The sequence below is a fragment of the Anolis carolinensis genome, unplaced genomic scaffold, assembly GCF_035594765.1.
Source record: "Anolis carolinensis isolate JA03-04 unplaced genomic scaffold, rAnoCar3.1.pri scaffold_30, whole genome shotgun sequence".
In the NCBI taxonomy this organism is placed as follows: domain Eukaryota; kingdom Metazoa; phylum Chordata; class Lepidosauria; order Squamata; family Dactyloidae; genus Anolis; species Anolis carolinensis.
In genome coordinates, this window is record NW_026943839.1 from 176,195 (window position 1) to 237,142 (window position 60,948).

At 46.9% G+C, this 60,948-nt stretch overlaps 2 protein-coding genes across 2 annotated transcripts in view; both read right to left on the reverse strand.

Annotated features, from left to right (window-relative positions):
• Positions 1-11,581, reverse strand: part of LOC100565209 (NFX1-type zinc finger-containing protein 1) — a 21,876-nt gene extending 10,295 nt beyond the window's left edge. The window contains 9 exon segments of the mRNA XM_008123092.3: positions 390-544; positions 598-752; positions 992-1,221; positions 1,358-1,456; positions 1,572-1,734; positions 1,884-2,029; positions 2,146-2,262; positions 2,980-4,734; positions 11,401-11,581. Of these exon segments, the coding sequence (XP_008121299.2) occupies positions 390-544; positions 598-752; positions 992-1,221; positions 1,358-1,456; positions 1,572-1,734; positions 1,884-2,029; positions 2,146-2,262; positions 2,980-4,734; positions 11,401-11,581 (3,001 nt within the window).
• An 8,311-nt stretch (positions 11,582-19,892) lies between these two features.
• Positions 19,893-60,745, reverse strand: LOC100565406 (NFX1-type zinc finger-containing protein 1). The gene is made up of 13 exons (XM_062966801.1): positions 60,379-60,745; positions 49,883-51,580; positions 44,758-44,883; positions 44,492-44,640; positions 41,963-42,106; positions 40,537-40,648; positions 36,591-36,829; positions 30,154-30,293; positions 29,918-30,072; positions 26,765-26,910; positions 26,495-26,605; positions 26,208-26,303; positions 19,893-26,096 (listed from the first exon to the last, which is right to left on the reverse strand). The coding sequence occupies exons 1-13, from the start codon at positions 60,434-60,436 to the stop codon at positions 23,622-23,624; spliced, it is 5,649 nt and encodes a 1,882-aa protein (XP_062822871.1). The 5' UTR covers positions 60,437-60,745; the 3' UTR covers positions 19,893-23,621.
• Positions 60,746-60,948: the final 203 nt, after the last annotated feature.

Genomic DNA, 60,948 nt, shown 5'->3' on the forward strand with positions numbered 1-60,948 from the left:
TAACCCCCCCCCTTGTTTGTTTCTTAGCCAATGTAACTGTAGGTTGTTTGTGAATCCAATGTAGTTGCATAGAATCTGTATGTTTGTATGTCTAAGTGTTGTTCTTTGTTGTTCTGTAAAAGTTCTGCTATACCGCTCAGACTGAAATTGCAATAAAAAGAACCTATGCTTTAAAGTTATTGAAAAGTTATTCATAACATTTTTGGTGTCAGAAGTGGGATATTCTGTTCAGTCTGAGCAGGATGTTTTAACATTTGTTGTAAAAGTCTTCATGACACTCCCACTCCTCTTCCCCTTTTCTCTTGCTCTTCCCCTTCCTCTTCCTCTCCCCCTCCCCTTCTCTTCCTCTTCCCCTCACTTCTTCCTTTTACTTTTCCCTTTCCCCTCACCTGTGGTGGTCATCCCCACAACTTTTGCCTTCTTCAGGATCCAGAGATCGTCCTGGAGACGCAGCTCGGCCAGGCGATCAGCCGCTTCCTGGTACTTTTCCTCGTGCCTCAGGATTGTGCGCCGGATCTCTGCCTGGTACTTCTGTACCCAATGCCTGTTGCAGGGGAAGCAGGTGTGAATACCGGTCCCGGGGCTGGAGTCCCTGACCTCCCAGGTGTCTTGGGAGCAAGGTTACCTGTAGAGGTCAAGGGCAGGCGCCAGACGTCCCGAACGGCCTCCGCCTCCTCTGCGCTCATCCCCTCCGGCTTCTCCAGCTCCTTCTTCACCCGCTGCTTCAGCTTCTTTTTCTGGCCGGGCTGCATCTGGAGCAAGAAGGGCCCGCAAGCGGATGAGCGTCAAGGCAGAAAGCAAGAGCGAAGGCTCGCCTCATAGAATCATAGCATTGGAGGAGACCCCAGGGGCCATCCTGTCCAACCCCCTTCTGCCCTGCAGGAAAAGCAAAACCTCCCTCCCGTCTTGGAAGCCAAGAAGCATCAACTTGTATATATGGATTGCAATTAGGGACAGTGATGAGAGGCCCAACGTGCCTCCCCTGCCCTACCTCCCAGCGGCCCTCCTTGTTCTTCCCCTCCTTCTCCTTGTCCTCCAGCTGCAGGGCCAGGAAGTGGTCGTCTAGCTGAGCTGCATCCCTTTGGTGCCGGCGCCTGCGGGACCAGGGCCGGTCTGCGTCATCGCTGTCCAGCAGGCGGTCAGCCTGAAGCAGGGCCGCCTCCTCCGCAATGGCCAGTGAGTCCTCCTCGGGGTCTTTCTCCTTCTCTTCCCCTTCCTTCTCTGGAGCTTCTGTGAGGTCCGGGAAGGCTGTGGTGAGCACTACAGCTGATGGGAGGAGACCCTCCTCTATTCCCTCCCTCCACACGTCACATGTAATGGGATGGGATTCCGGGGGGGGGGGGGGGCATTGTCCTACCTGCAGGGTTGGCTCCATCATTGGGCGCGCTGCAGGCAAAGGGCATGGCACCGAGGCCCAGCCACTCCAGGATGAGGGAGTCCTTGGGGTTAATCCTTTCTCCGTGCTGAAGCAAGAGGGGAGCTCAGTCCAAGTTGAAGAGTGGGGTGCCCCAGACCAAGCGCCATCACTCCCCATGGAGCTCCAGTCCCCTTCCTTTTGGAGCACTAAGTACCCCACAATCCCCTCCTTACCCAGCCCCGATTCAGGCTGTCCCAGTGGCAGATGGCTATGTGGCTCCGTAGGTGCCTCTCGTGCAGGACTCCACGCAGGCTGCACTCCAGGATGTCTGCCTTACGGACCACTTCAGTCTGGGCTTCCTGCATCTCACTGGACATCTGTGCCAAGGAAAGAGAGGTCAGCAGTGCAGGTTCATATAGGGCTCCCTTTGAGCCTTAGACGCTGTGCCTCCACCCACCCTCCCTCCTTCCTTCCTTCTTCCCAGCAAGAGACCCCATCCCCATGAAGCCCCCCCCCCCCAAAGTACACTGAAGTGAGCCATGTCCAGATTGAGCAGGTCCACCTGAAATCCGCCTCTGCTACGGAGCTCCCGCAGTGTGAACTTCTTCAGGGTCTCGCTGCTGCTCCTCCCTCCAACGCGCACGATCCCTTGCTTCTGGAATGTATGGATCCCTGAGAGGAGGAAAGATTGGGGCTGAATGCGGGAACCCTTCCCCAATAATGGATGTGAGGGAGGGGCACCCAATCCATAGCTGTGGATGCAGAGATGGGCATTTGGAGGGTCCCACCTTCCAGGAACTGGTCCAGAGCGTGGTTGGTGTAGCAGACGACCAGCATGGGTGACAAATTGGCCCGGCCATTGGCCAGCAAGGCACGCACGATCTTCAGTCCCACGTAGGTCTTCCCTGAAGAGGGGGAGAGAAGGTCCGTCACTCCCACTGGACACAGAGGCTGCTGCGGGGGTGAAGGGCATTATTATGGGGAGGAAAGAAATGGGAGCATGCAGACGTCACTTCTCCCTGCTTCCCAAATATCTTGAGTGTGCTTTGCTACCCTTCTTTGGAGTAGGGAGCATCATGAGGCCCCCCTCTCCCTCAAGAGGCCTGACACAGGCCTCTTGAGGTTTAGTCCATCCTGAATGCAGAAGGATCAGGAACCCCTTCTTCAGAAGAGCTTCTGCTCCGTCCATCAGGGTCAACTATGCAAGTTGCGGGGAGGGGGGGCTGCTGGAATTGAAGAAGCACCAACCCTTGCATCTAGGGAGCAATCTGGAACAAGGGGAACCCATTGGACCATGGCTTGCTACCTTGTGTTTTCTCCTCTGTTTATTAGATCTATATAGCTCAGTGTGTGTTTACTTGCTGCCTGCATGCAACGGTCATCTCCCCTTCTTCTGAACCAAAGTCTTGAGTGTGCTTTGTTACCCTTCTTTGGAGAAGGGAGCATCATGAGGACTCTCTCTGCCTCAAGAAGCCTAACACAGAGACATAAGGGTCAGCATTAGGGACCCTTGTATCACAGTTGGGCAACATCTCCTCCTGGGTAAGCCCCATGCAAGGTGCTGAAGAACCAGGACCCCCTCCCCAGAAGAGCCTCTGCTCCACCCATGAGGCCCCACTCACCGGTCCCCGGGGGCCCCTGAATGATGGCCAGCTCCTTGGTGAGCGCCAAGCTCAGGGCCTGCAGTTGGGTCTCGTCCAGTCCCAGAGCCTCCTTGCTGGGCCACTGCTGTGGGTCCAGGATGTTGACAGAGGAACCTTCCTCTCTGGGAGGCACACCAGAAAGCCGAAGAACAGCTGCTTGGATTTCTCTCTCCATTCGGAGTGCAGCGGCCCGGTCTTGAACTGCACCTAGTCGTGGATGCTGGAGTCTGAACAGAGCGGGGACATTTAGATGGTTGTGCTCTTCCTCGTCCGACAGTTCCTCATCCGACTCTTCCTTGGGCAGCTCCTCTGCGGGTGGCTTCTGCACCAGGCAGGCAAAGTCATAGAGGCGCCTGGGGCCCTCCAGGTAGGCAGGGGCGCTGACATCGGCCTCGCACCGGACCAGGTACCTCTGGAAAGGGAGCTCCTCCGGCCGGGCCTCCTGCAGCCCTTGAAGGACATGGCGGTAGGCCTCGAAGTAGGCCGCGGTCTCCACCATGAGGAAGGAGTCCAAGGGCTGTACCCGGGCCAGGAGGGGCCGGCTGTGCTCACAGAACGACAGCCACACCAAGCCCTCCTTGAGCTCCTTGGGGTCCCGCTGGGCCACCGTGGCAAAGAGGAAGCTCTCGAAGCCGTCCTTGGAGAGGCAGACCAGGGAGCCGAAGATCAGCCGCTTGGAGTTCTCCCACCGGACGAAGCGCAGTGGCCGGGTGTCGAACTGCACTCGGTACTCGATGCCGGAAGCTGTGCAGTGCGGGGCAACAATCCGGGCATTGAAGTAGACTCGGATGTCTTCGAACCTCTTCTTCCTCAGGCCGCTCTCCTCAGTGTCACTGAAGATCTGGGCGATGCCTTCCCTCATGGGCCGGATGAAGTCCTCCCGCAGAAGCTGGAAGTGGGTCTCCAGGTAGAGGGTGGGCCCCTCGTAGGGCTGGCGGAGGGTGTTGGGCCGCAGGAAGGGCCTTTCCTCATTGTGCAGCTCTGCGTAGGTGGGGAAGATGGCCATTTCCCGGTAATCCCCTGCCTCTGCCTCGCCCTCCGCCTCCCCCGGGGTCCCCATCCGCACGGGGCTGTCCACCTTCAGAGTGCCCTCCCGACACCGCTCCTGCAGGTGCTGGACATAGGCCTGGACCTGCTCCATCTGCTTCTCCGTCTCCTCTGTGAAGTCCACCTCGGAGGCCCGGAGGGCATTGACGGAAGCCTGCAGGAGGGACATCAGCATGGCTACCGACTGGATGGTGCTAGCCGGGAAGACGCTGACTAGCTCCTGCACCAGGGCCAAGATGTCGCCCACGTGCTGTGGGTACCGGTGACGCGTAGCTGGGACAGCCTCGGTCAGCATCCCTGCCACGTACTGCGGGAGGCCCTGGCCCAGGAAGGCCGACTCCTTGACCAGGCCCAGTAGCCACTGGATGCTCTGCCGGTTGGTGCGTGAAGTGCAGGCCTTGCGAAGAGCCCGCAGGAGCAGCTCCAGAAAGTACGGCCGTAGCGCGGCCTGGGAAAGAGCCTCCTCCAGGCCCGGGCTGGAGGCCAGCGTGATGGCCACCTCCGATGGTTCCTTCTCCAGCAGCTCCTCCAAGAAGGAGACCCCGATCTGCTGCGAGTGGCGCTGGGGGCTGTCCCCATCCGAGTCAGCACCTGTCCTTTCCCCCCTTGGTGCACGGAGCGGGGGGTGCTCCCTTTGGGCCCATCTTGGCTGGTGGGCCCTTCTCCACTGTCCCTCGGGGCCGCCTGCTGTAAAAACAGGAAGAGCAGAATTAGGCCCTGACACAGCAGCAGAAAGGGAACCATCCCTAAAGCCTGTCCTCGGCTTGAGATGGCATAAAATCATAGAATCAGAAGGAGACCCCGAAGACCATCCCTCTTGCCTGGAAAGAAGGCACAACCTAAGCCCTCCTGACCAGTGGCCATCCCACCTCTGCTTAAAATCCTTCAGAGAAGGAAACTGTTAGAGATGTCATCCTGCATTGCTCAAGTCTCTATTATTAGATAGCAAGCGTAGAATAGACTGAGGGAAACCTCTCTATAGTCCCATGCATGCCAGATAGGCTTTACTGTTTATTTCCTTCTTCCTGTTCTGTTTAGATCCACCCATTCACTTGTTGATTTAGCAATGTGAGCTCTCCTAGGGATTTGAGGTAACTTCCTCAATTTAGATTGGATTTTTGATGGCCCTAGAGCAAAAGGCACAGACCATACAGTTTGATTGCCATTCTGATCCTGATTTTCCTTCTGATCCCTTTGTTTCATCAAAAGGGATGCATTTTGCCTCTCTCGTAGGCAAAATGTAGCTATCTAGATTTCTTTATTATTTTCACCAGCCTACCTATCTTAGACCTAGCTTAGATAAGCTAGTTAGCTCCAAACTCTTTTCCTATCTACAATGGATTTCTTTTTATCTCAATAAATGCTTTTTAAACTTGTAAGCTGACTTTGCCATCCTTTGCCATCCTGAAGGACAAAGGCTTTCCTGAAAGGGTTGTTGTATGTCTTTCGGGCTGTGTGGTCATGTTACAAAAGTATTTTCTCCTGACGTTTCGCCCGCATATATGGCAGGCATGCTCAGAGATTGTGAGGCATGGATAAACTAGGCAAGGAAAGGAAACCCTGAAACTCACTTCACGTAAGTTTCCTGCTGTTTTGGAAGGGATAGTTCCACATACTCTGCTATTTTCCTGGGAATTTACCTCACAAAAGAGGTTCATTTGAGCTTAACCGCACGCAGACTCCCAGGCAGCATGTTCTAGACGGGATCTCTTTCCTGCCCTCCCCACTGCCTCAACGTTGGGATCAGGGATAGAGGGACATCTCTCGCTGCCCTCAAGACCAGAGGAGGATGCAGACGGGGCTGAGCCATACTTACCACAGGTCTACATAGTGGCTCTGGAGAGAACTGGCACTTACTGGCACAACCAGAGGCTGAGGGGGAGTTGAGTTGTGTGTTCCTGGCTGGCAGACGGGTTGGAGTGGATGACCCTTCTAACTAGGATGCTGACCTTGTCCCCTCTGAGTGTATATATACCTGTGGAATGTCCAAAGAACACTTGTCTGTTTAAAGAAAGTGTGAATGTTGCAATGAGTAAGCTTGAATAGCATTGAGTAGCCATGAACCTGTAAAGTCAATCGGTGAGGGTATCTGCATTCAGGTTGCCTGGGCTTTGTTGCCTGGAGGCGTCCTCTGTGTGGGAGGTGTTAACTGGCCCTTGATGGTTAGCTGTCTGGAATTCCCCTTTACTGGCTTGATTCTGGTGTTTTATAATAATAGTAACCAGATTCTGTTCATTTTCATGGTTTCCTCCTTTTTGTCGACATTGTCCACTTGCTTCTTGTGGATTTCAATGGCCAGCATCTCTGTGTTCTCAAATAATATGCCATTTATCCATATTACTGGTTTATCCAGTTAACACCTCCCAGACAGAAGATGCCTCCAAGCAACAACAATCAGGCTACCTCTATGCTGAGACCCTCACTGATTGACTTTGCAGCTGCAAGGCTACTCAATGCTATTCAAGCTTGCTCATTGCAACATCCACACTTGCTTCAAAAAGGCAAGGGTTCTTTCTCCCACCCTGGACATTATTCCACAGGTATATACACACTCCATTGGCCTCATTGCCAACAGACCTCTGAAGGTGCCATTACCACAGATACAGGCGAAACTTCAAGAGAAAATGCTTCTGGAACATGGCCATACAGCCCGGAAAACACACAGCAACCCTGTGATCCCTGCCATGAAAGCCTTCGACAACACATTCCACAACTTGGTCTCCACCACCATCTGCTGGCCCAGGCTGTCAGTGTCGGGGAGAGAATTTATGAGGTCATCTGGACACCAAAATTTCGAACACTGACACAAACCTCTTGCTGGATGTGGAGCCCTGGTCTCAGAAAGTAGAAATACCTCCCAGGCAATGGAGGTCATGATGCTTCTTGCGGTTTTGTTAGGGTGTGGGACTTATAGGATAGACAGGGCAGTGGCAGCAGATATCCCTCCGCCCTGTGACCCTGCCCTTTCGAAATCACTCTCCAAGTCACTAAAATCATTCTGCTCCCGCTGGTTGTGGCAACATCTACACTGGGGAATGGACTACACTGAGTCCCTTTGGGAAGATTGAGGCGAGTTGTAAGAAATAAATTATTATTATTATTAATAAAATAAAATGCTATAAAATATAAAATGCTAGTCCTGACTTTTAAAACTCTTTACGGCCAGGGCCCATCGTCCCTTAGGGACCGTCTCTCCTTCTCCCATCATCGAAGGTCACAACGACCATCCCAACGAGACTTACTCTATGTACCGGGTCCTAGAGAAGTGCACTTGGAGAGGACCAGGCGCAGAGCTTTTTCTCTTTCTGCCTCTGCCTTATGGAATGCCTTGCCACCCTATATGAGAGCCATGCGTGAGTTGGGGCCTTTTAACCTAGCACTCAAGACCTGGCTCTTTACTAGAGCTTTTAATCTATTTTAATTTTTTAATCAATATTTGTATGTATGTATTTTTATCCTTTACAATTTTATCTTGTAAATCGCCTAGAGCATCGTGGATGGAGGGCGATTAATAAGTAATTAAATGATGATGATGATGATGATGATGAATAATAATAATAATAATAATAATAATAATAATAATAATAATAATAATAATAATCAGCTGATGACCCAAAATGCAGACTGTGCAAGGAAACCGATGAAACCATGGATCATATCCTCAGCTGCTGTAAGAAAATCGCACAGACAGACTACAAACAGAGGCACAACTATGTGGCCCAAATGATTCATTGGAACTTATGCCTCAAGTACCACCTCCCAGCAGCAAAGAACTGGTGGGATCACAAACCTGCAAAAGTATTGGAAAATGAGCACGCAAAGATACTGTGGGACTTCCGAATCCAGACTGACAAAGTTCTGGAACACAACACACCAGACATCACAGTTGTGGAAAAGAAAAACGTTTGGATCATTGATGTCGCCATCCCAGGTGACAGTCGCATTGACGAAAAACAACAGGAAAAACTCAGCCACTATCAGAATCATAGAATCATAGCTTAGCCAATTACAGATCCATTTTGTCTGTGATGTGGCACCAGGAGTTATGTGCCAGACTTTTGTTGTCAGGGCAAGTCTCCCTAGGCCAGTAAAGCCAATCCAAAGCAGAACTGGGCCCGAACTGGCCTTTCTGGGCGATTTATTTATTATTTATTCGGTTTATTTATTTATATCCCGCCCTTCTCACCCCGAAGGGGACTCTGGGGGCTCAATTCAATGCCCTGAACACATATCAACAGAAGCAGCATAGACTTTAAAACCACATCGTCGAAACACATCCATTACCGGCTGTTAGGAATGATGGGAGTTGTAGTCCAAAACACCTGGAGGGAGGGCCCAAGTTGGCCCATGCCTGGTCTAGATGATATACATACATACATACAAGTCGCATTTCATTATCAATACTGATTCATTCTTCCAAGTTTCAGCCTGTGTGTGGTTCAAGGTTGGCTGCTTTGGAGGCGCGGGCTCCCTGGAAGCCATCCATGTTAATGTGGGATTTGTGTATTGATAGTGTAGTGTTTAAATGCAATTTGTGCCATTCTTGTATTGCAGCTGATTGCATCATCCAGAATGTACCATAATGTGGAAAGAGTTAATTGCCAAGAAGCTATGATGACCTTGATGTGTGGCCGGAACTAGGGAGTATCCAGACACAAGTGTTTGTGCATAACGATGGCCTCAGTTCAGTTGAGTTTTGTCTGCCTAGAGTTCGAGTCAAGTTCTGTTGGGAGAACAGAACAGTCCTGTGTTCATGAAAGGCACTGCAGACTAATTCAACCAGAGAAATCAGCCAAAGCAGAGCACTTGATGAACCAGCCTGGACACAGGATATTATTTGAGAACACAAAAATGCTGGACCACTCCAATAACTATGTCAGACTACACAGAAAAGCCATTGAAATCCACAAGCATGTGGACAACTTCAACAGAAAGGAGGAAACCATGAAAATGAACAAAATCTGGCTACCAGTATTACAAAACTCAAATATCAGAACAGTAGATGGGAACCAACACTCTGAGGGCAGAGGACAGCTAATGACTGAACAAAGGATGCCCCCAGGCAAGAGACAAAAACCTTTCCAATGCTAATTAGGGTGATTAACTGAAACATTAATGCTGGCTTCCCAGTGACAAAGGACTCTTGCCACACCCTGGACTCTACACATATATATAATCTTTCCTTTCCTTACTTAGTTTATCCATGCCTCACAACTTCTGAGGATGCCTGCCATAGAGGTGGGCGAAACGTCAGGAGAGAATACTTCTGGAACATGGCCACACAGCCCGAAAGACATGCAACAACCCAGTCCTGTGTTCGTCTGTCATCTGCAAGTCTGTTTGTGTTGATTATTGCTGCATACAGTAAAACTGTAAATAGTTTTACCAAGGTCTCCGAGTGTCTCTTCGTTCTGCCCTCCACTGCTTTCATCCAACTACAGTAGAGTCTCACTTATCCAACATTCTGGATTATCCAACGCATTTTGTAGTCAATGTTTTCAATACATCGTGATATTTTGGTGCTAAATTTGTAAATACAGTAATTACAGCATAACATTACTGCGCATTGAACTGCTTTTTCTGTCAAATCTGTTGTCTAACATGATGTTTTGGTGCTTAATTTGTAAAATCATAACCTATTTTGATGTTTAATAGGCTTTTCCTTAATCTCTCTTTTATTATCCAACCTATTCGATTATCCAACATTCTGCCGGCCCGTTTATGTTGGATAAGTGCGACTCTACTGTACTTCTGCGCTGCAAATACAGTAGAGTCTCACTAATCCAAGCCTCGCTTATCCAAGCCTCTGGATAATCCAAGCCATTTTTGTAGTCAATGTTTTCAATATATCGTGATATTTTGGTGCTAAATTTGTAAATACAGTAATTACAGCATAACATTACTGCGTATTGAACTGCTTTTTCTGTCAAATTTGTTGTATAACATGATGTTTTGGTGCTTAATTTGTAAAATCATAACCTAATTTGATGTTTAATAGGCTTTTCTTTAATCTCTCTTTTATTATCCAAGTTTTTCGCTTATCCAAGCTTTTGCCGGCCCATTTATGTTGGATAAGTGCGACTCTACTGTACTTCTGTGCTGCAAATACAGTAGAGTCTCACTAATCCAAGCCTCGCTTATCCAACGTTCTGGATAATCCAAGCCATTTTTGTAGTCAATGTTTTCAATACATCGTGATATTTTGGTGCTAAATTTGTAAATACAGTAATTACAGCATAACATTACTGCGTATTGAACTGCTTTTTCTGTCAAATTTGTTGTATAACATGATGTTTTGGTGCTTAATTTGTAAAATCATAACCTAATTTGATGTTTAATAGGCTTTTCTTTAATCTCTCTTTTATTATCCAAGTTTTTCGCTTATCCAAGCTTTTGCCGGCCCATTTATGTTGGATAAGTGCGACTCTACTGTACTTCTGTGCTGCAAATACAGTAGAGTCTCACTAATCCAAGCCTCGCTTATCCAACGTTCTGGATAATCCAAGCCATTTTTGTAGTCAATGTTTTCAATACATCGTGATATTTTGGTGCTAAATTTGTAAATACAGTAATTACAGCATAACATTACTGCGTATTGAACTGCTTTTTCTGTCAAATTTGTTGTATAACATGATGTTTTGGTGCTCAATTTGTAAAATCATAACCTAATTTGATGTTTAATAGGCTTTTCCTTAATCTCTCATTATCCAACATATTCGCCTATCCAACGTTCTGCCGGCCCGTTTATGTTGGATAAGTGAGACTCTACTGTAGTAATTACTACGTAGCATTACTGCACATTGAACTACTTTTTCTGTCAAATTTGTTGTATAACATGATGTTTTGGTGCTCAATTTGTAAAATCATAACCTAATTTGATGTTTAATAGGCTTTTCCTTAATCTCTCATTATCCAACATATTCGCCTATCCAACGTTCTGCCGGCCCGTTTATGTTGGATAAGTGAGACTCTACTGTAGTAATTACTACGTAGCATTACTGCATATTGAACTACTTTTTCTGTCAAATTTGTTGTATAACATGAAGTTTTGGTGCTCAATTTGTAAAATCATAACCTAATTTGATGTTTAATAGGCTTTTCCTTAATCCCTCCTTATTATCCAAGTTTTTCGCTTATCCAAGCTTTTGCCGGCCCGTTTATGTTGGATAAGTGAGACTCTACTGTACTTCTGCGCTGCAAATACTCTGACAATCCAGCCCACTCGGGAGTCATGCTTGAGTGGGAAGATTCTGAAGGCAACCCCATGCTGTCCTATAGGGCGGCCCCATCAAAGCCCTCCCGGCAGATGCCCGCCCCGTCCTTTCTCAGCTCTTATCCCATAAAAGTTCTCACCTCCGCCTCGGTTGCGGTCCCACCGGCCTCCCTGCCTTCCTCTCTCGCGGGGCTCCATGGAGACTGAGCTTGCGCTCCTTCCTTCCTCCGGAGAAGCGGATAACCGAGGCCAAGCCAAGAGAGAGGCCCAGGCGGACTCTGCTGTTGCTTCTCCACCAAAGAGGAAAAGTTCGGTTTCCATTTCCCCGCAGCCTCCGCCCCAGACTTGGCCCAAGGGAGGACAAGGAGAAGAAGGAGGAGGATTTTAGCTATAAAAAGATATTCCCATATTCCACTAGGTCAGGGGTCCCCAAACTTTTGAAGCAGAGAGCCGGTCCACAATCCTTAAGGCTGTTGAGGGGCCGAATTATCATTTGGAAAAAAAATACAAATTCCTATGCATACTGCACACATGTCTTATTTGTAGTGCAACAACAACAACAACGAAAGAACAATACCGTGTTTCCCCGAAAATAAAACAGTGTCTTATATTATTTTTTACTCCCAAAGATGCACTAGGTCTTGTTTTCAGGGGATGTCTTATTTTTCCATGAAGAAGAATTCACATTTATTGTTGAACAAAAAATGAACATTTATTCTATACTGTACAGTAGTTGTCATCACAAACCAACATAACCAGCCAAACTGTGAATCCTAACAAGAATTTCTTGTTACTACAATTATTTCCATATACAACTGATATGTACATTTACCAATCCTGCATGCTATGGTGTTTTGTTTGGTGGGTGCCGGGCATGTTTCCAAACAAAAGCTTTGCTAGGTCTTACTTTCAGGGGAGACCTTATATTTAGCAATTCAGCAAAACCTCTACTAGGTCTTATTTTCTGGGGATGTCTTATTTTAGGGGAAACAGGGTACAATATTTAAAAATGAAAACAATTTTAACCAACATAAACCTATTAGGATTTCAATGGAAAGTGTGGGCCTGCTACTGGCCAATGAGATAGTCAAGTTAATTAGGATTGTTGTTGTTGTTGTTGTTGTGTGCCTTCAAGTCATGTCAGATTTTGGCTAAGCCTAAGTCTAAAATTAATTATTTATTTACTGCATTGATTTACTACATTTATATCCCACCCTTCTCACCCCGAAGGGGACTCAGAGCAGCTGTATGTACATACAATATATGATATTATTAGCATAATACAATATTAGCATTATATATTACTATATTGAACTATACCACTATACTATTATATAATCTATCTATATATATAAAAGAGTGATGGCATCACGGCAATTCACAAAACAACAAAAGTACAGGCCCCCCAACCTCAAAATTTGACAACACAACCCATCATCCACGCCTCAAGGTTGATACAACAAAAAGAAAAGAAAAATAAAGTCCTAATTAGAGGGAGAGCAATAATTTTTTTTATCCAATTGCTGCCAGTTTAGAGGGCTAATCTCTGCCCACTTGGTTGCCTAGCAACCAAGGGACAGCCAGGTTTCAGTTAAGGGACAGGCAGATTTAGGCCTCACTTAGACTTCTTCCACAGATTATCTAATTTGCACTGGATTATATGGCAGTGTAGACTCAAGGCCCTTCCACACAGCTAGATAACCCATTTATAATCTTACATTATCTGCTTTGCACTGGATTATCTTGACTCCACACTGCCATATAATCCACTTCAGTGTGCATTTTATACAGCTGTGAAGAAGGGGCCTCATATAATCCACTTCTGAGCAGATAATATAAGATTAGAAATATACAGTAGAGTCTCACTTATCCAACGTAAACAGGCCGGCAGGATAAGTGAATATGTTGGATAATAAGAAGGGATTCAGGAAAAGCCAATTAAACATCAAATTAGGTAATCGTTATACAAATTAAGCACCAGAACATCATATTATACAACAAATTTGACAGAAAAAGTAGTTCCATGCGCAGTAATGCTATGTAGTATTTACAGTAGAGTCTCACTTATCCAACACTCGCTTATCCAACGTTCTGGATTATCCAACGCATTTTTGTAGTCAATGCTTTCAATATATCGTGATATTTTGTTGCTAAATTCATAAATACAGTAATTACTATATAGCATTACTGTGTACTGAACTACTTTTTCTGACAAATGTGTTGTCTAACATGATGTTTTGGTGCTTAATTTGTAAAATCATAACTTAATTTGATGTTGAATAGGCTTTTCCTTAATGCCTCCTTATTATCCAACAAATTCACTTATCCAACATTCTGCCGGCCCGTTTATGTTGGATAAGTGAGACTCTACTGTATTTAAAAATGAAAACAATTTTAACCAACATAAACCTATTAGGATTTCAATGGAAAATGTGGGCCTGCTACTGGCCAATGAGATAGTCAAGTTAATTAGGATTGTTGTTGTTGTTGTTGTTGTTGTTGTGTGCCTTCAAGTCATGTCAGATTTTGGCTAAGCCTAAGTCTAAAATTAATTATTTATTTACTGCATTGATTTACTACATTTATATCCCACCCTTCTCACCCCGAAGGGGACTCAGAGCAGCTGTATGTACATACAATATATGATATTATTAGCATAGCACAATATTAGCATTATATATTACTATATTGAACTATACCACTATACTATTATATAATCTATCTATATATATAAAAGAGTGATGGCATCAGGGCAGCGGACAAAACAACAAAACTACAGGGCCCCCCAACCTCCAAATTTGACAACACAACCCATCATCCACGGCTCTAGGTTGATACAACAAAAAGAAAAGAAAAATAAAGTCCTAATTAGAGAGAGAGGGATAATTGTTTTTATCCAATTGCTGCCAGTTACAAAGCTAAGTTCCGCCCACTTGGTCTCCTAGCAACCTACTCAGCCAGGGGACAGGCAGACTTAGGCCTCACTTAGGCCTCTTCCACACTGCCTATAAAATACAGATTATCAGATTTTAACTGGATTATATGGCAGTGTAGACTCAAGGCCCTTCCACACAGCTATATAACCCATTTATAATCTTATATTATCTGCTTTAACTGGATTATCTGGACTATTTCCCATACCACCATACTTCGCCACAGCAACGCGTGGCCGGGCACAGCTAGTCTATATATATAAAAGAGTGATGGCATCAGGGCAGTGGACAAAACAACAAAACTACAGGCCCCGTAACCTCGAAATTTGACAACACAACCCATCATCCATGCCTCCAGGTTGATACAACAAAAAGAAAAGAAAAATAAAGTCCTAATTAGAGGGAGAGCAATAATTGTTTTTATCCAATTGCTGCCAGTTTAGAGGGCTAATCTCTGCCCACTTGGTTGCCTAGCAACCAAGGGACAGCCAGGCTTCAGTTAGGGGACAGGCTGATTTAGGCCTCACTTAGACTTCTTCCACAGATTATCTGATTTTAACTGGATTATATGGCAGTGTAGACTCAAGGCCCTTCTACACAGCTCTATAACCCATTTATAATCTTACATTATCTGCTTTGCACATCAAATTAGGTAATCGTTTTACAAATTAAGCACCAAAACATCATGTTATACAACAAATTTGACAGAAAAAGTAGTTCCATGCGCAGTAATGCTATGTAGTAATTACAGTAGAGTCTCACTTATCCAACACTCGCTTATCCAATGTTCTGGATTATCCAATGCATTTTTGTAGTCAATGTTTTCAATATATTGTGATATTTTGGTGCTAAATTCATAAATACAGTAATTACTACATAGCATTACTGTGTATTGAACTACTTTTTCTGCCAAATTTGTTGTCTAAGATGATATTTTGGTGCTTCATTTGTAAAATCATAACCTAATTTGATGTTTAATAGGCTTATCCTTAATGCCTCCTTATTATCCAACATATTCGCTTATCCAATATTCTGCCAGCCTGTTTATGTTGGATAAGTGAGACTCTACTGTACTGTATTTACAAATTTACCACTAAAATATCACAATGAATTTAAAACACTGACTACAAAAACATTGATTATGAAAAGGCAGGCTGCGTTGGATAATCCAGAACATTATATACGTGAATTTTGGATAAGTGAGATTCTACTTTAATATGAAATAATTACTGGGATAGAATAATGCAGAACAATATAATCTCTAAAACCAGGACAGTAAATAAACAGGGGAATCCCACACAGGAAACAATCAGGGCCAGCTAACACCTCCCAACAAAGTATTCCCATCATCAAAGTCTGGCAAATCCTCTGTTTTCTCAGGGCCACAGACAGTAGACGCACATAAAATATCGCAAACAACACCACTCTGAAAACAAGGGAATTCCAGACAGGAAAGAATCAGGGCCAGCTAACACCTCCCAACAAAAAATTCACTCAGGGAGGAAGCAGCCAGGCTTTAAAGCTGCAAGGCCATTACATCCTAATCATTTTTCCTAATTGCAGCATTCATACTTGCCTCCAACAGACAAAAAAAACCAATCAGAAATATTGTATATTCACAACCTTTAGGAAATAATATCCCCTGATGGCGCAGCGTGTTAAAGCGCTGAGCTGCTGAACTTCTGGACCGAAAGGCCACAGGTTTGAATTGGGGGAGCGGAGAGAGCCCCCACTGTTAGCCCCAGCTTCTGCCAACCCAGAAGTTCGAAAACATGCAAATGTGAGTGCATCAATAGGTACTGCTCTGGCGGGAAGGTAACGCCGCTCTATGCAGTCATCCCACATGACCTTGGAGGAGTCTATGGACAACGCTGGCTCTTCAGCTTAGAAATGGAGATGAGCACCAACACTCTGAGTCAGACACGACTGGACTTAATGTCTGGGGAAAACGTTTACCCTTGACCTTAACTACCACCAATTCCTCAATACTTTATTTCCCATACCACCATATTTTGCCACAGCAACGCGTGGCTGGGCACAGCTAGTATATATATAAAAGAGTGATGGCATCAGGGCAGCGGACAAAACAACAAAACTACAGGCCCCCCAACCTCGAAATTTGACAACACAACCCATCATTCACAGCTCTAGGTTGATACAACAAAAAGAAAAGAAAAGTCCTAATTACAGGGAGAGGAATAATAGTTTTTATCCAATTGCTGCCCGTTAGAAGGCTCAGCTCCTCCAACTTGGTCTCCTAGCAACCCAATAAAAATAATAAAAAACACTAACAATAATTAAAAACACTAAAAAATTAATACAATAAAATACTATAACAGAAAATAACTAAAAATAATACAAGAAAATAATAAAATATAATAAATAAAAAGATAACTTACAATAAAAATAATTAAAAAATACAAATAACGTCAAATAAAAATTACACAACAATTTTTAACCAATACCACCACCACCACTTTGCCACAGCAATGCGTGGCCGCGCACAGCTAGTATGTAATATATAACATATAATTAATATTATTATATGGTATTATTATTAGTATTATATTGTATAACATAAGATTATTATTATATGTATATACAATATATTATATTATTAAAACTGATATAAAAATATTATATTATAAAACTGAGGGAGGGCCAGGTAAATGACATTGGAGGGCCGCATCCGGCCCCCAGGCCTTAGTTTGGGGACCCCTGCACTAGGTGAAACCGTTGTGCCGTCTGAACTGCTGGCATGAAGACTGGAGGTTCGAATCCGCGAGACGGGGTGAGCTCCCGCCTGTCAGCCCTAGCTTCCCATGTTCTTTGGATACAAGAGAAGCCTCCCACAGGATGGTCACCCAGATGTTTTGCTGGGAGGCTTCTCTCATGTCCCCACAAGCTAGAGCTCCCGTCTGTCAGCTCTAGCTTGTGGGGACATGAGAGAAGCCCCCCAGTAATACATCCAGGCATTTTATTATAATTTTCTATCCATTTTATTTATTTATTTATTATTTAAACTATTTATGTACATTCTATCTTATTATTATTATTATTATTAAACCCTTGTACTCGCTGAATTGCTGACCTGAAGGTTGGAGGTTCAAATCCGCAAGACGGGGCGAGCTCCCGTCTGTCAGCTCTAGCTTGTGGGGACATGAGAGAAGCCTCCCAGCAATACATCCAAATGTCTTATTATAATTTTCTATCCATTTATGTACATTCTATCATATTATTATTATTATTATTATTATTATTATTAAACCCTTGTACTCGCTGAATTGCTGACCTGAAGGTTGGCGGTTCAAATCCGCAAGACGGGGCGAGCTCCCGTCTGTCAGCTCTAGCTTGTGGGGACATGAGAGAAGCCTCCCAGCAATACATCCAGATGTCTTATTATAATTTTCTATCAATTTATGTACATTCTATATTATTATTATTATTATTATTATTATTATTATTATTATTATTATTATTATTATTATTATTAAACCCTTGTACTCGCTGAATTGCTGACCTGAAGGTTGGAGGTTCAAATCCGCAAGACAGGGCGAGCTCCCGTCTGTCAGCTCTAGCTTGTGGGGACATGAGAGAAGCCTCCCAGCAATACATCCAGGCATCTTATTATAATTTTCTATCCATTTATGTACATTCTATCATATTATTATTATTATTATTATTATTATTATTATTATTATTATTATTATTATTAAACCCTTGTACTCGCTGAACTGCTGACCTGAAGGTGGGTGGTTCGAATCCGCGAGACAGGGCGAGCTCCCGTCTGTCAGCTCTAGCTTGTGGGGACATGAGAGAAGCCTCCCAGCAATACATCCAGATGTCTTATTATAATTTTCTATCCATTTATGTACATTCTATCATATTATTATTATTATTATTATTATTATTATTATTATTATTATTATTATTATACCCTTGTACTCGCTGAATTGCTGACCTGAAGGTTGGAGGTTCAAATCCGCAAGACAGGGCGAGCTCCCGTCTGTCAGCTCTAGCTTGTGGGGACATGAGAGAAGCCTCCCAGCAATACATCCAGATGTCTTATTATAATTTTCTATCCATTTATGTACATTCTATCATATTATTATTATTATTATTATTATTATTATTATTATTATTATTATTAAACCCTTGTAATCGCTGAACTGCTGACCTGAAGGTTGGAGGTTCAAATCCGCAAGACAGGGCAAGCTCCCGTCTGTCAGCTCTAGCTTCCCATGTGAGGACATGAGATAAACCTCACAACAGGATGGTAACACATCCGGGCAATGTCCCCAAAGCAGCGCCTTTGTAGACAGCCGATTCTCTCACACCAGAAGCGACTTGCAGTATGTTCTCAATTCACTTACATGATTCTCCTTTTCTTCGTCTGGACCAACTCGTCTAATTTTTTTTTCCAAAACGTTATTGTTTCTGTTGCAGGGTTGTTTCCCTTTCCTTCAATGAATATTCAATACATTTACCCCACATTTATGTCCTAAATATCCGTTTCCAAATACTCATTTTTAACTTCAGTGTCACAAGACAGTTTGTCATTGATTGCTATAAATTTCTCAAGATCAGGCAAAGGCAAACATTGGCTTTCCTCCCAGGTGTTTTGGACTTCAACTCCCACCATTCCTGGCCTCAGGCCCCTTCCTTTTCCCCCTCAGCCGCTTAAGCGGCTGAGGGGGAAAAGGAAGGGGCCTGAGGCCAGGAATGGTGGGAGTTGAAGTCCAAAATACATGGAGAGAAGATTGAAGTTTGCTTGCTGTTCAGCAGTGGAACTCTCTGCCTCAGCGGGAGTGTGGTGGAAGGAGGCTCCTTCTTTGGAGGCTTTGAATCAGAGGCTGGATGGCCATCTGTTGGGGGTGCTTTTGATGCAATTTTCCTGCTTCTTGGCAGAATGGAGTTGGACTGGATGGCCCACCAGGTCTGATGTTTACTACCGTGTTTCCCCGAAAATAAGACAGTGTCTTATATTAATTTTTGCTCCCAAAGATGCGCTAGGTCTTATTTTCAGGGGGTGTCTTATTTTTCCATGAAGAAGAATTCACATTTATTGTTGAACAAAAAAATGAACATTAATTGTCTACTGTACAGTAGTTATCACAAACCAGCATAACCAGACAAACTGTGAATCCTATCAAGAATTTCTTGTTACTACCATTATTTCCATGTACAACACTCTACCGTGTTTCCCTGAAAATAAGACAATGTCTTATATTAATTTTTGCTCCCAAAGATGCGCTAGGTCTTATTTTCAGGGGATGTCTTAGTTTTCTATGAAGAAGAATTCACATTTATTGTTGAACAAAAAAAATTGAACATTTATTATATACTGTACAGTAGTTGTCATCACAAACCAGCATAACCAGACAAACTGTGAATCCTATCAAGAATTTCTTGTTACTACCATTATTTCAATGTACAACACTCTATGGTACGTACGCTTACCTATCCTGCGTGATTGGCGTTCTGTTTGACAGGCATGCTTCCAAACAAAAACTTTGCTAGGTCTTACTTTCGGGGGAGGCCTTATATTTAGCAATTCAGCAAAACCTCTAATAGGTCTTATTTTCTGGGGATGTCTTATTTTAGGGGAAACAGGGTATGAGGCTTTTCTGTGGTATTTAATTGTTGTATTGCTGGAACTATTATAAAGGCTTCTTGATAGAAAGATATACTGTAGAGGCTTTTGAAAGTTGAAAATAGAATAAAAATTTATTTTCCTAAAACAGGCAAATAATTACCTTCAGAGAGGTACATAAGCGTAAAGGGTTACAGAAGTTCTTCAGCTTAACTGTTGCACCCCAAGGCGGCGTGAACACTGGAAACTAGACAGAGACCAATAATCATATAATATCTTTATCAAAGCAAATATAATTTCAGGACTGCATAAGCAGAAAGGATGAATGGGAAATAGTCCTTTGTGATGAGATATGAATAAGTCCAGAAAGATGAAGGAAAATGTCCAATATTATTGTCCAAAGTCCAAAACCGAAACACGCTCAAACTGTTGGGAAGTTTGAGCAGGGAACAACAAGGAAGCAAGGCTGAATGACAAGGTCCACAGTCACTAAGAGATCGTGGATATCAAAGCAGGAACAAGACTAAGCGAAGTTCAAACTTGATTCAGGAACAAGGCAAGGAAGTGAATTCACTCCGGTTTAAAACGGGAGTCGCGGCTCCACTTGGCCGCCAGAAACAGGAGGCTTGGCTTGGTGAAAACAGGGAACTGGAGTCGGTGAAGTGTTCTCAGGAAAACCCTACGTTGACACTGCAACTTGTCTGTAGTGCAAGGCACTTTTATCATCATCATCATCATCATCATCATCATCATCATCATCATCATCATCATCATCATTTAATTACTTATTAATCGCCCTCCATCCACGATGCTCTAGGCGATTTACAAGATAAAATTGTAAAGGATAAAAATACATACATACAAATATTGATAAAATTAACATAGATTAAAAGCTCTAGTAAAGAGCCATGTCTTGAGTGCGAGGGTAAAAGGCCCAAACTCACGCATGGCTCTCATATGGGGCGGCAAGGCATTCCATAAGGCTGGGGCAGAAATAGAAAAAGCTCTTTTATGGAACAAAGATCAGATCCCAATGAAGGTAGATCAAACTCCCCAAAAGTTCCCAAAGGAATCTTCTTACCCCTCGAGATGCCAAGCGGTTACTCCTTCTAAGCTCTTGTTTTTCTGATCTCTGACGACGCAAAAACTCCTTTCGGTTGAAGGGCACAGTCTCTGGGGAACTCTGGACATCTGGTTTAGCCACGGGAGTAACATCTCCAGTATCTCTCCCAATTAAGGAAGCATCTGAACTATCAACAGCCGGCAGCTGTAAGTGAAAGGAGCTCGAAGAACTGGGCAAAAGGTCAGAACCAGCTTCATCCTGGTCAAAGTTCATTCCTGGATCAGGTTCAGAAGCCAAAGGTGACTGGGGTATGACATTAACTTAGTTGTGTTTCAGATTACTTCACTTAGTTTCAAACAGTTCCAATCAAACCAAATTATCTATTGGTCACAGAAACCCTCGCTCTATTTGCTGAGAATAGTCATGAGTTCGACTAATCTAATCTAGATAGCCCCCTGGGTTGTTAACTAACTCTAACCTAGAGTCCTTCTATTAACCAGCCCAGTAGTGAGAGTCAATCTCTTGAATTATCTCCCCCAAGAGATCCAAACTGCCTGACCTATCCTGTCAGTTTTACAGCTCTCAGTTCTCTCACACACAACCAAAACTCCAAACTGCACTTTCCTCTCCAAAACCGAACTGCTTTGGAGCTCTTTTTTCTCTGCACTCTAAAACTTGGCTCCTCCCATTTGCTCTGGCCAATCCTAGGATTCTCTCTCTAAGCTCCTCCCCCTTTCTAACCACACTCAAGATGGCTGCCTGGTATTCCTCTACAAAATGGAGGCCTGCCTCACTCACTGTTACTCAAGCTTCATTCCCGGCCTAATAGGTAAGGTTCACTACAGCGTGCTTACAATGTTGACCGGGCTGGTTAGTAGCCAGCTGCAATAAATCACTACTGACCGAAAGTCGTGAGTTCAAAGCCTGAGCTGGATTGAATGCCCAACAGTTAAATAGCCCCAGCTTGTTGTTTACCTAAGCAACCCAAAAGATAGTTACATCTGTCAAGTAGGAAAATTTAGGGATTGCTTATGCGGGGAGGCTAATTTAATTTACGACACCATAAAAACGTCAGTGTTCAGAAAGGAATGAGGAAGTACTCCATCAAGGACTCGGTGTCACAGTGGATGATGAAGCTGCAGCTCCCCCTGTGGCCGGAATTGAGCATACTCCCATGAAGCCAGAAGCTGGAATATGTTAAATAGCCTCTGTGTCTGTCTGTCTCTGTGTTGTTTGTCTAATAATGGCTTTAGGGTGAGAAGGGCGGAATATAAATACTGTAAATAAAAAAAAATTGACAGCAAATTGGGAGGGAGAGCAAATACTCCAGAGAACAGGATCAGGATCCAAAATGACCTCACTGGATTAGAGACGATTGGCAAATTAAATTTCAACAATGACAAATGTAAGATACGACACTTAGGCAGAAAAAAATGAAAAGCCAAGATGCAGGATGGGTGATGCCTGGCTCCACAACGCTCCACGTGAGAAAGTTCTTGGGAGTCTTCGTGGAGGCAAGCTGAACACGAGCCAAGAGTGTGATGCAGCAGCTCAAAAAGCCAATGGGATTCTGGGCTGCGTCCAAAGGAGTCTAAAGTCCAGATGGAGGGAAGTCATTGTGCCCTTGTATTCTGCTGTGGTGTGAACTCTTTGCCTGGAAGGAGTCCAGAGGAAGAGGGAGATTCAAAGGATCAAAGATCTAGAGACCATGAATCCCTATGAGGAGCGTCTTAAAGACCTGGGCATGTTCATCCTTCAATGGGGCCATGGGTTTGAAAGACAGCAAAGGAGATTCCATTGAACATGAGGAAGAACTTCCTGACCGTAAGAAGAGCTGTTCAGCAGTGGAACTCCCTGCCTCAAAGACTAATGGAGGCTCATTTCTTGGAAGCTTTTAAACAGACGCTGGGTGGCCATCTGTCGGGAGAGGTTGATTGGTGTGTTCCTGCATGGAAGAATGGGGTTGCACTGCATGGCTCTATGAGAAGTTCTCCCATCCTCCTTCACGGGTGGTTTGCAAAAACCTCCTGTCAGGATGTGAAAGCCCAGCATTCGTAACAACTGTACTCTCCACATCCTGCCAGAGCAATGGGGGGTGGGAGATAATCTAAATGATAAGAGCCATTTGGCCAGGGATGGGTTTTATGGCCAGCTCTGGTTTTTCAAGCCTGGGAAAGGACCATATAACAGATACGTGTGAATGTGGGGAGGGAGGAAGGTAGGAGGTGGATATATTCGGGGTTTGGGGCGAATACGTCAGTTCTAGCTTCGTTTTCATCTTGTAAAGAAGGTGCTCAATAAAGCATTTCCACGGAACTGCCTGTGTGAGCCTGTTTTGAGTCCTATAGCTTTCAAGAGCCGACACCTCCTTCCTCCCAAAAGACAAACTTTTCTGTCATCTGCAGATTAATCCTCTTCAAATTAAACCAGTCAATCAAAACTTTATTACAGTCCGAAGACCCAGGTGCAAAACTGCAGACAGATTTAAAACTGCAGTAATAAAATGCAGGATGGCGTGCCATGCAAGAGGCATGAGAGCAAGTAGAAACCGCAAGCAGAGACAGGAAGTTTGTCTAACCCTGTAGATCTGGCATGGGCCAACTTCGGCCCTCCCTCCAGAAGTTTTGGACTCCAACTCTCACAATTCCTAATTGTTAGGAATTGTGGAGTCGGAGTCCAAAACACCTGGAGGGAACACCTGCTGTAGATCAAAGAGGGACAGGAGGGTAGAGCAATGGGGAGAATGTGGGTGGCCAGGGGCCCAGAGCCCTCTTAAGGGAGCCAGTTCCTTGACACCCTATCCCCGAGCCTTCTGTTGGCCTCGTCGGACCAGGCAGCAAACTCGGCGTCATCCATCTCTGGGGCCAGCTGGTTGCTGGCCTCCAGTGTGTGATTGCTCCCTCCGATGACCTCTTGACACTCGGGGCACCGGCTGCGCTGACTGGCACCCCCGCACTCGCCAATCACGTAGACATGGCCGTTGCGGCACTTGAACCAGTGGCCACGTGTCGTTCCGCTGACGGCAGCAACGATCTGCCGCTTCTCCGCCTCGGTGATGCCCAGCCCGGACACCGGGAGGAGGGCCTTCAGGGCCTCCATCTCTTTCTTGACCAGTCGCTCAGCCTCCGGGGTGAACCTCTCAGGCCCCTCCAGGAGCCGCCGGAGGGTGCTGACCATCCCCGCCGTGGAGTCGTCCATCTTGCCCTGGGCGGCCTGGCACCTGCCCAGCAGCTCCACCAGGAAGGCCAGCCGCTGGAATTCGCGCTGCAGCTCGGACACCTCCTGGCCGGTGAAGCTGAGTCGAGGCCGTTCCAGCCAACTGGCTGCCTCTGCCATCCGCTTCTTCACTCCCTCCCACTCGCCGGACCGGCCCTTCCTCACCGCCTCGGTCAGTTCTGCCAGCCGGACATAGAAGTTCATGAGATTCTCCACAAAGATCAGGCCCTGGACGGAGGCAGACAGTGGCCCCTCCAGCATCTTCTGTAGCTGTGTGTATTCCGCCGGCATGTTGACCCGCAGAGTGATTTTCTCCTTTAACGCTGCCTTCAGTCTCTGGGCGCCGGAGGCTATTTCCTCAGGGGAGCCCTGGATCTTGCACTTCACGAGCTCTACCTCCGCCAGGCTCCTCTTCACCAGCGCTCCGTAGCGGAGGTTTTTCCGGATGGGCGTCCGGCAGGAAGGGCACACCTTGAGCTTCACGGCCGCTTCGCTCTGCTCCCCCTCTTCCTCCTCTTTTGCCGCCTCCTCGTCCATGTAGACGTCCAGGCCTTGAGACTCAAAGATGTGGCCGCAGTCCTCCAGCTGCACGAAGCGGGCCCCCGGCTCATCCTCGAACCCGAAGAAGATCTGGGTCAGCTCCTCGTGGTTGCAGACCAAGCACTTCTTAGGGCAGGGCTCCCCGCAGAGGCCGGCACAAGGGTGGCCACAGCGGAGTCTCTGGGGGCAGGCCACATTGCAACGGGGCCGGTCACAGGGCTCTGAGCACAGTCGGCCGCACTGGTAGTGCTCACAGCGCCACTCGCAGGGCTCCACGCAAGGAGGGCAGGGCTCGCCGCAGGTCTTCTGGCAGCGGCTGTGGATGCAGCGGATCTGGCAGGGCCGCCGGCAGGGTGGGCAATCGCTGGTGCAGGGCTGGAGGCACTCATGGCCACAAACCAGGAGCTGCTTGCAGGCGCTGGCACACGCCATGTGGAATCGACCGCCAAAGCAAGAGTGACAGGAGCCGGGGCATGGGTGGCCACATTCCAGGAGAGTAGGGCACTTGGCCTGACAGGGCACAGGCCTCCCATCCCTCACCTCCTCTGCGATGGAGCAGGAGAGCTCTTGGCTGTGCCCGCACTTCAGGGTGATCTGGACCTTCTCTGGGCAGCGCTGGGTGCACACCTGGCCACAGGTCATCCGACACTTGTGGCCGCAGCTCAGGTCCCTTGAGCAGGGCTCCTGGCAGGAGAACTCCTCTGCAGGAGTGGCACAGGGCACCTGCTGCAGGTGGCCGCAGCCGGGCAATGTCTTCGGCACCTTCACTTGGCACTCCCCGCAGGGCTGGGAGCACAATCTGGGGCAGCGGTGCCCGTCGGCACAGCGTGTCTTCTGGCAGGGCTTCATGCACTTGAACTCCCGGTGGAAGGGGTCGTAAGGGTGGCAGGCCCGTGGGCAGACGTGGCCACAGCCCAGCCGGGCCTCGCAGGGACGGCTGCAGCCCCCCTCAGGGACACTGGCAAAGTCCTCGGCCTGTGCCACCTCCGTGTGGGTCTCGGGGTGGTTCTGGCAAGAGAGCACCATGGCGCGGCCCACCTGGCCCTTCTCACGCAGCGTGTGGGCGATCTTACTCCAGAGCGGGACCTGGCTCAGCATGCCCAGGTTGCCGATGCAGAAGAGGCCCTTCTTGGCCCGGGAGAGGGCCACGCAGACACGGTTGGCGGCCTGCAGGAAGCCCACCCGGCCCTCGAGGTTGCTGCGCACCAGGGACAGCAGCACAATGTCATTCTCCTCACCCTGGTACTTGTCCACCACGTGGACCTTCACTCCCTGGAAGGTCTTGGCCGGGAGCAGCTTGCGCAGACAGAAGAGCTGCCCCGTGTAGGTGGTGAGGATGGTGATCTGCGAGGGCTGGTAGCCCTGGCACAGCAAGTACTGGCACAGCCGCACCAAGAACTGGGCCTCGTGCTGGTTCTGGTGGCTCTTCCCTTCCTGCAGTGACTGCTCCGGGACGTTGTGCTCCACAAAGAAGAGGTTGGAGGAGACTCCCTGGGAAGGAAGGAGGGCAGTGGCAATGAGGGGATCAGCCTCCAGACCACAACAGGTGCCATCCGCTCAAAGGTGGGAGAACACCCCAGGTGAGGGGAACACAGGACTCACCTTGATGCTTTCATATTCGAGGACAGATGGGTGGTTCTCCAGCTCTGCATAGATGTGGGGTGTGAGCAGACGGGCGATCTCTGGCCTCATGCGATGCTGCAAAGCCAGACCCAATTACAAAATTGCGATGGGGGAAGGTGGCAGAGGAACCCCTCAAGCCCAGGTTGCCTTCTTTGCTGCCAACGTCCAGATGGTCACAGGCAGGCATGCCATCCCATTGGCTCATCAGAGTTGGCCCGAAAATGAACAACCTCACCCCCACCCGTAATGGCCCCATTGCTCCTCACCTGGTAGTTGAGGCGGACAAAAGGGAGTCCGGCCGTGACCAGCCGCTCAAAGAGGGAGACCTCCAGGTGGAAGTTCTTGGCCAGATCGTAGACATTGGCGCTGGGGCGAAGCTGCAAGGAAACGTGTTAGAGTTTGAAAGAATATCAGTACTCAATTCTGCTGCACAGCCCTGTTCAATAAAGTATGTTTAAAGGCTAGAAAGTTATCCAACAGAGAGAGCGCCTGAGGGTGGGGAGAAGTGGGGTGCTCCTATGACCCCACCCCCTTACCTGCTGGTGGTCCCCAATGAGGATGATGTGCTGGCAGCCTCTGCTGAGGGTGGTGATGGTGTGGGCCTCCAGCACTTCGGCTGCCTCTTCCACAACCACCACGCGAGGAGACAGCTCCTGAAGGACCTGCCGGTACCTGGCCGCACCTGGAGAGGAAAACGGGGCGGAGGCCTTAGAGCAGCAGTAGTTTTTTAAAGAAGATTGAGAACTATAGCCATAGAGTCATAGACTTGGGAGGGTTCCCAGAGGCCATCCATCCAACCCCAGCCGCAAGTGGCTGCTGGCCTCCTTCTGAAAGTGTCCAGAGAGAGCGCCCACGTCCTCCCTGGGCAACTGGCTCCACTGCTGAACGGCTCTGACTGTCAAGAGACTATTTCTTTTTTTTACAATGCCGTTTATTATTATTATTACAGTAGAGTCTCGCTTATCTGACATGAACTGGCGGGCAGAATGTCGGATAAGCGAAACTGATGGATAATAAGGTGGGTGGAAGAAGACTTTGCCACCTTCCTTCACTTGCCCTCCCTCGCTTGCTCACTTGCCCACCATGCCGGGTCCTGGCAGCACCAGGCTCTGGCCTGGTGAGTGAGAGACCAAACGAGGGCCTTTGCCGCCCTCCTTCACTTACCCCCCCCTTGCTCGCTCACCATGCCAGGTCCTGGCAGCACCAAGCCCTGGCCTGGTGAGTGAGAGAGTGAACGAGGAAGGGAGGGCCTTTGCCACCCTCCTTTCACTTGCCTCCCATCCCTCGCTCGCACGGTCACTCACCAGGCTGGGTCTCGGCAGCGACGGCGGCAGCACCAGGACCCCACCTGGCGAGTGAGTGAGTGAGTGAGGGAGGGAGGGGGTGCCTGCCCTGGATATTGGATAATACGGTGTGTCGGATGAGCGGAAGTTAGATAAGCGGGACTCTACTGTATTTCCAAAGTGTACTCATAATAACATGGCTATTGATATACAAAGCCACCAATCAACATTAGTAATTTTCCACTTTCAATAACAGTAAAACCCAAGTGCCGGGTTCCTGACCCGAGGCAGAATAGCGGGGTAGCATGGCTTCCCTGGATCGAGGCATGAGGCTCCTCTTGATGAAGGCCAAAACCCCATTGGTTTTTTGAGCTGCCGCATGACATTCCTGGCTCCTGTTCCCCTTCCTCCCCACGAGGACTCCAAGTTCTTTTCCACACGTCCTGCTGTTGAGCCAGGCATCATCCCCCGTTCTGTCTCTTTGTATTTCATTTCTTCTGCCTGAGTGGAGTCTCTTGCATTTGTCCCTCTTGTGAGTTGTGGCCCATCATCTCTCTCATCTGTGAAGATTGTTTTGGATTCTGCCCCTGTCTTCTGGAGTCTTGGCAATCCCTCCCCATTTGGTCCCATCTGCAAACCCGATGATCCTGCCTTCTAACCCTTCATCTAAGCCAGTGGTTCCCAAACTTATTTGGCCTCCCGCCCCCTTTCCAGAAAAAATATTCCTCAGCGCCCCCTGGAAAATAATTTTTTAAAATTTTTTAATAGCAATTAAACAGAAAAATACATGCATTAATGCATATGGCAAATGCGCCTCTGGCCATCACCACCCCCCTGGATCACTGCAGTGCCCACCAGGGGGCAGTAGCGCCCACTTTGGGAATCACTGATCTAAGCCGTTAATAAAGATCCTGAACGGAACCGGGCCCAGGAGGGAACCCTGCTGATGGCACTCCACGTGTCACTTCTTTCCAGGATGAAGAAGATGCACTGGGGAGAAGCACCCTTTGGGTTTGTTCACTTATTTTTATTTATTTATTTATTTTTCAAACTTATATGCTGCCACTCCCCTAGGGCTTGGGGCGGCTTACAAGAACCGGCTAAAATCAACAATTTTAAAACATCTTAAAACATCTTTAAAACATCTTAAAAACATCCTAAAAGCACCTTTTAAAACATCTAACAGAACTCAAAGGCCTGCCGAAACAGGTGTGTCTTACATGCCCTGCGGAAAGTCGACAAGTCCCGCAAGGCACGGACTTCAGGTGGCAAAGTGTTCCAGAGAGATGGTGCCACTGCTGAAAAGGCTCTGCGTCTAGTTGCAGTTAGATGCAAAGCCTTAAAACTGGGGGCTTCCAACAGGTCTTGGTCCTCAGAACGGAGGGATCTCTGGGGTTTGTAGGGAGTGAGGCGGTCCCTCAGGTACATCGGCCCTAGACCATGTAAGGCCTTAAAGGTAAGTACCATCACTTTGAAAGTGATCCGGTGCTCAATTGGTAACCAGTGCAGCTGCCGTAAGATTGGTGTTATGTGGCATCCCATCGGGACTCCCGCAAGGAGCCGGGCAGCTGCATTTTGCACCAATTTGAGCTTCCAGATCACCGACACAGGAAGGCCGATGTAAAGGGCATTGCAGTAGTCCAGTCTCGAGATGACCGTAGCCTGGATCACCATAGCCAGGTTGTCCCTAGACAGAGAGGGGGCTAGCTGTCTAGCCTGCCGAAGATGAAAAAAGGTGGTTTTGCTAACGGCAGAGACCTGGGCCTCCATCGTCAGTGAAGGGTCCAAGAGGACTCCCAGACTCTTTACTAGTGAAGACGGGCGTAGCACTTCGCCATCCAGGATAGGCAACTGGATATCCCCACTGCCCGGTCGGCCCAGCCATAGGATCTCCGTCTTTGCTGGATTCACCCTCAACCTACTGGAACGTAACCATCCAATAATGGCCTTGAGGCACTGATGAAAATTGTTGGGTACAGACTCCGGTCGGCCCTCCATCTTTAACACAAGCTGAGTGTCGTCAGCATATTGATAACACTCGAGCCCGAAATCTCGGACCAACTGAGCAAGTGGTCGCATATAGATGTTAAACAACAGAGGGGAGAGAATGGCCCCTTGAGGAACCCCACAAAGTAGAGGGGACCTTTCAGAGACCAGGCCTCCCCTCTCCACTCGCTGTCCACGGTTGTGAAGAAAGGAGGCCAGCCAATTTAAAGCTGTCCCCCTGACTCCAACAACGGCAAGGCGGTGGGTCAAAAGATTATGATCGACTGTGTCAATTACTTAGCCAATTACAGATCCAAAAATTCCTCTTCTCCCTCCCCTTCCTCTTCTTCCTCCTTTCTCTTTCTTTCTCTTCCCCTTCCCCCTCTTTCTCTTCTCCTCATCTCTTCCCCTTCCCCTCACCTGTGGTGGTCATCCCCACAACCTTTGCCTGCTTCAGGATCCAGAGATCCTCCTGGAGACGCAGCTCGGCCAGGCGGTCAGCCGCTTCCTGGTACTTTTCCTCGTGCCTCAGGATCGTGCGCCGGATCTCTGCCTGGTACTTCTGCACCCAATGCCTGTTGCAGGGGAAGCAGGTGTGAGTCCTGGTCCTGGGGCTGGAATCCCCGACCTCCCAGGTGTCTTGAGAGCAGGGTTACCTGTAGAGGTGCCAACGAGAGGCCAAGGGCAGGCGCCAGACGTCCCGAACGGCCTCCGCCTCCTCGGCGCTCATCCCCTCCGGCTTCTCCAGCTCCTTCTTCACCTGCTGCTTCAGCTTCTTTTTCTGGCCAGGCTGCATCTGGAGCAAGAAGAGACCCGGCAAGCGGATGAGCATCGAGGGGGAAAGCAAAAGCTCGCCTCCTAGAATCATAGCATTGGAGGAGACCCCAGGGGCCATCCTGTCCAACCCCCTCCTGCCCTGCAGGAAAAGCAAAACCTCCCATCTTGGAATCTTGGAATCAAGGGAGAGAGCAATTCGGGACAGTGTGTCCGGCTGTCTTGTTTCCACCTCTGTTTCCTAGATCTATGTAACTGAAAGTGTTTTTGCTTCCTGTCTGCATTAGCGGTCACTTGCCACTTTGTCCCATAAGCCTTTGATGCGCTTTTTTGCCCTTTGTTGGGGAAGGGAGCATCACGAGGCCCCTCTCTGCTTCAAGAGGCCTTAGGTGTTGTGACTCAGCAGCAGCAGAGCCAGAGTGAAGATGAGGAAGGGGATTTTGGGTTACAGATGCAGGAGACAGCAGATGATGGGATGCAAGATGAATTCCAGGATGATGTCATGGGGATGGGAAATCATGGAGTTATACAGGCTGGTTCAGAAGCGCAGCCTGTGGATGAACTCTTGAACCAGCCTGTCATAGATAAAAACCAGGGAGACATTCCCATGGGAAATAATGAGCTGGATTTGTCTCAGGCTCCTGTTCAGGTGCAAGATAATGAACTATTTGACCTTGACTGTCAGGAAGCTCCATTGCTATCTCGGGCAGATCGTTGGCAATGGAAAGGAATGCCTCAGCATAGCTTGAGATTAGCTGGAAAACGGGAGGCCACTGAGGGGAAGAGAAATGCATTTCTCAGTTGCTTTTAAAACTGTGTGTTGAGAGACAAATCTCTGTCAAAGCAAATTCTCGCTTCATCAGAGTGGATGGTCTATGTCTTCATGCTTTGGAAATTCTCCTGTTTATGAATCCTTGTAACCTGTGGACTATTATATCTTTGGAAAAGGACTTTTGCTTTTTGCCTATGGATTACTGGATCTATTGACTCTATCTTACAACTACTTTGGGAACTATATTTCTGCCTGCTTTGATATTATATATATACACACTACTTTTGCTCAATAAAACTACAAAAGACTATCTTCTGTGTGTGGCTTGGTGTCAATAACAAGGTGAACTATTCTGAGGCGCGACATGAGACACATTCAGCATTAGGAATCCATCTTCCAAGGCTAGGTAGCTTTCTTTTGCTTACGTACTCTTTTATCTGAGATGTACTGTATTTTATCAAGCCTAATGTGCATCATTTTTTCAGCTAATGTCAAGGGAATGGTTGATATAATGAAATGTTTAACTCATTGTTTCAATGTAAGTGTGTGTGTTTGCTTCAGAAAGCGATCCAGTACAGAAGTTGTTAATCGCATAGAGCAATGATTATTGTAAGCCGCCCTGAGTCCCCTGATGGGTGAGAAGGGCGGGGTAGAAATGATGTAATAAAAATAAATAAATAAATAAATAAATGATTTACTGCCTAGAGGGTAAAAGAATGTGACTTCTGCTTTTGCCTGTGTAGAAGGAAATATGTCACAGACAATGGAATTTGGGAGGTGCTATTCTTTACTGATAAGAGTTCTTGTAGTCACCATCAATCTTTCTGTTAGAGCAACATGTGTCCGAGCACCTCTGGCTTCTGTTTGTGTATATACCTGTAATAAAGACTAATTACTGCAACAGAGGGGAGAATTGAAACAGCTGGCCGTAAGTGTCTCAATATATCTGCCTCACATCAATCAAGTGTAACCCAGCACTTGACAGCTAAAACACATGGCGAAAATTAGGGTGTGCATTAGTATCAAGTACTACGGTAACTAAGCACTCAGGCAAAATAAAAGGGGAAGCTGTTTCAGAAGTGCCATGAGGCCTGCAAACATGAAGCAGTCATTGGGAAAAGAGGAAGCAAAGACATGAGAGAAGGAAACTTCATGCTTTTCTGCCTGCACTTCCCAAGGTTAGACTGCTTCTGAAGGCAAATGAAGGACTGGGGTCCCCAAAGTGATTTTTTCCACCTCCTCCACTTGAAACATAATCTACCCCAACTGGCATTCATTGAGGGTCTCCCTTTCAAATATGAATTAGCACTGGCCCTGCTTCCTAATTTCCAAGATCAGATAGGACTTTCCTCACTTTAAAACCTGCAGAGTTCTGGGGCTTGTAGTTCAGTGAGTCCCAGGACTTCTCTTGCTGAGAATGTGTTGTAGATCAGCCAAAGGCTGATAGTTTAGCTGAGGATTTAAGAGAGGATTGTGGGTTTTCCTGTAGCACAAAGTGATGGGCTCTCAAGTCTGGGAAATGATGTTTCTCCTGGTGAGAAAACTGGCTCAGAAAGTGAAGGGCCTCAAGGCCAGTACGAGGAGTCAGAAGTAGCAATAGTAGATAAGGATTCGACTGAAGAGCTGAGTGATAAGAAGGGTTCCCAGGAGAAGCCACCTGTACTATGAAGATCAAGAAAGGTCCCTGTTTACAAATCACAGCCGAAAATAGAGTATGCCGAGCTGAGAAATTACGTTGGAAAGTTGGAGAAAACATTCACGGGAGACATAACGCTTTCATGGGTGGCTATTGAACAAGTTGTTTACTTTAAGGGCAGTTCAGGCAACGCTGTGTTAGAGTGAGAAGCTCAGCCTGAGTTCTCTTGTTCTTGGTTCAAGTCAAGCCTTGGTTCTGGATTTTAATATCTTGGAAGTTTTGACTGTTCCTGTTCATGTATTCCTGCCCATATTTTTTTTACTAATTATGCCTTTTTGCATGTGAACTTTTGCTATAACTGTGATTTCTGGCTGTTCTTGGATTTTGTCACCTCTGGAACTGCATGAGGCAATTGGATTATTATTTGCTTATTTGTTGCTGAATCTTATCTTCTTTCCTTATTTCTGCTTTTTGCCTGCTTTTTATGTGTTTTTACAATAAACTGTGTGCTTATTCCTGGACTCTTGTGTGGTGCGGTGGTCATTTATTTATTTACAGTATTTATATTCCACCCTTCTTTCTCACCCCGAAGGGGACTCAGGGCGGATCACATTATATACATATAGGGCAAACATTTAATGCCCATATACACATAGAACCGAGACAGAGACAGACGCAGAGGCAATTTAACCTTCTCCTGAGGGGATGTTCGATTCTGGCCACAGGGGGGAGCAGCTGCTTCATCATCCACTGTGACGGCACTTCCTCATTCCAACATTGTAAATTAGTTAAATTTGCCTCTCCTCTTTATAAGTGGTACCTTATTTTCTACTTGATAGATGCAACTATCTTTCGGGTTGCTAGGTCAGCAACGAGCAGGGGCTGTGGCGCAGACGGGAGAGCAAACCAGCTGCAGTTAACTGCAATAAATCACTGACCAGGAGGTCATGAGTTCGAGGCCCACTCGAAGCTATGTTGTTTGTCTTTGTCTTATGTTAAAAAGGCTTTGAATGTTTTCCTATATGTGTAATGTGATCCGCCCTGAGTCCCCTTCGGGGTGAGAAGGGCGGAATATAAATGCTGTAAATAAATAAATAAATAAATAAATAAATATTTTTTATTTTTTTAATTGATGGGCGCTCACCCTGCCACGGGCTGGCCTCGAACTCATGACCTCACGGTCAGAGTGATTTATTGCAGCAGGCTGCTTTACCAGCCTGTGCCACAGCCCGGCCTGGAGTACAAGAGAATGGGAAAGACTCTCAGTAAGCTACAAGCCCCAGAATCTTGCAGTCACAGACTCTAAATCCTATTTTTGTGGGAAGGGGTGATTGCTTTTGGAGTTTTTAGTTTCCATGATCTCTTCCAGTAAGGGGGATTTTCCATGAGATTTGCTTGTGGTTCTCTTTTGCAGCTCAAAGTAGATGTGGGGTCTAAAGTGTTTGAGTTTTAAAATATGCTAACCTATTCTGAAGATAAAATGCTGGGTTACTTTAAGTATTTTAAGTGATGAGTCACGGTTACAGTGATTAAACATCCGGTGCATAAGACAATGAAAGCATGAATGGAACATTGCATCATGCAAGTGTATAGAAGAACACCAACAGAATGAGTTGGAGTCGGATAATGTGATGATGATGTCTGGCAAATTGGAGGATTCTGGAGAGAGATGGGAATACTGTAAATAGCTGCAACAAACGATAAAGCCTTCCTGTGGAAAGAAGCTCCTGCACCTGCTGTTTATTGCAAGTATTGCTCACATACTGTAGGCCAGTGGTTCTCAACCTTCCTAATGCCATGGCCTCTTAAACCAGTTCCTCACGTTGTGGTGACCCCCAACCATAACATTATTTTTGTTGCTACTTCATTACTGTCATTTTGCTACTGTTATGAATCGTAATGTAAATATCTGATCTGCAGGATGTATTTTCATTCACTGGACCAAATTTGGCACAAATACCCGATACTCCCAAATTTGAATATTGGTGGAGTTTGGGGGCGGAATTGATTTTGTCACTTGGGAGTTGTAGTTGCTGGGATTTATAGTTCACCTACAATCAAAGAGCATTCTGAACTCCACCAACGAGGGAATTGAACCAAGTTTGGCACACAGAACTCCCATGACGAACAGAAAATACAGGAAGGGTTTGGTGGGCATTGACTTGAGTCTGGGAGTTGTAGTTCACCTACATCCAGAGCACTGTAGACTCAAACAATGATGGGTCAGGGCCAAACATGGCACAAATACTCAATATGCCCAAATGTGAACAATGGTGGAATTTGGGTAAAATAGACCTTGACATTTGGGAGTTGTAGTTGCTGGGATTTATAGTTCACCAACAATCAAAGAGTGCCTTGAACCCTACCAATGATAGGATTGGGCCAAACAGGCAAAGAGATCTTTAGTATATCCCCATACCCAAAAAGGGAAACACTAAAAAATGCTCAAACTTCCGTCCAGTGGCCCTTATTTCCCATGCCAGTAAGGTCATGCTCAAGATCCTGCAAGGCAGACTCCAGCAAGACATGGAGAGAGAGTTGCCAGATGTCCAAGCTGGGTTCAGAAAAGGCAGAGGAACCAGAGACCAAATTGCCAATATCCGGATGCTGGATAATGGAGGAAGCCAGGGAGTTTCAGAAAAACATCTACTTCTGCTTTATTGACTATTCCAAAGCCTTTGACTATGTGGACCATAACAAACTGTGGCATGTTCTTGGTGGTCTGGGGAGACCAAGTCACCTTGTCTGTCTCCTGAGAAATCTGTATAAAGACCAAGTAGCCACAGTCAGAACAGGCCACGGAACAACAGACTGGTTCCAGATTGGGAAAGGAGTGTGGACATCAGAGCTGCATCCTCTCACCCTCCCTATTCAACTTGTACGCAGAACACATCATGCAACGTGAGGGTCTTGACGAATCCAAGGCCGGAGTTAAAATTTCTGGAAGAAACATTAACAACCTTAGGTATGCAGATAATACCACTCTGATGGCTGAAAGCATGGAGGAGCTGAGGAGCCTTCTCACCAAAGTGAAAGAAGAAAGTGCAAAAGCCGGGTTGCAGTTAAACATCAAGAAAACCAAGATCATGGCAACCACACCTATTGATAACTGGCAAATAGAGGGAGGAAACGTGGAGGCAGTGACAGACTTTATATTTCTAGGTGCGAAGATCACTGCAGATCAGAAAATCAGAAGACGTTTCCTTCTTGGGAGGAGAGCCATGGCCAACCTGGACAAAAGAGTGAAGAGCAGAGACATCACACTGGCCATGAAGGTCCGCATAGTCAAAGCAATGGTATTCTCCATAGTACTCTATGGATGTGAGAGCTGGACCATAAGGAAGGCTGAGCGAAGGAAGAGAGATGTTTTTGAAGGAAAATCCTGAGCGTGCCTTGGACCTTGGCAAGAAGATCCAACCAGTCCATCCTCCAGGAAATAATGCCCAATGGCTGCTCACTGGAGGGAAGGAGATCAGAGGCAAAGATAAAGGACTTTGGCCACATCACGAGGAGACAGGAAAGCTTGGAAAAGATCACGATGCTGGGGAAGATGGAAGGAAAAAGGAAGAGAGGCTGAGCAAGGGCGAGATGGATGGATGGTCTCCTTGAAGTGAGTGGCTCAAACTTGAAGGAACTGGGGGCAGTGACGGCCGACAGGGAGCTCTGGCCTGGACTGGTCCACAAGGTCACGAAGAGTTGAAAACGACTAGGCGACTGAGCAGCAGCAGCCAAAGGGGTTCCTAAGACCATCAGAAATATGTGTTTTCTGATGGTCTTTGGCAACGCAGTTGTAGACAGTACTTTAATATTGCTTGGAGGTTTGAGCAGAGAAACTTTGCTTCGGATTAAAGAAATCTGGCGTAAAGCTATGCCTTGCTGCTAGAGATGCCCAAGGTGCCCCGCTGCCCTACCTGCCACTGGCCCTCCTTCTCCGGCCCCTCCGCCTCCTTGTTGTCCAGCTGCATGGCCAGGAAGAGGTCGCCTAGCTGAGCCGCGTCCCTTCGGGGCTGGCGCTGGCGGGGCCGATCCGCATCATCACTGTCCAGCAGCCGGTCAGCCTGGAGCAAGGCAGCCTCCTCCGCGATGGCCAGCAGGTCGTCGTCGTCCTCTTCCTCTTGCTCCTCTTCCCCTTCCTCCTGTTCTGGAGCTTCTGTAACATCCGGGAAGGCTGTGGTCAGCACTGTTATTTATTTATCACACTTGTACCCCACGTTTCTCACCCCAAAGGGGACTCAGGGCAGCTTGACAAAGGCAACAATTGGATGCTGCATATACAAGGGTGATCCAGAAAGTAGGGTTACCACATTATTTATAAATACAAAGAATATATTTTAATAAAACTTACACGGATTATAGCACAGGTATTACTGTATATACTCGAGTATAAGCCTAGTTTTTCAACCCTTTTTTAAGACTGAAATCCCCCCTCGGCTTATACTCGGGTGAGGGTCCTGGTTGGCTTATATTTGGGTCAGCTTATACTCGAGAATATATGGTACATTTATTCTTTTTCTCTATTATTATTGGTATTACAGTAGAGTCTCACTTATCCAAGCCTCGCCTATCCAAGTTTCTGGATTGTCCAAGCCATTTTTGTAGTCAATCTATATATATAAAAGAGTGATGGAATCACGGCAGCGGACAAAACAACAAAACTAAACATCCCACAACCTCGAAAACTTACAGCACAAACCCTCATCCATGCCTCTACGTTCATACAACAAAAAGAAAAGAAAAATTAAGTCCTGGCCACAGCAATGCGTGGCCGGGCACAGGTAGTATATATATAAAAGGGTAATGGAATCACGGCACCAGACAAAACAACAAAACTAAACACCCCACAACCTCGAAAATTGACAGCACAACCCCTCATCCATGCCTCTAGGTTGATACAACAAAAACTACCACCTATTCCTCAATACTTTATTTCCCATACCACCATACTTCGCCACAGCAACGCGTGGCCGGGCGCAGCTAGTGTTTTCAATATATCGTGATGTTTTGGTGCTAAATTCGTAAATACAGTAATTACAACATAACATTACTGCGTATTGAATTACTTTTTCTGTCAAATTTGTTGTATAACATGATGTTTTGGTACTTAATTTGTAAAATCCTAACCTAATTTGATGTTTAATAGGCTTTTCCTTAATCCCTCCTTATTATCCAAGATATTCGCTTATCCAAGCTTCTGCCGGTCCGTTTAGCTTGGATAAGTGAGACTCTACTGTATTACAGTTATTATTTTTCTCTATTATTGTTGCTACTATTACATTTATTTTACTCTATTTTTATTATTTTTATTATTAATACATTTATTATTTCACTCTGATCTTATTATTATTGTTGTTGCATTTATTATTTTACTCTATTTATTATTACATGTATTATTTTCCTGTATTTATTATTGACACAACGACGTTGTATGACACAGCAAACAAGATAGTTATGCTGGATTTTGTTTCACAAAATCACAAGTCAAACACTTCCCAAGTGTCTAGGACTGTGTTGTTGTTGTTGTTATTATTATTATTATTATTATTACATGTATTATTTTACTCTATTATTATTAAAAGGATACATAAGCACATTTACATTGAAGAAGATGAGAATAATGATTTAATCAGAGTTGGACAGTCTTATCTTAAATTTGAGCTTTATGTAAATATTCAAAAACGTTTAACCTACTGATGCCTCAATCAATGTAATTTTATTGGTATCTATTTTTATTTCTGAAATTTACCACCCTCTGCTTATACTGGAGTCAATGTTTTCCCAGTTTTTTTATGGTAAAATTAGGTGCCTCGGCTTATATTCGGGTCGGCTTATACTCGAGTATATATGGTACGTTATTTTTCCACATCATCACAATTCATTTCAATACATTTTGTCATCTGTGCGATGGCTTTTTTGATGCCTGGATTTTCACTTCGTTGGAGGAGGAAAAGTATTTTCCTCAAAGAGGTGGTGAAAATTGAAGTGACAAACTGGCTGAAAAAGGCGGAGGGAGATTCTATGACACAGGCATCAAAAAGCCCATCCCATGGATGACAAAATGTATTGAACCGAATGGTGATTATGTGGGGAAATAATGTAATACCTGTGCTATAATCCATGTAAATTTCATTAAAATATATTCATTCTTTGTATTTAAAAAAAATCTTGTAACCTTATTTTCCAATTTTGTGTGTGTGTGTTTGTCAGGAGTGACTTGAGGAACTGCAAGTCGCTTCTGGTGTGAGAGAACTGGCTGTCTGCAAGGACGTTGCCCAGGGGACATTGCCTGGGCTTCTGATGTTTTTGTGTAGAGATACAGTTGTCCTATTGCTAACTAATATACAGAACAGAACATAAGTAACAAACTAATTATAATCATTACAGGCATATGAGTAATGCACAAATTAAGACTGTGTACAACATTACATCAAACATTATTTTCATACTTGTATGTTTTTCCAGTAACAGATAAGTATATTCAGTGACTGAGTTCAACACTTTGAATTTCAGTATTGTCCCACGCAGATAAAAGTCTTGATGTAATGTTGTAATTTATAATTACTAATTATAAACTAATTATAATTAGTTTGTTACCTATGTTCTATTCTGTATATTAGTTGGCAATAGGACAACTGTATCTCTACACATATTCATAGATTTCTGTGTACTTTTGTGCTTCTGATGTTTTTACCATCAATGTGGGAGGCTTCTCTCATGTCCCCGCATGGGGATCTGGAGCTGACAGAGGGAGCTCATCCGCGCTCTCCCCGGATTCGAACGGGCAACCTTCAGGTCAGCAACCCAACCTTTAAGTCAGCAGTCCTGCTGGCACAAGGGTTTAACCCACTGCACCACCAGGGGCCCACCTTCCAGATAACCCTCGTACATATACCGTGTTTCCCTGAAAATAAGACAGTGTCTTATATTAATTTTTGCTCCCAAAGATGCGCGAGGTCTTATTTTCAGGGGACGTCTTATTTTTCCATGAAGAAGAATTCACATTTATTGTTGAACAAAAGAAATGAACATTTATTATATACTGTACAGTAGTTTTCATCACAAACCAACATAACCAAACCAGACAAACTGACTCCTGTCAAGAATTTCTTGTTATTACCATTATTTCCATGTACAACTCGTATGTACATTTACCAATCCTGCATGCTCTGGTGTTTTGTTTGGTGGGCGCCGGGCATGCTTCCAAACAAAAACGTTGTTTGCTAGGTTTTACTTTCGGGGGAGGCCTTATATTTAGCAATTCAGCAAAACCTCTGCTAGGTCTTATTCTTTGGGGATGTCTTATTTTCGGGGAAACAGGGTTGTTTTTATTGTTGAGTGATTTTGCTTTATTGTTTTGCTTGCTTTTATATTGTTGTGTTTGGGCATGGCCACATGTAAGCCGCCCCGAGTCCCTTCGGGGAGATGGGGCGGGGTATAAGAATAAAGTTGTTATTATTATTATTACATATCGATAAATAAAGAAATGCATTACAATCCAAACCAACTAAAAACATAGACATCCATTAAAATCACACAATCACACAGCTGGAGGGGGAGACCCTCCTCCACTCCCTCCCTCCTCGCCTCATGTGCTATGGCCCGGGCTGTGGCGCAGGCTGGTGAGCAGCCAGCTGCAACAAATCACTCTGACCAAGAGGTCATGAGTTCGAGGCCAGCTCAGAGCCTGCGTTTGTCTCTCTCTTTGTTCTATGTTAAGGCATTGAATTTTTGCCTTATATGTGTAATGATCCGCCCTGAGTCCCCTTCGGGGTGAGAAAGAAGGGTGGAATATAAATACTGTAAATAAATAAATAAATAAATAAATATGGGATGGGATTGGGGAGTGGGGCGTTGTCCTACCTGCAGGGTTGGCTCCGTCCGGATCATTGGGTGCGCTGCGGGCGAAGGGCATGGCTCCGAGGCCCAGCCACTCCAGGATGAGGGAGCCCTTGGGGTTCATCCATTCCCCGTGCTGAAGCAAGAGGGGGGCTCAGTCCAGGCTGAAGAGTGGGGCGCCCCACACCAAGCGCCACCCCCTCCCCATGGAACTCCATCATTGCTCCCCAGATGGGGCCAAGCACTAGGGAAGCTGCTGGGGGGGGGGGGAGGCATGGGGTGTTGGGAATCATCCTGGACTACTCAAGTCTAGATGTAGTTAGATAGATGATGGAGTTAGATTGAGGGAATCCTTTCCCTGTTTCCAAAGCATGTCTAGACAGGCTTCACTGTGTTTCACTCTGTCCTGTTTACGTCACATCCCTTACTTTGAAGTTAGCAGAAATGTGAATCTCCAGGGACACTAACTTCTCATTGGTCAGAATGTCTTTTATGGCCCCAATAAACTGGACCATGAGGTTGGAACCATTTTGGTTCTCTCTTCTCCCTTTGTTCTTCTAGTTAACAAGAAGAAGCTGGAAAGCGTCCAGAGGAGGGCAACTAAAATGATCAAAGGTCTGGAGAACAAGCCCTATGAGGAGCAGCTTAAAGAACTGGGCATGTTTAGCCTGCAAAAGAGAAGGCTGAGAGGAGACATGATAGCCATGTACAAATACGTGAGGGGAAGTCATAGGGAGGAGGGAGCAGGATTGTTTTCTGCTGCCCTGCAGACACGGAACAATGGCTTCAGACTTCAGGAAAGGAGATTCCACCTGAACATCAGGAAGAACTTCCTCACTGTGAGAAGGGCTGTTCACCAGTGGAACTCTCTCCCCCGGACTGTGGTGGAGGCTCCTTCTTTGGAGGCTTTGGAGCAGAGGCTGGATGGCCATCTGTCGGGGGTGCTTTGAATGCGATTTCCTGCTTCTTGGCAGAATGGGGTTGGACTGGATGGCCCATGAGGTCTCTTCCAACTCTACGATTCTATGATTCTATGATTCTATGAAGAAGCATCTCACCATCTCTCCTGGCAAGATGTAACTATTTAGATGTTTGTTATTTCTCCTTTCTTATTTTTCCTTAGAAACCAGTCTAGAGTAGACTAGACAGCTCCCAAGCCTTTCTATCTCCAATGGAGTTCTTTTTACCTGAATAAAAACTTTTTGAACTTTTACTGAGACTCTGCACTCCATTGCCATCCTAAATTGAAAGGCTTTTTTTTGCTCACCCCGTGTAAGTAACTGTTGCATTTGAAAGCTTTGCTTTTGCTACTCTGCTGATTTTTGGTGGAATCTCCCCCAGAGAGGGTTAAATTGAGTCTAACCGCTCAGAAATTACCACAACACGGGGGACAGTCTATTCCCTTTGGGGCGCTGGCCACCCCGCCACCCCCTTTGGGGCCCCTCCTTACCCAGCCCCGATTCAGGCTGTCCCAGTGGCGGCTGGCTATGTGGCTCCGCAGGTGCCTCTCGTGCAGGACTCCGCGCAGGCCGCACTCCAGGACGGCTGCCTTGCTGACCAGTTCATCCTGGGCTTCCCGCATCTCGCTGGACACCTGTGCCGAGGAAAGAGAGGTCAGCGTGTCCCTCTTTGGGGCCTGGAAGGTGGTCAGTTCAAGGGGCCACTTCTGCTTTGAGGCTCCAGTGCAGGTTTATTTGGGGCTCCCTTTGAGCCCTGTCATCCTTAGCTCCAGTCCATCCCTCTGCTCCTTGGGCCCAATGCCTCCACCCAATTCCTTCCTTCCATCAGAAATATTAAAAATTAACTAGGTATTTTTAATTAGAAATATGTGAAAATATGTGAAAATGGATGCAATGACTCAGCAAAAGCTGTATTTCAATATAAGCAGGTGTGCCTGTAGCTTAGTAGGTCTCAGTGTGGGAAGGCCTCTGTATGAGAGAGGCCTCAGTGTAAACCTTCCTTCCTTCTGTCAGAAATATTAAAAACTAACTAGGTATTTTTAATTAGAAATATGTGAAAATATGTGAAAATGGATGCAATGACTCAGCAAAAGCTGTACTTCAATATAAGCAGGTGTACCTGTAGCTTAGTAGGTCTCAGTGTGGGAAGGCCTCAGTATGAGAGAGGCCCCAGTGTGAACCTTCCTTCCTTCCTTCTGTCAGAAATATCAAAAATTAACTAGGTAATTTTAATTACAAATATGTGAAAATATGTGAAAATGGATGCAATGACTCAGCAAAAGCTGCAGTTCAATATAAGCAGGTGTGTCTGTAGCTTAGGTCTCAGTGTGAGAGAGGCCTCAGTATGAGAGAGGCCTCAGTGTGAACCTTCCTTCCTTCTGTCAGAAATATAAAAAATTAACTAGATATTTTCAATTACAAATATGTGAAAATATGTGAAAATGGATGCAATGACTCAGCAAAAGCTGCAGTTCAATATAAGCAGCTGTGTCTGTAGCTTAGTAGGTCTCAGTGTGGGAAGGCCTCAGTATGAGAGAGGCCTCAGTGTAAACCTTCCTTCCTTCTGTCAGAAATATCAAAAATTAACTAGGTATTTTTAATTACAAATATGTGAAAATATGTGAAAATGGATGTAATGACTCAGCAAAAGCTGCAGTTCAATATAAGCAGCTGTGTCTGTAGCTTAGGTCTCAGTGTGGGAAGGCCTCAGTCTGAGAGAGGCCTCAGTATGAGCGAGGCCTCAGTGTGAGAAGGCCTGGTGTGAGAAGCTTCAATGAGAGAAGGCCCAGGTTGAAGGGCTCGTGTGTGAAGGCCCAGTGTGAAGGCTGCTGTGTGTAAAACTACTGTGTTAAGCTTCTGTCTAAGTTTGGTGTGAGAGGCTCTGTGAGAGCGAAGCTGGTTGTCTGCATGAGAAAGAAGCCCAGCGTGGAAGCAAAGAAGGAAGCATAAAGAATTTTTTTTGCGCTGTGGAAACCTTGTTTTTGTAAATAGTGCAATCATATTATTTTTCTGCAAAGAAAAGCCTCCAAAGGAAGATATAGCATTGGTCAGTGTTTTTTTGTTCTTTTTTCACTTTTGGCTACTGGTGCTGGGTCACACCGCTACTAATAAGTTACTCTGCTGTGCATTTATGGGACGGGTCTTTTTTTTTAACAATCCCACTTGCCCAACAAGGGTTATGGGTCCAGTATAGCTCAGTACAGACCAGTAGAGAGACTCTAGTGCCGGTTTATATAGTTTATATGAGACTCCCTTTTGTTGGAAAAATGTCATCCTGTACTGCTTAAGTCTCTATGGTTAGATAGGAAGCCTAGAAAAAAAGTTAGGGACACTTTCCCCAGTTCCATGTATGCTTTGATTAGGCTTCACTATTGTTTCCTCCCTCATGTCCTATTTAGGTCAACCCACCCTTTGATGCTTTAGAAATGTGATCTCTCCTAGGGTTGACATAACTTCCCCAATTTGGCCTTTGGAATGTTTATGGCCCTAGAGAAGAAGCGACCCATGAGGTTTGGTCGCCATTCCTGCTTCCTGCTTTGTTCCAGAGAGAGGACGCGCTTTGTTTGCTCTACTAGTCAAGATGTAGCTATCTAGACCTTTGTTATTTTGATCCGTCTATGTGTATTAGAACAGGATTAGATAAGTTAGTTAGCTCCAAACCTTTTCTATCCATCAATGGATTTCTTTTTACTTCAATAAATGCTTTTAAAATTTAAAGCTAACTTTGCATTCCTTTGCCTTCCTGAAGACACAGAGGCCTTCCAAAACTCACACCGCATAAGTCTCACTGCTGCATTTTACTCTGCTATTTTAATGGGAATTTACCTCATAAAGAGGGTGATTAGAGCTTAACGGCTCTTCAATTCCCAACACCTTTGAGCCCTGTCATCTTGGGCTTCAGCCCATCCCTCTGCTCCAAGCACAGTACCTCCACCCACCCTCCTTCCTTCTACCCAGCAAAACACCCCAGAACCAGATGCTCCCCTCCCATCTCCACAAAACCTTTACCCCCAACGCACACTGAAGTGGGCTGTGCGGAGGTGGCGGGGCAGGTTCGTCCGAAATCCGCCTTTGCCCCGGAGCTCCCGCAGCGTGAACTTCTTCAGGGTCTCGCTGTTGCTCCTCCCTCCAACGCGCACGATCCCATCCTCCTGGAAGGTGTGGATCCCTGGGAGGAGGAAAGATCGGGGCTGAATGCGGAAACCCCCTCCCCAATAATGGATGGGAGGGAGGGGCACCCAACCCATATCTGTGGATGCGGAGATGACCATTTGGAGGGCCCTACCTTCCAGGAACTGGTCCAGAGCGTGGTTGGTGTAGCAGACGACCAGCATGGGTGAGGAATGAACCCGGCCGGTGGCTCCATTGGCCAGCAAGGCACGCACGATCTTCAGTCCCACATAGGTCTTCCCTGCAGAGGGGGAGAGAAGGTTTGTCATTCCCATTTGGACACAGAGGCTGCTGCAGGGGTGAAGGACATTCTTATGGGCAGGAAAGAAATGGAGCATGCAGAGGTTGCTTCCCCCTTCTTCCCAAATATCTTGAGTCTGCTTTGTTACCCTTCTCTGGAGAAGGGAACATCATGAGGCCCCTCTCTGCCCCAAGAGGCCTGACACACAGGCATAAGGGTCTAGCCCAGTGGTTCCCAAAGTGTGCACTACCGCCTCCCGGTGGGCACTGAAGCAATCCAGGGGGACGGTGATGGCACCTATTAGGACACGGGGCGGAGCCAGGGGAGGGGCGGAGCCTCTTCCCAAGTGACGGAGACAGGGCTGAGCCCCTGAGGTGCCTGTTAGGACACACAGGGGGCGGAGCTAGAGGAGTGGGCGTGGCTTCTTCCCAAGAGCCCGAGACAGGGCTGCAAATCTATACCTCTCCTGAAGCGCTTGTTGGGACACAGAGGGCGGAGCTAGGGAAGGGGGTGGGGCCTCCTTCCAAGAGCCTGAGACAGGGCTGAGCTTCTATACCTGTCCTGAGAGGTCTTTTAGGACTAAAGAGCAGGGCTGGGGTGGAGGCGGGGCATCCTTCCAAGAGCCTGAGACAGGGCTGAGCTTCTATACCTGTCCTGAGAGGTCTTTTAGGACTAAAGAGCAGGGCTGGGGTGGGGGCGGGGCATCCTTCCAAGAGCCTGAGACAGGGCTGAGCTTCTATACCTGTCCTGAGAGGCCTTTTAGGACTAAAGGGCAGGGCTGAGGCGGGGACGGGGCCTCCTTCCAAGAGCCTGAGACAGGGCTGAGCTTCTATACCTGTCCTGAGAGGCCTTTTAGGACTAAAGGGCAGGGCTGAGGCGGGGGTGGGGCCTCCTTCCAAGAGCCTGAGACAGGGCTGAGCTTCTATACCTGTCCTGAGAGGTCTTTTAGGACTAAAGGGCAGGGCTGAGGCGGGGGCGGGGCCTCCTTCCAAGAGCCTGAGACAGGGCTGAGCTTCTATACCTGTCCTGAGAGGTCTTTTAGGACTAAAGGGCAGGGCTGAGGCGGGGGCGGGGCCTCCTTCCAAGAGCCTGAGACAGGGCTGAGCTTCTATACCTGTCCTGAGAGGTCTTTTAGGACTAAAGGGCAGGGCTGAGGCGGGGGCGGGGCCTCCTTCCATGAGCCTGAGACAGGGCTGAGCTTCTATACCTGTCCTGAGAGGTCTTTTAGGACTAAAGAGCAGGGCTGGGGTGGGGGTGGGGCCTCCTTCCAAGAGCCTGAGACAGGGCTGAGCTTCTATACCTGTCCTGAGAGGCCTTTTAGGACTAAAGGGCAGGGCTGAGGCGGGGGCGGGGCCTCCTTCCAAGAGCCTGAGACAGGGCTGAGCTTCTATACCTGTCCTGAGAGGCCTTTTAGGACTAAAGGGCAGGGCTGAGGCGGGGGCGGGGCCTCCTTCCAAGAGCCTGAGACAGGGCTGAGCTTCTATACCTGTCCTGAGAGGCCTTTTAGGACTAAAGGGCAGGGCTGAGGCGGGGGCGGGGCCTCCTTCCAAGAGCCTGAGACAGGGCTGAGCTTCTATACCTGTCCTGAGAGGCCTTTTAGGACTAAAGGGCAGGGCTGAGGCGGGGGCGGGGACTCTTCCCAAGAGTGCGGGACAGGGCTGAACCTCTGTATACCTCCCCTGAGGCGCTTGTTAGAACACGGAGGCGAGATATAGAGGTTCAGCCCTGTCAGGCACTTGGGAAGAGGCCCTGCCCCCCCCCCCGCCTCTAACCCCGCCCCCTGTGTCCTGGCAGGTGCCGCAGGACAGGGATAGAAGCTCAGCCCTGCCTCAGAGCTCGTAACTCCGCCCATCCCAGTCCTGGCCACCCATTTGTGGCCCTGCCCACCTCCCCCTCCCAGCCCTACATCTTGGACTAGGGGAGAGGCTCAGCCCCACCCTCTTGAGCAGGAGCCATGCCCACCTCTCTAAGCCACGCCCCCTTTCAAGGGGCGCTGAGTAATATTTTTTTCTGGAAAGGGGGCGGCAGGCCAAATAAGGTTGGGAACCACTGGTCTAGCCTCGTGCTGGATGTAGAAGGATCAGGACCCCCTCCTCAGAAGAGCCTCTCCCCCATCCATCAGAGTCAACTGAGTGAGTTGGGGGCGGGGGCTGGAATATTAAAAACTAACTAGGCATTTTTAATTACAAAAATGTGAGTCAAGCACTAAAAGGGTTAAATAAGCTAGCATCACCCTGAGGAGAATGAGTAGGCCAAAGCCTGTTACAGTTAGTGGGCCAAAGCTAATGTCGTCCTGAGGAGAGTGAGTAGGCCGAAGCCTGTTACAATTACTGAGCCAAAGCTAATGTCGTCCTGAGGAGAGTGAGTAGGCCGAAGCCTGTTACAGTTAGTGGGCCAAAGCTAGTGTCGTCCTGAGAAGAGTGAGTAGGCCAAAGCCTGTTACAGTTAGTGGGCCAAAGCTAATGTCGTCCTGAGGAGAGTGAGTAGGCCGAAGCCTGTTACAGTTAGTGGGCCAAAGCTAGTGTCGTCCTGAGAAGTGTGAGTAGGCCGAAGCCTGTTACAGTTAGTGGGCCAAAGCTAGTGTCGTCCTGAGAAGAGTGAGTAGGCCGAAGCCTGTTACAGTTAGTGGGCCAAAGCTAGTGTCGTCCTGAGGAGAGTGAGTAGGCCAAAGCCTGTTACAGTTAGTGGGCCAAAGCTAGTGTCGTCCTGAGAAGTGTGAGTAGGCCGAAGCCTGTTACAGTTAGTGGGCCAAAGCTAGTGTCGTCCTGAGAAGTGTGAGTAGGCCGAAGCCTGTTACAGTTAGTGGGCCAAAGCTAATGTCGTCCTGAGGAGAGTGAGTAGGCCGAAGCCTGTTACAGTTAGTGGGCCAAAGCTAGTGTCGTCCTGAGAAGTGTGAGTAGGCCGAAGCCTGTTACAGTTAGTGGGCCAAAGCTAATGTCGTCCTGAGGAGAGTGAGTAGGCCGAAGCCTGTTACAGTTAGTGGGCCAAAGCTAATGTCGTCCTGAGGAGAGTGAGTAGGCCGAAGCCTGTTACAATTACTGAGCCAAAGCTAATGTCGTCCTGAGGAGAGTGAGTAGGCCGAAGCCTGTTACAGTTAGTGGGCCAAAGCTAGGGTCGCCCTGAGGAGAGTGAGTAGGCCGAAGCCTGTTACAGTTAGTGGGCCAAAGCTAGGGTCGCCCTGAGGAGAGTGAGTAGGCCGAAGCCTGTTACAGTTAGTGGGCCAAAGCTAGTGTCGTCCTGAGAAGTGTGAGTAGGCCGAAGCCTGTTACAATTACTGGGCCAAAGCTAATGTCGTCCTGAGGAGAGTGAGTAGGCCGAAGCCTGTTACAGTTAGTGGGCCAAAGCTAGTGTCGTCCTGAGAAGTGTGAGTAGGCCGAAGCCTGTTACAGTTAGTGGGCCAAAGCTAATGTCGTCCTGAGGAGAGTGAGTAGGCCGAAGCCTGTTACAGTTAGTGGGCCAAAGCTAATGTCGTCCTGAGGAGAGTGAGTAGGCCGAAGCCTGTTACAATTACTGAGCCAAAGCTAATGTCGTCCTGAGGAGAGTGAGTAGGCCGAAGCCTGTTACAGTTAGTGGGCCAAAGCTAGGGTCGCCCTGAGGAGAGTGAGTAGGCCGAAGCCTGTTACAGTTAGTGGGCCAAAGCTAGGGTCGCCCTGAGGAGAGTGAGTAGGCCGAAGCCTGTTACAGTTAGTGGGCCAAAGCTAGTGTCGTCCTGAGAAGTGTGAGTAGGCCGAAGCCTGTTACAATTACTGGGCCAAAGCTAATGTCGTCCTGAGGAGAGTGAGTAGGCCGAAGCCTGTTACAATTACTGAGCCAAAGCTAATGTCGTCCTGAGGAGAGTGAGTAGGCCGAAGCCTGTTACAGTTAGTGGGCCAAAGCTAGTGTCGTCCTGAGGAGTGTGAGGTAAACCTCAGCGTGAGAAGACCTGGTGTGAGAAGCTTTGGCGAGAGAAGCCCCAGGTTGAAGGCCTCGTGTGTAAAGCCCCAGTGTGAAGGCTGCTGTGTGTAAAGTTACTGTGTGAAGGGTTGTTGTGTGTTTTCCAGGCTGTGTGGCCATGTTCCAGAAGTACTCTCTCCTGATGTTTCACCCACATCTATGGCAGGCATCCTCAGAGGTTGCCTCACAAACCTCACAACCTCTGAGGATGCCTGCCATAGACATGGGCAAAACATCAGGAGAGAATACTTCTGGAAAATGGCCAGACAGTCCAGAAAACATACAACCCTGTGATCCTGGCCATGAAAGCCTTTGACAACAAACTTACTGTGTGAAGTTGTGAGAGGAGGCTCTGTGAGAGCGAAGTTGTTTACCTGCATGAGAAAGAAGCCCAACGTGGAAGCAAAGAAGGAAGTATAAGGAACTTTATGTGTGTTATGTAAACCTTGTTTTTGTAAATAGTGAAACCATATTATTTTGCTATACAGAAAAGCCTCCTAAGGAAAAGATAACATTGGTCTGTGTGTTTTTGTTCTTTTTATCCCTTTTGGCTACTGGTGCTGGTTCACACTGCTGCTAATAAGTTACTCTGCTGTGCATTTATGGGGAGAGTCTTTTGTTAACAACCCCACTCATCCAACACTGAGCGAGTTGGGGCGGGGGCTGTTGGAATTGAAGAAGCACCAACCCTTGTATCTAGAGAGCAATTTGGGACAAGGGGGACCTGTTGGGACATTGCCTGCTACCTTGTGTATTCTCCTCTGTTTATTAGATCTATTTAGCACAGTGTGTGTTTGCTTGTTATCTGCCTGCATGCAGAGGTCATTTCCCCTTCTTCTGAACCAAAGTCTTGAGTGTGCTTTGCTACTCCTCTTTGGAGAAGGGAGCATCATGAGGCCCCTCGTTGTCTCAAGAGGTCTGACACAAAAGCATATGGGTCAGCATTAGGGACCCTTGTATCACAGTTGGGCAACATCTCCTCCTGGGTAAGCCCCATGCAAGGTGCTGAAGAACCAGGACCCCCTCCCCAGAAGAGCCTCTGCTCCACCCATGAGGCCCCACTCACCGGTCCCCGGGGGCCCCTGAATGATGGCCAGCTCCTTGGTGAGCGCCAAGCGCAGGGCCTCCAGTTGGGTCTCGTCCAGTCCCAGAGTCTCCTTGCTGGGCCACTGCTGTGGGTCCAGAATGTCAACCGAGGCGCCTCCTACGAGGGGGTCAGCGGCCCGGTGTTGAACTTCACGCAGGAAGTTGTGCAGAGCAGGGCCGTTGCGATTGTTGTGGTTGTCTCCCTGCTCTTCCTTGGGTGGCTTCTCTGCAGGTGGTTTCTGGACCAGGCAGGCAAAGTCATAGAGGCGCCTGGGGCCCTCCAGGTAGGCGGGGGCGCTGACATCGGCCTCACACCGGACCAGGTACCTCTGGAAGGGGAGCTCCTCCGGCCGGGCCTCCTGCAGCCCTTGAAGGACATGGCGGTAGGCCTCGAAGTAGGCCGCGGTCTCCACCATGAGGAAGGAGTCCGAGGGCTGCACCTGGGCCAGGAGTGGCCGGCTGTGCTCACAGAACGACAGCCACACCGAGCCCTCCTTGAGCTCCTTGGGGTCCCGCTGGGCCACCGTGGCAAAGAGGAAGCTCTCGAAGCCGTCCTTGGAGAGGCAGACCAGGGAGCCGAAGATCAGCCGCTTGGAGTTCTCCCACCGGACGAAGCGCAGCAGCCGGGTGTCGAACTGCACTCGGTACTCGATGCCGGAGGCTGTGCAATGCGGGGCAACAATCCGGGTATCGAAATAGATCCGGATGTCGTCAAATTTTTTCTTCCTCAGGCCGCTCTCCTCAGTGTCGCGGAGGATTTGGGCGATACCTTCCCTCATGGGGCGGACAAAGTCCTCCCGCAGCAGCCGGAAGTGGGTCTCCAGGTAGAGGGTGGGACCCTCATAGGGCTGGCGGAGGGTGTTGGGCCGCAGGAAGGGCCGCTCCGTGTTGTGCAACTCCGCATAGGTGGGGAAGATGGACATCTCCCGATAATCCCCCGCCTCTGCCTCGCCCTCCGCCTCCCCCGGGGTCCCCATCCGCACGGGGCTGTCCACCTTCAGGGTGCCCTCCCGGCGCCGCTCCTGCAGGTGCTGGACATAGGCCTGGACTCGCTCCAGCTGCCTCTCAGTATCCTCCGTGAAGTCCACCCCAGAGGCCCGGAGGGCATTGATGGCGGCTGGCAGGAGGGACATCAGCATGACTACCGAATGGATGGCGCTGGCTGGGAAGACACTGGCCAGCTCCTGCACCAGGGCCAGGATGTCACCCACATGCTGTGGGTACCGGTGCCGTGTGGCTGGGACAGCCTCGGTCAGCATCCCCGCCACGTACTGCGGGAGGCCCTGGCGCAGGAAGGCCGACTCCTTGACCAGGCCCAGCAGCCGCTGGATGCTCTGCCGGTTGGTGCGCGAGGAGCAGGCCTTGCGGAGGGCCTGCAGGAGCAGCTCCAGGAAGCGCGGCCGGAGCGCGGCCTGGGAGAGGGCCTCCTCCACACCTGGGCTGGAGGCCAGCGTGATGGCCACCTCTGAGGGCTCCTTCTTCAGCAGCTCCTCCAAGAAGGGGGCCCCGATCCGCTGCGAGTGGCGCTGGGGGCTTTCCCCGTCGGAGCCAGCGCCCCTCCTTCCCCCCCGCGGTGCACGGAGCGGGGGGCGACCCCTTTGGTTCCCAGGGGCTCCTCTTGGCTGGTGGGCCCCTCTCCACTGCCCCGCCGGAGCTGGAACCGGAGCCGGGCCGCCTGCTGTAAAAACAGAAAAAGCGGAGTTAGACCCTGCCACAGCAGAAGGGGAGCCGTCCCTAAAGCCTTTCCTCCGCTTGAGAAGACATTAAATCATAGACGGGGGAGACCCTAGAGACCGCAGGCACAACCTAGGCCCTCCTGACCGATGTCCATCCCACCTCTGCTTAACCTCCTTCACAGAAGAAGACTCCACCAGACTTCCAGGCAGCATGTTCAACAGAAGTTCAACATGAAGTTCAACAGAGACAAATGCAAGATACTTCACTTCAGCAGAAAAAATGGAAATCAAAGATACAGAACGAGGGACAATGCCTGGCTCGATAGCAGGACGTGTGAAAAAGATCTTGGAGTCCTCGTGGACAACAAGTTAAACGTGAGCCTACAATGTGATGTGGCGGTGAAAAAAGCCAATGGGATTCTGGCCTGCATCAATAGGCGTATAGCGTCTAGATCCAGGGAAGTCCTGCTCCCCCTTTATTCTATTCTGCCTTGGTCAGACCACACCTGGAATCACACTGTGTCCAATTCTAGGCACCACAATTGAAGGGAGATGTTGACAAGCTGGAATGTGTCCAGAGGAGGGCAACTAAAATGATCAAAGGTCTGGAGAACAAGCCCTATGAGGAGTGGCTGAAAGAACTGGGCATGTTTAGCCTGCAGAAGAGAAGGCTGAGAGGAGACATGATGAGGGCCAGGGATAAATATGTGAGGGGAAGTCATAGGGAAGAGGGAGGGAGCTATAATAATAATAATAATAATAATAATAATAATAATAATAATAATAATAAAACTTTATTTATACCCCGCCACCATCTCCCCAACGGGGACTCGGGGAGGCTTACATGGGGCCATGCCCAGAGCAAAACAATATAACAAGTATAAATACAACATAACATAGAGCAATTAAACAATACAATAAGTAATAATATACAATATACACTACAACGCAAATCAAAGAAACAGTAAAAACAGGGCCGGCCACATGAATACAAAGATAAAAACTCGGGTGAGAAAGATAAGGGGAATGGAGACCACGGGGAGCAGGGACATACGAAAGTGGAACCGTCTGGAGGAAAGATGTTGGAGAGGAGCAAGAAAAGGAATAAATAACAGTTACTCTCCAAAAGCGCAGCGGAAGAGCCATGTTTTTAAATCTTTTTAAAAAGCTAATAGAGTGGGAGCTTGCCTAATCTCAATGGGCAGTGAAGCTTGTTTTCTGCTGCCCTGGAGACTACGACGCAAGGGAACAATGGCTTCAAACTACAGGAGAGGAGATTCCACCTGAACATCAGGAAGAACTTCCTCCCTGTGAGAAGGGCTGTTCGACAGTGGAACTCTCTCCCCGGGGCCGTGGTGGAGGCTCCTTCTTTGGAGGCTTTTAAGCAGAGGCTGGATGGCCATCTGTCGGGGGTGCTTTGAATGAGATTTTCCTGCTTCTTGCAGGGGGTTGGACTGGATGGCCCATGAGGTCTCTTCCAACTCTACTATTCTATGATTCTATGTTCTTCTGCTGAACAGTTCTCACTGCCAGGGCATTTCAGGCAAAATCCGTTTTGCAGCCCTCCCCACCCACCCCCCAACTTTGGGATCAGGGATAGAGGCACATCTCCCGCTGCCCTCCAGACCAGAGGAGGATGCAGACGGGGCTGAGCCATACTTACCACCAGAGGCGGTCCAACCACCAGGCAATCTAGGCATTTGCCTGTGGCGCCATCGTCCTGGGGGCGCTGTTGAGGCCCCCAGGTGGGTGGTGCCACCCCTGCCTCCTTCACCTTCGGGACGGACCTTCCTTCCGCGGCCTGGGCCTTGTCACCATGCCCACATGACCTGGCCTCGCCATGAACCCCGCACCACGTGGCACCTCCCCCGTGCCACAGGGGTGGTCGCAAAAATTATCTTTGCCTACTACATTAAAATACCTAAGGACGGCTGTGCTTACCACAGGCCCACAAAGTGGCCCTGGAGACAACTGGCACAGCTAGAGGCTGGGTGGCCATCTATCGGGAGGGCTTGGGTTGTGTGTTCCTGCCTGGCAGAAAGGGGTTGGATTGGATGGCCCTTGGGTGTCCCTTCTAACTAGGATGCTACCCTTTTCTCCTCTGACCTCTTGCTGGCTGAGCCTTCCTTGGGGCTCACCTGGGTCCAGCCTTGGGGTGCAATCCCTCAGGAAACAGTGGGGAGCGCAGGGCTCAGGGACCCATAATTCTCCTCCACCTTATGCTTGCCTAGAGAATTGTCCTTTTCAAGAGGAATTTGTTTGGTTGCTGCACTCAAGTCTTAAAGTCCTGATTGGGTGGCTATGGGTTTTTTGGACTGTATGACCATGTTCCAGCAGCATTCCCTCCTGACGTTTCGCCTGCATCTGTGGCTAATGGCATCTTCCAAAGTTCTGTCAGCAGTGAAGCAAGTGGAATGTATATCTATTTGTGGAATAATGTCCAGGGATGGAGAAAGAATCCTTGTCTGTTTGAAGCAAGGGTGAATGTTGCCATTAGCAAGCTTGAAAAGCACTGAGAAGCCTTGCAGCTGCAAAGTCAATCAGTCAATCAATCTTTATTTCTTATCCCTGCCTCCATCTCCCCGAAGGGACTCGGGGCGGCTTAAATGGGGCGAAAGCCCGAGCAGATACAATAAGGAACATAAAGCGTATCAAACAGCAAAAACCGCACGAAAATAAAAATTAAAATTAACATTAAAATAATTTTTAAAAATTGGTAAAAACAGATTAAAATACAGATTAAAATACAGCCATAAAATCATAAAAATGAACTGGGCAAAAGTGTGCTAAGTGTATTTTGAGACTCGAGGTAGTTAATAAAGTGCTGCAATCAGTAAGGGTATCCGCATAAAGGCAGCCTGGGCTCTGTTGCCTGGAGGCATCCTCTATGTGGGAGGTGTTAACTGACACTTGGTTGTTTCCTGCCTGGAGTTCCCCTGTTTCTGAGTGCTGTTCTTTATTTACTGTCTTGATTCTGGTGTCTTTTAATACTAGTAACCAGATTCTGTTCATGTTCATGCTTTCCTCCTTTCTGCTGAAATTGTCCACCTGCTTCTTGTGGATTTCAATGAGTTCTCTGTGTCGTCTGAATGGTGGTTGTGAGAGTGGTCCCCATCTCTGTGTCCTCAAATAATATGCCATGCCCAGGTTGATTTATCCAGTTAACACCTCCCAAACAGAGAATGCCTCCAGGCAACAACAGCCAGGCTATCCCTCTGCAGAGACCCTCACTGATTGACTTTGCAGCTTCATGGCTACTGAGTGATATTCAAACTTGGTAACTGAAATCTCCACACTTGTTTCAAACAGGCAAGGGTTCTTTCTCCCACCCTGGACATTATCCCACAGGGATATACACACCCCACTCGCCTCACTGCCAACAGACTTCTGAGCAAACTGCAGAGGATGCCATTAGCCACAGATGCAAGTGAAAAATCAGGAGAGAATGCTGCTGGAACATAGTCATGCGGCCCAAAAAACTCACAGCAACACAGTGATGCCAGCCATGAAAGCCTTTGACAACACAACCCCCTCCCACCTGATTTCTCATTTCTTTATAAGTGAGCCCTCCCCTTATTGCCAGAGGATAGGACAGCCATGTGTAATGAAGTACGAATTTTGGTTTACAGATATTATGTTTAATTGTGTGTTTATGTTTTAAAAGGGTATTACAGTTATTGCACCTCAGCACGCAGAGGCTGGTTGCCATGGAGAGGTAGGCAGAGCCAACTGCCGGTAGTTGAAGGAGTGCAGAGTTTAAAAAAGAAAGTCAGTATGTGGTCTGATGAGGCACAGGGAAGATTGATTCCAGGTTGATGGGATCAAGGAGACTCAATTGTTCATTTTGAGTCGGCTTTATATAAGTTTGGTGACTTATTAAAAGTAGTCTGTGTCCTGGTAAGGAACAGAGAATCTGTGATAGTATATCACAGGGGTGACTGTGGTTTAAAGTCACTGGAAATTCCAAGTTTCAGACTTTGGGAACCAATCCCAGCTGGACTCACAGAGATCCATTGAAGTAACGGTTTAAAAGTAGCAGAGGAAGACGTTTTAACTACTTTAAGTAAAAGAAGTGACACTTTAGAGCAGGGGTCCTCAAACTTTTTAAGCCGAGGGCTGGTCCACAATCCTTCAGACTGTTGAGGGGCCGGATTATCATTTGAAAATAAAATACAAACAAATTCCGATGCACACTGCACATGTCTTATTTGTAGTGCAAAAACAACAAGAAGAACAAGAACAATGAAAGAACAATACATTATTTAAAAATAAAAACAATTTTAACCAACATACATTTATCAGATTTCAATGGGAAGCGTGGTCCTGCTTCTGGCCAATGAGATAGTCAAGTTAATTAGGGTTGTTGTTGTTGTTGTTTTTGTGTGCCTTCAAGTCATTTCAGACTTTGGGCGAGCCTAAGTCTAAAATTTATTTATTTAGTATTTATTTACTGCATTTATTTATTACATTTGTATCATACCCTTCTCACCCCAAAGGGGACTCAGAGTGGCTTACAAATTATATGTACATACAATATATTATATTATTAGCATAGCACAATATTAGCATTATATATTACTATACTGAACTATACCACTATACTGTAATATTATTAGTAATATTATATGTAATATAGAATACATAATTAATATTATTATATGGTATTAGTGTTATATTTTATTACATTATAATATTATCAATATTATATGTATATACAATATATTATATTATAAAACTGAGGGTGGGGGCCAGGTAAATGACCTCGGAGAGCTGCATCCGGCCCCCGGGCCTTAGTTTGGGGAACCCTGCTTTAGAGAGTTGATTCATCTCATTCTAGTATTGTAACTGTTAATAAGAATACCTCTAAGTGAGAAACAACATTGTAACCACCAAGCTTGTGCCTGAATAAACTTGTTATTGTTCTTCCAACATCAAAGCCTCTGTCGCCTATATTCTAACTCAAGTTACGCTACCCTTTAAAGTAAAAGGTCTCCTCCCTGAGTCTTTGGTGGTTGAATCTTTCCACATTGGTGTCAGTCGTTCCTAGTCCTTTACAAATTGGTGGCAGTCTTTATAAATTCGTTTCACCATGGTCTCGAAAAGAGGAAATGTCTCCAAGGCACTGGAGGTCATGGTGCTTCTTGGTATTTACTTTGGGGGCGGGACTTATAGTATTGACAGGCTAGTGGCAGCAGATAGCCCTCCGCCCTGTGACTGTGCCCTTCCGAATTTGCTTTCCGAGTCACTTAAACCCATGACTCCTCACTTTGAGGAGGAACCATTCAGTTCCCACTGATTGTGTCAGTTCCCACTGACAGCTACACTGGGGAATGGATGTGGTTTGACGCCGCTTTTAATGCTGTGTAGTCGCGTGAGCTGTGGCTTTGCAAAGCCTTGAGCCTTCTAAGGCCCGGGCTGTGGCGCAGGCTGATGAGCAGCCAGCTGCAACAAATCACTCTGACCAGGAGGTCATGAGTTTGAGGCCAGCTCGGAGCCTGTGTTTGTCTCTGTCTTTGTTCTATGTTTGCACTTTTTACCTTTGTCAACTTGATAAAGACACAGGGTCTCTTTCCCATCCCAATTTGCACTTCCAAGAATTTGCAGCACTTTATCAGTCACCTCGTGTTTACAATATTTATATGGCGCACCTTACCCAGTCTACTTTTACAATCTCTCCGTTTTAATCCATGTTTTTATTAGTTCTTGTTTTTTATTGGCTAATGTTTAATTTTTTTTTAATTGTGCATGTTTTTGTCTTTTGCTGTGTTTTATAGTGCTATTGTTTTTATTCGGGCTTGGCCCCATGTAAGCCGCCCTGAGTCCCCTTTGGGGAGACAGAGGCGGGGTATAAAAATAAAGTTGTTGTTGTTGTTGTTGTTGTTGTTATTATTATTATTATTATTATTATTATTATTATTATTATTATTATTATATGTGTAATGTGATCTGCCCTGAGACCCCTTCGGGGTGAGAAGGGTGGAATATAAATACTGTAAATAAATAAATAAGTGGCCAGGGGCCGCCCCAAACTACAACTCCCAGGGTCCAAGGGGGAGTCAAACATCCGGTGTCAATACCTCTGCACTGCTCTTATCCAAAGAGCCTGCTTTCCTTGCGCCCTCAATCCTGAAGCACTTTTGCTGACCATGACGGGATCTACACTACCATATAATGCAAGGGCCGGGCTGTAGCGCAGCTGGTTAGTAGCCAGCTGCAATAAATCACTGCCAATGGAGAGGTCATGGGATCGAAGCCTGGGTCAGATTGAGCTCTTGACCGTTAATAGCTGAAGCTCACTGCCCACCTAAGCAGCTCGAAAACTTGATGGTAGTACTTCCTCATTCCTTTCTGCACACTGCTGGCAGTTTTTAATGGTGTCCTAAATTAGTCAAATTAGCCTCCCCGCATAAAGCGGTACCTAGAATTTTCAACTGTGTCATACAATATACAGTAGAGTCTCACTTATCCAACATAAACGGGCCGGCAGAACGTTGGATAAGCGAATATGTTGGATAATAAGGAGGGATTAAGGAAAAGCCTATTAAACATCAAATTAGGTTATGATTTTACAAATTAAGCACCAAAACATCATGTTGTACAACAAATTTGACAAAAAAAAGTAGTTCAGTACGCAGTAATGTTATGCCGTAATTAGTGTATTTGCGAATTTAGCACCAAAATATCATGATGTATTGAAAACATTGACTACAAAAATGTGTTGGATAATCCAGAAAGTTGGATAAGTGAGACTCTACGGTATATCCATACAAGTCGCATTGGCATGATCAATACTTCTTTATTCTTGAAGTATCCGCCCGTGTGCAGTTCAAGGTTATTTTGAATTATGATCAGTTCATAAAAACTAGGAATATGGAAATTTTATGCTCTCTTTTAAAATATAACTAGCTGTGCCCGGCCACGCGTTGCGGTGGCAAAGTGGTGGTGGTATTGGTTAAAAATTGTTGTGTAATTTTTATTTGATGTTATTTGTATTTTTTAAAATTAATTTTATTGTAAGTTATCTTTTTATTTATTATATTTTATTATTTTCTTGTATTATTTTTAGTTATTTTCTGTTATCATAGTATTTTATTGTATTAATTTTTTTAGTGTTTTTAATGGTTTTTTAGTGTTTTTTTATTGTTTTTTATTGGGTTGCTAGGAGACCAAGTTGGAGGAGCATAGCCTTCTAACTGGAAGCAATTGGATAAAAACAATTATTGCTCTCCCACTAATTAGGACTTTATTTTTCTTTTCTTTTTGTTGTATCAACCTAGAGGCGTGGATGATGGGTTGTGTTGTCAAATTTCGAGGTTGGGGGGCCTGTAGTTTTGTTGTTTTGTGGGTCGCCGTGATGCCATCACTCTTTTATATATATAGATATAGATAATAAGAATAAAACTTTATTTGTATTCTGCCCCATCTCCCCAAGGGGACTCAGGGTGGATTCCAATATACAATGGCAAACATTCAATGCCTCCGTAAAACAAACAAATACTGACATAAAATCCCAGAGAAACCCGCATATGAAAATAACATTAAAACCCAACATCAAGTTAAAACCTAATACAGTAGAGTCTCACTTATCCAACACTCGCTTATCCAACGTTCTGGATTATCCAACGCATTTTTGTAGTCAATGTTTTCAATATATCGTGATATTTTGGTGCGAAATTCGTAAATACAGTAATTACTACGTAGCATTACTGAGTATTGAGCTACCTTTTCTTCCAGATTTGTTGTATAACATGATGTTTGGGCGCTTAATTTGTAAAATCATAACCTAATTTGATGTTTAATAGGCTTCTCCTTAACCTCTCCTTATTATCCAACATATTCGCTTATCCAACGTTCTGCCGGCCCGTTTATGTTGGATAAGTGAGACTCTACTGTACTGATATAAAATCCCAGAGAAACCCGCATATGAAAATAACATCATAACCTAATTTGATGTTTAATGGGCTTCTCCTTAACCTCTCCTTATTATCCAACATATTCGCTTATCCAACATTCTGCCGGCCCGTTTATGTTGGATAAGTGAGACTCTACTGTACTGACATAAAATCCGAGAAACCCGCATATGAAAATACAGTAGAGTCTCACTTATCCAACATAAACGGGCTGGCAGAATGTTGGATAAGCGAATATGTTGGATAATAAGGAGAGGTTAAGGAGAAGCCCATTAAACATCAAATTAGGTTATGATTTTACAAATTAAGCGCCCAAACATCATGTTATACAACAAATCTGGAAGAAAAGGTAGTTCAATACTCAGTAATGCTACGTAGTAATTACTGTATTTACGAATTTCGCACCAAAATATCATGATATATTGAAAACATTGACTACAAAAATGCGTTGGATAATCCAGAACGTTGGATAAGCGAGTGTTGGATAAGTGAGACTCTACTGTAACATCATAACCTAATTTGATGTTTAATAGGCTTCTCCTTAATCTCTCCTTATTATCCAACATATTCGCTTATCCAATGTTCTGCCGGCCCGTTTATGTTGGATAAGTGGGACTCTACTGTAACATTAAAACCCAACATCAAGTTAAAACCTAATATCAGTAAATTAAACCTATCATCAATGCATTAAACTGCACATAATCAAACAAAATGGGCTGCTTTGGAAGAGCGGGCTCCCTGGAGAGCATCCAGCCCAGCCCGCGAGTCATGAATGAGTGGGAAGGTTCTGAAGGCAACTCCGTCCTGTCCTGTAGGGCGGCCCCATCAAAGCCCTCCCGGCAGATGGCCGCCCGGCCTCTAAGCAGCTCTTATCTTAGGGAAGCTCTCACCTCTGCCTCGGTTGTGGCCCCGCCGGCCTCCCTCTCTGCCCCTCCCGCGGGGCTCCATGGAGAGCTTCCTTGCTTTCCTTCCTTCCTCCGGAGAAGTGGATAACCGAGGCCAAGGCAGACTCAAGGATTTGCTGCTTCTCCACCCGCCTCGCCTCTCCTTCTGCCTCTCAGCCCAAAAGTTTCGTTTCTAAAGAGCCCCGCGTAGGAGGAGGCGAAGTTGCGATTTCGGTTTCCATTTCCCCGCAGCCTTAAACACAGCCCAAAGAGGAGGAGGAGGAGGAGGAGGAAGAGGAGGGCCTGGGGGTTTCCCGGCTCGCCTTCCATGGGGCTGGATCTAGGGAAGGTAAAGGTTTCCCCCCTGACGTTAAGTCCAGTCGTGTCAGGACCCAGGCTGCAGAGCACCAATAACCATGCGCAGAGACCAGAATCTATCTAATATCTTTATTAAAGGAATATATAAAGTCAATAAAAACAAGTGTAGAATATAGTTCAGAAGTAGACCTTTCAGGAAAGGTCTAATATAGTCCAGGAAAACAATGTCCAATATATGATATTAAAGTCCAAAGTTAT

Coding starts and splice junctions, on each gene's coding strand:
- LOC100565406 (XM_062966801.1), bottom strand. CDS start 60,436: ATGGAGCCCCGCGGGAGGGGCAGAGAGGGAGGCCGGCGGGGCCACAAC. Junction 51,581..60,378: donor GGGCCACAACCGAGGCAGAG/GTGAGAGCTTCC, acceptor CTGTTTTTACAG/CAGGCGGCCCGGCTCCGGTT. Junction 26,304..26,494: donor TTGTCCGCCTCAACTACCAG/GTGAGGAGCAAT, acceptor CTGGCTTTGCAG/CATCGCATGAGGCCAGAGAT.